The sequence below is a fragment of the Berghia stephanieae genome, chromosome 10 (genome assembly GCF_034508935.2).
Source record: "Berghia stephanieae isolate SIO BIC M18660-M18661 chromosome 10, UCSD_Bste_1.3, whole genome shotgun sequence".
NCBI classification, from domain to species: Eukaryota; Metazoa; Mollusca; class Gastropoda; order Nudibranchia; family Aeolidiidae; genus Berghia; species Berghia stephanieae.
In genome coordinates, this window is record NC_088369.1 from 34,805,723 (window position 1) to 34,877,811 (window position 72,089).

The 72,089-nt window shown below is 36.2% G+C and overlaps 5 protein-coding genes across 6 annotated transcripts in view; 3 read left to right on the plus strand and 2 right to left on the minus strand.

Annotated features, from left to right (window-relative positions):
- LOC144981032 (uncharacterized) overlaps window positions 1-11,827 on the plus strand; it is an 18,983-nt gene extending 7,156 nt beyond the window's left edge. The window contains exons 6-14 of the mRNA XM_078929113.1: window positions 1,465-1,609; window positions 4,014-4,194; window positions 6,128-6,171; window positions 6,888-7,121; window positions 7,983-8,075; window positions 8,530-8,691; window positions 9,291-9,671; window positions 10,649-10,720; window positions 11,375-11,827. Of these exons, the coding sequence (XP_078785239.1) occupies window positions 1,465-1,609; window positions 4,014-4,194; window positions 6,128-6,171; window positions 6,888-7,121; window positions 7,983-8,075; window positions 8,530-8,691; window positions 9,291-9,671; window positions 10,649-10,720; window positions 11,375-11,434 (1,372 nt within the window). The 3' untranslated portion in view covers window positions 11,435-11,827. The remainder of the gene's footprint in view (window positions 1-1,464; window positions 1,610-4,013; window positions 4,195-6,127; window positions 6,172-6,887; window positions 7,122-7,982; window positions 8,076-8,529; window positions 8,692-9,290; window positions 9,672-10,648; window positions 10,721-11,374) is intronic.
- A 4,327-nt stretch (window positions 11,828-16,154) lies between these two features.
- Window positions 16,155-34,215, minus strand: LOC144981033 (integral membrane protein 2A-like). Its single transcript, XM_078929114.1, has 6 exons — window positions 33,778-34,215; window positions 27,483-27,665; window positions 26,671-26,892; window positions 25,523-25,636; window positions 22,284-22,431; window positions 16,155-20,333 (listed from the first exon to the last, which is right to left on the minus strand). The coding sequence occupies exons 1-6, from the start codon at window positions 33,859-33,861 to the stop codon at window positions 20,170-20,172; spliced, it is 915 nt and encodes a 304-aa protein (XP_078785240.1). The 5' UTR covers window positions 33,862-34,215; the 3' UTR covers window positions 16,155-20,169.
- A 25-nt stretch (window positions 34,216-34,240) lies between these two features.
- On the minus strand, window positions 34,241-46,887 carry LOC144981035 (uncharacterized). Its single transcript, XM_078929118.1, has 3 exons — window positions 46,644-46,887; window positions 39,900-39,987; window positions 34,241-34,327 (listed from the first exon to the last, which is right to left on the minus strand). Exons 1-3 carry the CDS (start codon window positions 46,842-46,844, stop codon window positions 34,287-34,289), a joined length of 330 nt encoding a protein of 109 aa, XP_078785244.1. The 5' UTR covers window positions 46,845-46,887; the 3' UTR covers window positions 34,241-34,286.
- Window positions 35,349-53,359, plus strand: LOC144981034 (beta carbonic anhydrase 1-like). Of its 2 annotated transcripts, none has more exons than XM_078929117.1 (4): window positions 35,349-35,959; window positions 42,454-42,678; window positions 45,622-45,864; window positions 50,236-53,359. In XM_078929117.1, the coding sequence occupies exons 2-4, from the start codon at window positions 42,478-42,480 to the stop codon at window positions 50,434-50,436; spliced, it is 645 nt and encodes a 214-aa protein (XP_078785243.1). In that variant the 5' UTR covers window positions 35,349-35,959; window positions 42,454-42,477; the 3' UTR covers window positions 50,437-53,359. The 2 variants fall into 2 exon arrangements, with proteins under 2 accessions (XP_078785243.1, XP_078785242.1); XM_078929116.1 differs by lacking the exon at window positions 35,349-35,959 and adding an exon at window positions 39,920-40,087.
- Window positions 53,360-60,609: 7,250 nt separating this feature from the next.
- The window catches only part of LOC144981037 (beta carbonic anhydrase 1-like), a 13,007-nt gene continuing 1,527 nt past the window's right edge, over window positions 60,610-72,089 (plus strand). Inside the window, exons 1-4 of the mRNA XM_078929120.1 lie at window positions 60,610-60,779; window positions 65,993-66,217; window positions 67,011-67,253; window positions 69,412-72,089. The exon at window positions 69,412-72,089 is cut by the window's right edge and continues 1,527 nt beyond it. Coding sequence (XP_078785246.1) covers window positions 60,687-60,779; window positions 65,993-66,217; window positions 67,011-67,253; window positions 69,412-69,612 — 762 coding nt within the window. The 5' untranslated portion in view covers window positions 60,610-60,686 and the 3' untranslated portion in view covers window positions 69,613-72,089. The remainder of the gene's footprint in view (window positions 60,780-65,992; window positions 66,218-67,010; window positions 67,254-69,411) is intronic.

Genomic DNA, 72,089 nt, shown 5'->3' on the forward strand with positions numbered 1-72,089 from the left:
GACCATTTTTCGGACAAAGACAACACTGTTAACGGCTTAGTACTCGTTTTACACCTGAGTACGGTGAGAGAATGTGAGTAAAGAGCCTTTTCCAAGGACTCAACTGTGCACCGAGCGCGAGGCTCGAACCCAGGACCTTCCGATCCGAAAACGAGTGTCATACCACTAGACCACATAGCCGCAACTAGAACTACCTTTCTCTTCATGTCCTTTTATATGAGATGGTGAGATATTGCCCTGTCATTTTTTAAAGTATTGTGGTGGATAATTCGAGAAATAAGTGTACAATGTGAAATTCTGTTTTGTTATGTTTTATTTATTTATTTTTTAAAACACTTGAGCTTTTATGTAGAGCAATATCCTCTTAACATGCTCAAAAACGATTTACATATTGATTTTTCCATGCCACCCCACCTCACTTAGCTGCATCAATCTTCATCACATGAGCTGCAATTATTTTCGATTGGATTGGATTGGACAATTGGTTTCTAGACAACAGCAAAACTTAACATGAAGGACCTGTTAGAAATATTACAATTTTTTCTCCTACAAAGGCAATGCTGTTACTGGTCAGGTACTCATTTTACACCTGAGTACAGTGAGAGAATGTGAGTAAAGGAGCCTTTTGCATGGACTCAATGATGAGTGGGACTCGAAACTAGGACCTTGCAATCCGAAGGCGAGTGCCATACCACAGAACCGCATAGCCACAATAAAGGCATTGTGTAACACCTGCTTTTTAAATATTAGATTGTACTAAAGGAGCATTTTTATTTCGCATGTCAATAAAGATAAAATTATTTCACAATCATAGATCTCTAATTTAAAATTAATAACTGTTTGATATATAATCGCATAGACATGATTTAGGAATGTTTATTTTTCTGAGTTTTGAATTATTTCCTCCTCTACAATTATTGACCTGGTTGTCTGTAAGAATTGACTTGAATGACAGGCTACTCCTTCTATTACTAGTCTGTCGGATCATTCATCAACGTTTAAAACAAGAAAATTGGTCATTGGTTTCAAAGATCTTCAAAATTACTTTGGTCAGAGCTTCATTTCTGTTGTTAGTTTTGAATTTGAGTTATACTTTTAAAATATATGTAATGTTTCATTTCAAATGATGGTCAACTTCTTCTTCTTCTTCTTCTTCTTCATCTTCTTCTTCTTCTTCTTCTTCTTCTTCTTCTTCTTCTTCTTCTTCTTCTTCTTCTTCTTCTTCTTCTTCTTCTTCTTCTTCTTCTTCTTCTTCTTCTTCGCCTTCATCGTCTTTTTATTCTACTTTTTTTACTACCTTAACTCTGAAGAATTGTTTGTTAAGTGTTCTATAAAATTGCATTTGACTGGTTTTTAGTGGCTCTTCTTGCTTGTGAGACAAGTTTCTACCAACTGTGCTGTGATACCCTCATATCCAAATTATTTAGCCTAATTATTTCATTGTTCTATTTTCCAATTTCCCAGCCGCACCAGGTCTAGTTGCTATCAGGCTCTTGTGCTGTGGGTGAAAACGTGTGGTTGGGGTAAATACCTCTCTACCCACAGGAAGCTTTTGATCCAAGAAATCATGACAGACACTCAGGCAGATGAAGAGGATGGATTAGCAAAGGTAAAGAGTGGAGTCAATTATTGAATGATGATATAATCTGTTGCAGATCCTATGGATTCCGGTTTAAAAAAAAAAATCAGAAAGAAGTTTTCTGCTGATTTTACTGTGTCAAACATTTTCCTCTAATAAAAGCTTAGGCCACTAAGTGGTGGATCAGCTGAAAGAAATCACCGTTATGTTTTGTCTCATTTTCATGGGTGCAAGATTTCTGACTCATTCCAGATTTTCGGCTTTTTGAAAAGGATTTTAATTTATCTCTGGCATCTAGATCATCTCAACATAATACCATATTTTGAGGCAGTAAGCCACATTTCAAAATAAGTTTCAGGCTTTTAAAAAAATGTGTTAGAATTGGATTCCAGGCTTTTTTGAGTTTGTTAGGATTAGATTTCAGGTTTTTTTGTTTTTTTTTGGCCTGACCTACTTGCCCCCATGGTCATATTTTGACATCTCTGCTCAGTTACATGAATTTTGATGTCAGTCTCATTTTAAGACGTAAGTCTGGAGCCAGATGTCAAAAGTGACACTAAAAATTCCCATAATATATTTTTAATTTAAAAAAAATTAAAAACGTGGTTTAAGTTTAGCCGATGGACCGATGAATTTTCCTCCTTTTGATAAATTTGCCATTGTCATCACTGAATAATAATGATAATTGAAAAGAATTATTTCAAATCGGAAAATGTTTGTTTAAATTCTTTTTTTTTTTTCCGAAATTTTGATACATTGAGTAGAATATTCTCTGTAATATCTTTTTAAACCTCTAGTGGCATATTGGCCAACAGTATGATGCCTCATCATGTTGCAAAATCAGGTGATTAAAGGTATGGTAAGTGACTTGATAGGTGGAAGTGATTGAAAAATTGTGATTCTTGACATACATAATCCCCCATTTAACTCTTATATCAAAGAATGCCTTGCATATAGGTAGTAACATTGATTGTAAGAGAGTTAGTTTAATAATTTTGCCAAACAGGCAACTTGCACGATATAAAATATAGAAATTGGTTGAAATAAAAATGAAGCATTTTGAAACTTTTGAAGTACAGCATACACAGGGATGCCTTTCTGACCTTGTACAGAATTGATGAGTTGATTTTTTCAAAGATGCAAGCATTGGTCGTTTAATCAACAGTTGAGCTTAAAAAAATTTGAGCTTTTATATAGCGCAATATCTACTAAACGTGCTCAAAGCGCTTTACAAGGGGTCCCTAGTCAACAGCAACATTTAACATGTAGAACAATACATGTAGGCGATATTACAATTTTTTCTGACAGAGACAATGCTGTTAACAGCCAAGAACTCATTTTACACCTGAGTATGGTTAGAGAATGTGAGTAAAGAGCCTTCTCCAAGGACTCAACTATGCGCCGAGCGGAGCGAGGCTGGAACCCAGGACTTTCCGATCCGAAAGCGAGTGTCATACCACTAGACCACATAACCGCACAGTTAAGGGGAAGCTAGATGGATATGTATGTATCCTTTCTATGATTTATGGGTGATACCGTTTGATGAAGAGAAGCTTTGCAGAAACATTTTCATATACATTTACTTTATTCTTTATCAGAAACATTTTCTTATACATATACTTTATTCTTTATCAGAAATATTTTCAAATACATCCTACTATATTCTTTATCAGAAATATTTTCAAATACATCCTACTATATTCTTTATCAGAAATATTTTCAAATACATCCTACTATATTCTTTATCAGAAATATTTTCAAATACATATATACTTTATTCTTTATCAGAAATATTTTCAGGCTTTATAAATTTTTTTTGCAAAGGTCATCCCTACATACAAATATGTGCATATTTATTTATTTATTTATTTATTTATTCATTTGTTTAATTCTGATTATATATTTACAATTTATTATATATTTTAAGTACATTTTTGGTATATAATGATTGCCATTTGTTGTTAATGTTTATTATTCCATTTCTGACCAGAAATTTGCATTATTTTGGTTTTTAGTCGCGCTCTCTCTCTCTCTCTCTCTCTCTCTCTCTCTCTCTCTCTCTCTCTCTCTCTCTCTCTCTCTCTCTCTCTCTCTCTCTCTCTCTCTCTCTCTCTCTCTCTCTCTCTTCACTCTCTCTCATCTCTCTCTCTCTCTTTTTATCTCTTTCTCTCTCTGTCTCTCTCTCTCTGTCTCTCTCTCTCTATCTCTCTCTCTCTATCTCTCTCTCTCTCTCTCTCTCTCTCTCTCTCTCTCTCTCTCTCTCTCTCTCTCTCTCTCTCTCTCTCTCTCTCTCTCTCTCTTTCTTTCTGTTATATATGGAAATATGCTTGATGAGAAAGTATAATATGTAAAACTGCAACAACAACAACGACAACAACACACAAACACAGACACACTCACAAGCAAATAGTACATGTATTATCTTTTTATTTAGAAATCCGGATCGGATGAGTCTAACCCTAAACATGAGAAGTTGAGTAAAAAGGAAAAGAGAGGCAAGAGAAAGAAGGGACACAGAGGAGACTCTTACATGGAGCTTGAGACCAAAGAAGAAGACAAAGGAAAAGAACAACACAACGAAGCTAGGGTTGACCTGGTTATGTGGGCTTTTTCTTGTAAGTTGATCTCTGGTGACCTGATACAGAGCTGCCAACCTACTGCAAAAAATGCGGAATTGTATGCATTTTCAACGATTGTACGCTGGTACGCATTTCCCCCAAGATTGTACCCATTTTCAGTGTACAGAATCACCTCAGTTTTCTTTAGTTGTAATTCATATTATTACTAGCCTATTGAGAAACCTTGGTGACCAAGTGGATGTTCATATATTTTTTGACCAATTATGATCTTCATGCTGGGAGGTAGAATTCTGAGCTGATTGGATTATAGTCTTGGGAACATCATTGTTGCTGCAATTGAGCTTGTGCGGTGTGACTTTATGTAATTATACCTTCCTCTTACTTTCACGATGGTTAGTTTCCGTCGATTTCAGGATTGTACCCATTTTTATGAAATCTCCCCCATTTTGAGGTCCCATTGTACACATTCTCATCAGATGGGGTTGGCAGCTCTGCCTGATAATGTTCACATGCCAAACTTCAAATTTAAATTGAGCTTTTATATAGGGAAATATCCACTAAATGTGATCAAAGCGCTTTACAAGGGGTCCCTGGTCAACTCCTGGTCAACAGCAGCATTTAACATGTAGGACAGGACATGATGTCTGTTAGGCGATGTTACAATTTTTCGGACAGAGACAATGCTGTTAACGGCCAGATACTAATTTTACACCTGAGTACGGTGAGAGTGTGAGTACAAAAGAGCCGTTTCCAAGGACTCAACTATGCGCAGAGTGAGGCTTGAACCCAGGACCTTCCGATCCGAAAGTGAGTGTCATACCACTAGACCACATAGCCGCATTTAGGGTGTCTCTCAATAGGAAAATAATGAAAGAAAACATACAATTTCATTTCATTGCATTGTGGCAATAACTTGGGTAGGCTCATGAATAGTTGAAGAGCCAGAATCCTAGACAAGATCCAAAACGTTAGATGAAATAAAGGTAAAATCAGACCTTTTGCAATCAGTATTATAAAAATTCACCATCTCATTCTTTGGAGATCCTAATGAATCTTTGATGAAAGTATCAGTATGAACTAGTCAGATGAAAACCACTCCTTGTCTTTCAATACTTCTTTGTTAAACTGATGACTTTAAGTCACAATAATTCTTATTTTTACTTCTGGCTATCTAAAACAACATGCGTATTCTTTGAACAACTCCATTATATTTTTTAAAATATTGACCCAAATAAGCGAAATGCTAAAATGCTTTAGGTTTAGTTATAAAAAAAACTTGACTTGAGCTTTTTTATATAGTGCAATATCCACTAAACGTGCTCAAAACGCTTTACAAGGGGTCCTCTAGCCAACATCAACACTTAACATGTAGGATGAGACATGATGCCTTTTAGGCGATATCACATTTTTTTCCAACAGAGACAATGCTGTTAATGGCCAGGTACTCATTTTACACCTGAGTACGATGACAATGTGAGTAAAGAACCTTTGAGTGTCATATCATAAGACCACAGGGCTGCAAAAAGATATGATAGAAATAAAGCTAATTAGAGGAATGGGATGTGATATGTACATCTAGATTTGTATCCAGGTATCAGGACAGCCTGCTCTAAAAGGTATTTTAGATTCTCATCCCTTACCTTGGGTTACTGGAAAAAAATCTGCCTTTATTTAGAATACACTTAATTAAGATTGGAATTGATTGCTAAGTATTGGTAAGACGCTTTCTTCAACTAAAGAGGTTTCTGCATCCCAAAGAAGAAGAAGAGGGTAACGAAGAGAACTTATTTTTTATCCTGATGATATGAAGCAAGATGTTGAATATGTTGATGAAGAATACCACCAAGTCAAGCAAAGGGAATTTAAGATTAATTGTATATGCATTAACTATTTCATATTTAATTGCATCGACTGATTTTTTAATTAAATAAAAATTTTCTTTTCTTTTTAAAATTTTGATTCACCACAGTGTCACAGCTGGTAGTCGAGAACCTTCCATTCTCTTTATCACAGGTCTGTATTTGCTTCCGACTTATTTTCAATTTAACTTTCATAACATAAATCGATTTTAAATTGGGTGGGGGGGGGGGGGGGGTTGGATTTTTCTTTGTTATTTAGTAATAGTATTTCTCCTTCTCTTTATCAAGAGATGGCTGGATGATGATTTTCACACTCCTTTATCTATTTTATCCGACACGCACTTATTTGCAGGCCTGATTACCCAATTCATTATGGGCTCGTTGTTGTAATGGAAATCTCAAAAAAATTATGAAAAATTCGTTCATTACTACAATGTTAGACTTGGCTCATAATTACGTTTGGATGTCAGACATGCAAATTTGATCATGTCGGTCTCGTCTTATTTTCAAAAATCTTACACGCTGTGTAATTACAGTTTCAGTAATTTACCTAAATTCATTTTTATTTTTTATTTATTTTTTCTAACAAAATGAACATAATTTTACGTAACAGGAAAAATATGTATAATGTGTGAAAGATGTAAAGAATTCCAGGTTCGATACTTGCAGCCATGATAATATATTTCATACGGGATAACTTGATACAAAGAATCGACATTAAATTTCTTTGAGCTAAAGTTTTAAATTATCTCAAGACTCTGATAAGCAAAATGGTTGAAACAAAATATAAAAAAAAAATTAAAAAATAGATATTCCCATTTATTTATTAAATTTTTTTTGCTTTTTTTTTGTCTGTCAAATTTATCTCAGAACTTGATCGCTCACCTAATCAAGACTGCCTCAACTGTGCAAAAACTGTCCTCCAAGAAGCCACAGCCGTACAGTCAAATAGAGGCCAGAAAGGGGCTGTACCAGGCTGTGGCAGGATGTTTGTTATCTCCCTTGGAATCCAGTGGCAACAGGAATGACGCCGTCTGCCACTACCAGATGACCAACTCGGCTTTGGATCTGTTAGTCAGAGCTAGCCATGGAGATCATTCACAGGTATGGGTAGTTCAAATTTTTCCAAGTAATTTTTTTTTTTAAATTACAATTTTGTCAAAAAATAAGAAAATGCACATAGTTTACTATGTTACCATTGTTAACTTTTATAAAATTGGGCTCTTATTATCGAAAATACTAACGAAAGTGTGAAAATGGATAGGCTTCGTATGGGAACAGAGCAGACAATGGACGTTTCAAGACACCATTGAGTACAGACGATACAAGTTTTTTGCATTTTCTTTTATTTGTTTTCCACGTTAATTTGTTTATTGTTGTGCTGACAAAGGGTTTGTACCTGAAACTGAAACGTCCATATTCTGTTTTGTTCCCATACGAAGCCTATCCATTTTCACACTTTCGTTAGTATTTTCACAATCACCGGCTTCAGGCAGCCCCTACCGTTTTCTGCTCGAAGCACTTTGAAGTTTGATCGATCTCTAATCAGATATTAATTTTTACAAATGAAAGAAACAAAATAAAAGCACTAAATATTAATACGATCTTTATCTGTTACATTTCGTAAATCATTAATGTTTTTTTAAAATGACCATCTTACTCACAACATTTAACATAAGACATAATATACTCTTAAGCTGCAGAGGGATAATTAATGTTTATTTCGTAACACTACAGCTATTCCATTTGTGTCTTGATAACTACAACAAGTTTGATATAAAGATTGTCTCTGCCATGGAAATCTTATGGTTTTTTCTTTGTCTTGTTTTCCATAGCTTCTGATTACAAGTTAATTTCTAAAAAACTTTCAATAATATGTGAGATTGGAAGTTATCAGCTATTTATCATGCAGTTCGATCATTGTTCTAATAATCATATTAAATGTAAATATTTTAAAACTTTCAGATTCAGACTGTCTGCTCACAAGCATTGGCCATAATGAAGTCTTCTGCAAACTTAAAAGGACCAGTCATCCGCAAGGTGTTGGATTATGAAGATGTGAGCCAATGTTATTTTTAGCTCTTTGTTTGTTTTATTTTTCTCCCATTCTTCATGAGATAGATGTCTATTTGACTATTTGAATTTTTTTCCCCCCATCGGATAAAATTCTTCTTCCTCTTTTCTAGACGTCTATTTTTATTTTTCACCTCCTCTTCCGCATTGTCCCTCCTTCTCTATCAACGATATAAAAGTAGTCCTTTTAGAGCCATTAGGCCCATGGAGCCGGAGTTTATCTAAGGTTCTATAGTGTGAAACAAATAGTAGTAATTGTTTGCTACCCTTTGGATAGGATGCTAGAAAAATCTTGGTCCCTTTGCATGTGGAGCGAGTGCTCTACTAAATGAGCTATTGGGACTCGTACCCCTATCAATGATATATGTGCAAACTTATAATTCTTCACAACACCTTTTTAAAACTTTGCATATATATTTTCTTTTTCCCTCAAAAACAGACTGGAGTGGAAGATGTCAGTCAACTGATGAGAGAAAATGAGCAACAGTCAGACTGTATTGAAGGCCTCAGACAAAGGTTAATGAATTCTGAAATGGAGAATGAACAGCAATCCCGTCTTATTTCAAGTTTAAAGGAGCAAATCACAAATCTACAAAACAAGGTAGAGTGTTGGGGTAAACTTAATCTTTAAAATTTAATAGTCAAAATCATGAAACTTTGTTTAGATGTGTTTGGTGTCTTGAAGAGAATCAGTATACTTTCCTCATTCGCCTAACCTAAAACTCTTCCCATTTCTGACAGTTTTCAACTCCACTACACCCCCAACATTGAGGTATAATATTAATTATTCAAAGTGATATTAAGCTGCTTTAAGCTGTGGACTGTAAGAAGTAATAAACAAAAATGAGTATAACAGCTTTAAAAAGAACAAAATACCAATCATGGAACATTGTGAGCTCAAAACCCTTCTTCAGCCAAAAAAATCTTGCAAGGTCTTATTTCATACAGAAAGGGCGTGCCAAATATTTCTCTGCCATCTATCTAGTTTTTAAGTAATGCTTTTGTTTTTATTGTTCTGAAGAAAGGTTTTGAACCCGAAACATTCCGTGTTTGGTGGTATTTTGTTCTTTTTTGAAGCCGTCATATTCATTTTGTTTAATATGAATTATTATATCTCACAATTCTAAAACTGCAAGATACAATATATATTTTTTGTGACTTTTAGAACTTATGTTATTCCATTTTTAAACGCTAATTCAGGTCTCCTCTGTAAACCAAGAATCCGACCCTGTGACTGTGTCAAGATTATCTCAGGGTTATAAGCTACCCAACAAGAATGATGACAATAATGATGATGATGATGATGATGAGGAGGAGGAGGAGGAGGGAGAGACCAATGCTGAAGAAGATGAAGGCATGAATACATCAGGTGGTCATGAACCTGAAATCACCATAGCAGCCGTCAACAGCAATAGCATGCAGCCCGGTAGTCATTTGGAAGAGAAACGTCTAAAAAATGATGTATCAGATAAACCAATATCCTCTTCTTCTGTGGTTGGAAGAGATTCTGGTGCTAAAAATAAAGATTTTGAAAAGAAAGCTGGCTTTGACGACAGCAAAATGACACCAAAAAAATCTGTTGTAAGTTTTTAAAATAAAAATAGTAACATCAAATTTGTTGAAAAAAAAAAAGGGAGGGAAGTAGAAAGAAAGGTCAGAGGAAATTTACAATGCCACTTCATTCACTTAATCACTCACTCACTCAATCCTGCTGGCACTTGAGGCGATGCAAGGGATTTCCACCTGGTCCTGTCAGCAGCTATCTTTGGGGCCATCTCGAGGGACAGACCTCTCTGTTTTAGGTCCCTCTCTACCGTACGTCTCAGTCCTGATCTATTTATAACTCATTTTATAGTATTCTGTCATAGTTGTACATACAATTTGTTTATCGTAAATTTTAGACCCCCCTCCAGAAAAACAAACAAACAAGAAAACAAACCCAAACACTTTTAATCTATTAGATAAAATGATTTCCTTTCTCAAAAACAAAATTGTAATTGGTTGAAGGAGTACACTGTTCAAATAGATTAAACATAAAGACAAACATGATATGAGGTGCATAACTATGACGAGTAATCTGCTATCCACTGAAAAAAAAAATCATAAGAAAAATTTTGGTCAGAAAACTTGTCCTTCAAATTTTTTTCTATTAAAATGACCCTCATCTTGTCAAAAACTCTCAAACCTGTTTTTGATAAGATGAGGATCATTTTAATCGATCAATATATGAAGGACAAGTTTTCTGGCCAAATTTTTAAAAATGTGTTTGTTTATTCAGAGTAAGGTAAAAATCATGTTCTGGCTCTCTTCTGTGTATATTATGTGGTCTTGTGGTATGACACTTTTTGAATCGGAAGGTCCTGGATTCGAGCCTCGCTCGGCGCATAGTAGAGACATTGGAAAATGCTCTTTACTCACATTCTCTCACCGTACTCGGGTGTGAAATGAGTACCCGGCCGTTTACATATAATATCGTGTCATATTGTATCAACAAACATAGGTAAATTATAAATTGCAAGTAAACTCATATTTTATATATTTTTTCTACTATATTCCAGAAAAGAATCAATGATGCGGATACATCTTTTGAAAAGGATTTAAAGAGATCTAAAGTTGAATTGAAGGAAAAGGTTTGATTTTACTATGTTATTTTTTTTTAATTATTTTTTTATCATTAATGCAGAACTTTTATCTCGATTTAATTAGGTTGCGTGTGGTAGTGCTGTTATACCTCTTGCTGTAAAGAATGTTGTTGAGTCATAAAATTGTACAGTGGAATTCATGTATAAAAGATCCGGATATAACTTGGACCTGGTAATAAGAGAGAGAGAGAGAGAGAGAGAGAGAGAGAGAGTACAACCAATAGAAAAGATGGTTTAGGTCATTTGGGTTGTTTCCCTCGATATTCGGTGATAACAGGACTCGGTTAAACAGTCAGGAATTTTAGGCTAGTTCCACCATCAGTTAAAAAAAAAAAAGTTACATACTGAGGTTCCACTGTCTTCTTTTCCCTTTTCTATCTCCTTCTACTCTACTTCTTTCTTGAATCCTATAACTGTCAGACAGAGCATAAATAAACAAACAATTAAAGAAAATAATTTTTTTCAAAGTAATCCTGCCCCCCCCCCCCCCTTCTCCAAAACAATACCAAAAAAAATAGTGCTCGTTTTTTGTTGTATTTTCTTAAAAATAGAACAAGAAACTTATCTTAATATATTATTTTATTTTGATTTCAGGCACCGCGTTTCCACCCCAGTGACTTTTTTAATTTTTTTCTTCCCCAGGCTGACAGTAGAATTGAAGACATGTTAATGGACTTTGTAGATGCACCACCCGATATCTAGATATACAGATACGCAAGGGAAAGAGGGGTGGGGGGGGGGGGAATGCTGACTCTGGCCGGATGTAGGCAAGTTGAGTATTGTGTACTGAGTACAGTACTCAAATATAATGTAATTATATCCCTTTTGAAATAAACTCTCCTGTAAAGGAAACTAACTATAATGAAGTTCTGCACATTCATAATGGTCTTAGGTAATATGTTTTGAAAAGTGGCCGGGGAAAAAATGAGCATCGGTTAGATCACATTGCAGTCAATTATTTTCAGCATTTAAATAAAAAAGGCACTTATCATCGAGAATGCTATTCCCATCTACATATTTACTGAAATGGTGATATTGGAAGATATGTCATATATTTACTGATGTATTCTAGAAAATATAAACATACATTCATTATGTTGTGTCTTGTATTAATTACGAAACGTTAATATTTATATACCGCAGTTCCTCAGATTAACCATGCTCAATGCGCTTTGCAGTTTTATTATTTATTCCCTCAACAGGCCATATGGAACCATAATATTTCCATTTCAGTCACCTGCTAGACATCCTTTTTGTACTTACTCTTACAAAATATTCGTCACTGCCTACAGCGAAATACTCATTCACGCCCAAGTCGAGTGTCCATTTAATTTAACATCCCAAGCTGCCATGTGATAAACTCCGGCTCAACTGGCCTGATTGTTTTAAAGGACTTTTTCTACACTTGTGTAGACATCTTTGCGGCTATGTGGTCTAGTGGTATGACACTCGCTTTCGGATCGGAAGGTCCTGGGTTCGAGCCTCGCGCTCGGCGCATAGTCGAGTCCTTGGAAAAGGCTCTTTACTCACATTCTCTCACCGTACTCTGGTGTAAAATGAGTACCTGGCCGTTAACAGCGTTGTCTTTGTCCGAAAAATTGTAATATCGCCTAACAGGCGTCATGTCTCGTCCTACATGTTAAATGTTGCTGTTGACCAGGGACTCCTTGTAAAGCGCTTTGAGCACATTTAGTGGATATTGCGCTATATAAAGCTCAATTTAAAAAAATTTTTTTTGGTGGCTGGAGATCCTCCCAGAGTGGGTGATTGAGAAGGCGTTTGTTTTTATTTGTTAGATTTTCTTTCTCGTTACAAGTGGCTTTGAGGGATAATGTGTCTCAGTTGTATGGAACAATTGTAGATTTCAAAACACATCACACTTTATGGCCTTGAAATATTCACCACAAACCATTTCACAGGGTGTTGTTCCAACTGCAACCCAATGTAGTGCTCATCACTCATACTCATAAATAACTATCCTCTCAAGGATGAAATCTGCATAAGTCCAAACCTCTTCTTGGTCCCAAATTTTAAATAAATAAATAAAATTCCCTTTATTCATCCCGTAGGGAAAATTTTTCGCTAGGGTCTATTCCAAGGGAAGACTGGAATAACCCAGGCATTAGCCGCAGTGCAGCACCACAAATTGAACTAGGGCGAGGTGACTTGCTCAAGGCCACACAGCACAGCAGCGGGTGATCGAACTCTGTACTTTTCGGGTACGAAGCAAAAACTGTACTGCTGAGCCACGCTGCCCCTTTTGTTCTTTACCTGTGTTCCATTGTAAAGGGAGAAAGTCAACCTATCTTTTTTGTCTATGGCTTTTTCAGGATTCCAGTGTAAGTATTAAAATCATAAAAGGTGTTTCTTAGAAACAAACCAGATGAATGGACAATGGCAATTGCTCGCTACCCTTTTGAGATTAGTCCGATACATTGTACTTTTTGCCAGATCTACCAGTGCCAGCTACTCAATCACAGCTGGGCGGATAGGGGAGCAGTAAATAATTTAGACTGCACCCAGGATGAATACCAGCTCTTTTGCAAGTTAAATAGTTAAATGAGTGTTCTACCACTGGGTTATTCTCCCCTTCCCCCATATAACATGGCGTTTAAAATTCCAATGGAATGCTTTTCTATGCGTATGCATTTAATTTGGGCCACCAACAAAAAAAGGTTTGTTTTTAAGGGTTTTACGGCGCTTGCAACACATTTAGGTTATATCAGTGCCAGTAATAAGGAAGAAAATGGGATAGTACAACTTTCTAGAATTACATTTAAAGCACCCAAGAAAAAGTAAGACATAGGGGAACTGGGAACAAATAGGGATCAGATGTTGATTCCAAGAGCATATCATCAATGTACTTAGTTTGATATCACCTATAAGTCTCATCCGGACACAAGAACAAAATCCAACAAAGAGGAATACGTTCAAATGCTTACATTATACATTCAAAATTTCAAATATAATAATATATAACAGAGAGATGATTTACAAGGAAAAAAAATATCTCCCAAAACTATAACTATACATTTGACTGTTTTCCTCCCAGCCAAGGACTCAAGCCAGGGTCAGGACAAAACCAAGTAATTTCATTCCAAGACAAAGACAGAAAGCATGTTGGAAAACAGATATAAGGGGATAGAAGACACCGTATGTACCCCCTAATGTGTATGCATTTAATTTAGGCCACCAACAAAAAAAAGTTTTCACATAAATTAACAAACTGCAGGATAATGCCGTCAACATAAGGCAAGTTATTAAAAATAGATTGTGTGGTTAGACGACAATTCCAAGACAAAGACAGAAAGTTGTTTGTTTTTAAGGGTTTTACTGCGCTTGCAACACATTTAGGTCATATCAGCGCCAGTAAAAAGGAAGAAAATTGGATAGTAAAAACATTCTAGATGTATACAGTGGAACCTCCCGATAACGACATGCCACGGGACCGAGTTTTTATGTCGTTATCCGGAGGTGTCGTTATTTAGAGGTTTCCAAGATGGCGGACAAAGTGGGCGTGGTAAGGCTCGCGGGACCAGTTTTTATTAACATTGACAAAACAAAAAAAACATTGTAGTGTATTCCTCTTAGAGGGTTCTTGTGCGTGTGTCTGGATGAGTATTTAGGTGATCTGAACTGAGTAAACTGATAGTGTGCTCCTGGAATCTACATCTGTACCCTATTTAAACCATTCCCCTTTGTCTTACCTTTTCTTATGTCATTTCAATTGTAAATCTAGAATGTCTTTACTATCCAATTTTCTTCCTTTTTACTGGCACATAGATGTGTCACAGGCGCTGTAAAACCCTTTAAAACAAACAAAATTCCTCCTCCTCCTCCCACAAAAACACTACTACTACTACTACTACTACTATACCACTACTACTACTACAACACACACACAGTATTATTATTATTATTATTACTACTTCTACTACTACTACTACAACTACTACTACTACTACTTCTATCACCACATAATATCACATTTTCCAAGATTTTGTGTTTACTTGCTTACACTTACATTTATACCTTGGTTTTTATTAATGCATATCAGCCAAGATTCGTCAAAAAAAGCTGTGTTCCCATTGGTTCAAGCAGGAATCGTTTTTATAAACTTTTGAGTACTCATACTCGGTATTTTTAGTATCAGATATCTACGACAACTGCCGAAAATCGCCAAAATGATGTCGTTATTCGGAGGTTTTATTAAAAAGTGCGTCGTTATTTGGAGGTTATTTTTACTGATCTTAAATAGAAAAAAAATCGGGACCACGGGTCAATGTCGTTATCAGGAGGTTGTCGTTATTCGGAGGTGTCGTAATCGGGAGGTTCCACTGTAATTGAAAAGACTTGAGGAAAAAGTAAGACGAGGGGAAATGGTTCAAATTGGGAACAGATGTAGGTACCAAGACCACACTATCAGTGTACCAAGTCTGAGATCACCCAAAAGTCTCACCCAGACACCAGCATTAAGAGGAATACACTCAAATGTTTACAAATCTTATGTTAAGAATAAAAGAAATAACAGTACATAGCAGTAGATGATTTATAAGGATAAAAATATCACCTCCCAAAACTATATACATTCAAATGTTTCCCTCCCAACCAAGGACTCGGGGGGCCAGAAAAAACCCAAGTAATCTCATTCCAAGACAAAGACAGAAAGCAATTGGAAAACAGATAATGGGGGATAGAAGACACAGCAAGTAACTCTCTGCCCACTATGGAAAGTAAGGAACCCCACCCAGAAAGACAGAAAGCAACTCAGAAAACAGATAATGGGGCATAGAAGACAGAGCAACTTGCAATATATATTTTGGACATGAATAAGCAGTAGTCCTTCAGTTGCAAGGCCCATAAATCCCTGAGTTTAACCTGGTCTTTGATCCAAGGAAAACCGGATGGTCTCATTCCAGAACAAAGGCACAAAGCTACATGGAAATCACAAATGTCATGGGGGGATAAAAGAAAAAAATGAAGGATGTGGACTGATGTAGAATCCACCCCGTCCAAGAGTAGAGGCCAAAATTCCTTCTTCCTTTGGGGAAATCCACCGAGATATTTACTCTGCCGGCTTTAGAATTACAAAGAAATCCCATTTATCTTCTCAGCAGAGATTAATTAAATAACAATGTGAAATTTAATGTAAGCTTCAATTTAATTACGAAAACAGATAAAATGGACACTTCGGGTTTCCCGATTTTATTCATCTCAACAACGCCACTACCACATTATCTCATTCATCCTGTTTGTTGATAAAGGGGAAACCCAAAACATCCATTTTATCTGTTTTCATAATTAAAATGAAGCTTACATTCAATTTCACATTGTTATTTATTTCTTCGAGCTTCGAGCAGCAACATTTACATCAGAGATTAACAATAATTAAATTAACAAAATGAAACGACAAACTCAACACTTATCGACATATATACGATTTATTGAAAGTGGGAATTTTTCACTTTGAAGAAAAAATACATTTTTGTGTATTTACAGTCAGACAACAAGTTCTAAAGAGACAGTGAAAAGTTATATTTATTATTTTAAATAAAATACTGCACAACTTATACAGGTAACATGGTAATATTTACAGAATTAGTGGGGGGGGGGGGGATAATAATAATAAACTGATAGTAATTAGTAAAATTCGGATTTATTGCCAGAATTGAAGGGGAAATACGGTAAGAGTGAATTATTTTTTCTTTTAATTTCCACCCATTGTGAATCTGTTTCTAAACTAGATATCAAGTAAATGACTATTTTAAATCAATAATTTATGAATCTATAGATAGAATGCGCTTGGCCAAGGAGTTCACAACATTGCCAACCGGAAGTATAACGTACCAACACACAAACTCTGTGTAACCATGAACTTTTATAGTCTTGTTAATACAGTTTAGTGAGAACAACTCACAAATGCGGATGGCAAAAACAATAACAAAGGCCTGAGTCACGTCATCTGCATACTATAGGATGGACATCTTGTATCTCGTGTTGATTCAAAGATGTTGCAATTAAGTTAAAAACAATTGTTTTAAGATGGCTACTTGTAGCAGGCCCATTATGGTGGAAATAACACATGAAGATGCAAATGCTATAAATACATATTCAAAATATCCAGGATTTTTAAGAAAACTTTTTTTATTTTAATTTTAAACGATCGCTCCAAACTGAAATGAAAATCTGAGGGTAGCAAGATTAGATTTAAAGCTCAGTTGGCAATCGAGCTGTATTAACCAAACTGAGTATTATGATATCACTCTTTTCAAACCTACTTTTACTAAAAGTTTTTCAAAATCTTTACTCATTAAATTACTGACTGAAACCATTTTGGAGTGAATAATAATAACTTAATTTTCCATTTACCATATTAGATCTGGTTTATTGTAAATATTGAAATTTGAGCATTAACAATTTATATATAAAAACATTTAAATATAAAAAAAAAAGACTGATTCTCAAACCTAAAGCATTCACAAGTTTTTTTGTTTTTTTAAATCATTATTTTGAGTTGCAAATAAAGCCTTGAAAGACAGTTTTTAAAAATCATTTTTAACTTGAAAATTTACAGTTCTTATGTCAAGTGACAAACGCCATATTTTAAATTGATAATAGTAAAAACATACATTAACAACATTATCATTAAAAGCCCAACGAACAAAAAATAAAAACGAATGAGGAAACAACATTAATCACAAAGAAATATTAAAATTGCAAGCAATGGGAAAAACAGAAGAAAAAATTTTTGTACAATTGTAACAAGAATATTTGACCAGGACTGTCTAATTTGCTGAAAGACATAAATAATAATAATTTTTAAAACCCCAACAAAGCAATAAACAAAGACAAAACAAAAAAAAAACCTGGACAAAAAAAAAACCTGGGGCGAAAAACTGAAAGATCAGTTTAGAATTGAAGAAATCTAAAACATCAACAAACTGAATATGTAGAACATTGTGTCATCATAAAATAATGAGATTGAACCGCTTATAAAATTATATTGATGGGATATCATCATAATATATTTGTGAAAAAGGAATAAATTTAAATTAAAAATTTTAATTTATGGATGTTTGCTTTTGTTTTCAAAGTCTGGATAAAATAAGGTTAGCCATGACAGACAATGAAAAAAAAAATATTGAAGGGACACGAAGAAGGAAAGGGGGGAAAAGGAGTTTGCATGAACTAATATTAATATTAAGGACGAAAAAAAAATAGTTTAACATGGGAGAGGTGTACAAAAGTAAATAAAATCATTTTAAAATATATTTGTCTTAGGCAATGAGATACGAAAATTGAAAAAATGTTCATGTTCTTGTTTATTCGTCACTGGTAAAAAAAAAAAGTTTATTCTTCTCTATAAGAATGAACAAGACATTGATTGACAGTGAATAAGTCATCAGAAAAGAGAACATTAATTCAACTTTAGTGTTTGAATGGAAGTAGAAATAAAATGTACATTAAAATGAATAACTTTTACTACCAATGAGACGTTTAGTGGCTATAAATACTAAAACAAATATAGATATATATAAAACGTAATACGACTTTTATTGATAGAATCACAACAGAATTGTAATAAAAAAGCAATTTATTGATTAATTTCAATTTCTGTCTCATAATGATGCTTTTTTAAAAAAAAGGAGGGTAGATTTTCCTTATCTAAAAGTAGAAGACCACTTCGTTATCCAACTAAAATTGTTCATTTGTGAAGATGTTTTACCATGCAATGAAAATCACCATCTGCTTTTTAAAAAAAAATTTTTTAAACAAGCAACTCCCTTAATAGAAAATTACAGCAAGCTTGATATATACCGAGAATAACACAGGTAAGAAAAAAGTGATCACATTTTAGAGCAAGTTGGATAAGTCAGGGATGTCCTTTGTCAAAAAAACAAAACAAAAAAGAGCCTTGGGTACAGACCATATGAAAATATTTCATGCAAAGATTCTCTTCACAATAGCTTGTTTTGTCCTCCAAAAGCGTAAAAGCAAACCACAAAAACAGCGAATCTCTCTTCTTTCATCTTTCAGTAGCAATCTGTTTAAAAGCCACAACCATCTCCACCTTTTCATACCATGCCAATTTGAACCCATTCTCCGGTTTTATTTGACCCATCAAATTCTCACATCCATTTCCCCCATGAACAAAATCCTCCTCCCGATATGTCATTGACACAATCTATGAGTACAATGACCAGATTATCCACAAGAAAATACAATGCAAAGCTGAATTTGACAAGTCACCACAAAACGGTCCCAGTGATGATTCATGATACAATGGCTGACATGAGTTGAATGATGAGCCGAAGGAAATTGTCAATGGTCAACAATTTTGCTCATCAATGATTACGTTACTCGAATTCTGATAAAGTTTCAGTGGGTAACCGTCATTTTTTACTGGCCAAATTTTTCTTCCAATGTCTCAAGTAAAAATTTTTTTTAATTTGATAGCTGGAAGATTTTTTTTAAAAACAACGGTTTTTCCACCTTTAGTTAAAAAAAGGGCATCCCTGAAAATTGATGCAATCTGAAATCATGAATGGAAATAGTTATGCAAAGTGAATTTTCATAATTACCAACATGATTCATAACCATATTGCATCTATATAATGATTAAAATATATATTCAAAGACATTAAGAATCTTTTTAAAAAGTAATGAATGAAACAGATTATAACAAATTTGAAAAGAATCTTTATCAACTCTTCACACAAACCAATGCTCTGCAAAAACAATGGTAGAAAACTCATTTCTGATGACCTCCTAAACACCAAATATAAGTGAACCTGTCAAAGAATTCGAAATTGTAAAGATGGTTCAAAAAATAGTTTAAATAAGTGAATTAAAATTGGGAATATGCGATTTCTTATAGTATGAAACAATCTGTTTCAAATAAATTTTCACAAAATAACACTTAACACTTATTTCACCTATCTTTTTCATAATATTTGGCAGGTCTGACCAGGTTTAACAAGCGCTATACACATATAAATAAATGTTTTAAAATATATTGCAAAATGAAAAGAAAAGAAATAATAAATATACATAGAGAAATTCAAAAAAATAAACTTATTAAAGAAGGAGTTGAAAGAGAACTCAGTTTCTCTTCTCTGTTTATGTGTAGCTGGTAACTGACATCGATACAATTTTTTTCACTTAAAAGCCATTGATGCAATCATAATGATGATAATGTTTTTAAACCTTGAACCAAAATGAAAACTCAAAATCTTCACACGTGCTATGTTGATGCCAATCTCAAGTCTGATCCCATTCAATATAGAATGTATAAGAAAATACTAAAGCTTTCTTCAACGTATCATCTTTAACCAAAAATCACATCATGCTTTATCTATTTACTCAATCCAAACCTTGTCCCACTTAAGACAGGAATCCCAATTTGTTCCCATCATTCCATGCCCGTTTTGACATTTTTAGGCTGCAGTGGAAACCTTGTCACCCACAACTACCTTTTCCATTTTCTTAATATTGTGGATGGAGACCTTGTAGATGACAGGGTTCTCCAGGAAGTTTGACATAAGAGCGTATGTCATCTCTTCCTCCTCCTCCTGAACAGTTTCCACGCTCCTCTTGTACACTGAAAAGCAACGAGAGAGAGAGAGAGAAAAAAAAAAAGGATATACAAGTGATATTCTAATGAAGTTTCTTATAATATTTAATTTGTTGGAACTTAAATTAAATCTGGTTACTCAAATAGTGCTTTGACCAAACAGGTAGTAAATGACGCATCCCATTAATCTAATTCGTCCAGCACCATAATGATGACGATGATTGATTACACAAAGAGATGATCGATAAGTTGTTTTTTTTTTAATCTTCATTTAAAGTATGCAAAGCAGTACCAAATAGTCCCACCTATGGACTAAACAAAAAACCACATGGAAAGGGTTGCATATAGGGGGAAAATAAGAAAGCAAAAGATTCACTTTAGTCATTTAGAGTCATTAAGTCCATATCTAGAATCTGTATTTGTCGCAGCTGCGGCTGCGACCTGCGGCTGTGATTTTTTGCATAGAAAAAAAAAAAGAAAAGATACAAATAAGGAAGGCAATTTTTTCACTATATTAAGTGAAACAATAGTGCAGCAATTTTTTCTGCAATGTTTTTATTGAAAACAGCTCCATACTCGTCATGCTGTTTCCAACTGCTGTACTGCAATAGATTTCTCATTTTCTGATCAGAGGATAAAGAGGCATGGCCCTTGTTTGGTTTCACCACAACCTTTCAATATCAAAGTGGCTGTGCAGATTGACCGATGGACTCCGATTGGTAGGCACAGTGGGGATTGAACCAAGGACCATTTAAGATTAACATGAATGCTCAAATATGACCAATTCCTAACCAGAAAAGAGGCCCGGCCATGGAATAGGCAAAATCGTTATCCCATACCATCACAATGAGAGAAAGTACCACATTATAAAAAGAATAATAAAAACGAAATAAAAAATTGAGCTTTATATAGCACAATATCCACTGAATGTGCTCAAAGCGCTTTACAAGGGGTCCCTGGTCAACAGCAACATTTTACATGTAGGACGGGACATGGCGCCTGTTAGGCGATATTACAATTTTTCGGACAAAGACAACGCTGTTAAGGGCCAGGTAGGATTCATTTTACACCTGAGTACGGTGAGAGAATGTGAGTAAAGAGCCTTTTCCAAGGACTCAATTATTCGCCAAGCGCGAGACTTTAACCCAGGACCTTCCGATCCGAGAGCGAGTGTCATACCACTAGACCACATAGCCGCACATTATAAATGGACTACAGATAAAGGGGAATAGCTGAACCAACTGTTGTGTTCTTAGATCATTATTTGATAAGACGTATCAACAAACCAAATTGTTACAGTAAAGAACATTTATTAAACAACATAACATATGATACATGTGTACAGGATGACGGTTGGATACAGAATGACTCTCAACAAGGTAGTTACTAGAACAGACGCTAGTTGTGAACGATACTACATCAGATGGATGATACTTACTTACTTACTAACTTACTTATCCGAACCAGCGACCATCTGAGCTCTAGCCCTTCGGTCTTGTGCCATGACGTAGAAGTTAGATGTCTTTTGTAGTTGTTCCAGGTGACTATAAAGTGTGTTACTGATGCTTGGATTTGGTGGAGGAATGTGCATCTCAGGTCTTCAAGAGGTTGACATTCAAGCAAGTGGTGTGTTACTGTTTCATTGGGGTGTTGACATAGGGGGCAGGAAGGGGATGTGTCTTTTGTAATTTTGCTTAAATGGTTGTTGAGCGGTATGTGTTGTGTTCTTAGTTGAAAGATGATGCTTTGCTGTGTCTTCTGAGCTTATTTAGGCAATCAGTCTTTACAGTTGTCATATGGGAAAACATACATCAAACTGTGGTGCTCATTGCCCAACTGTTCATCCATTCAGATGGACAATACAAGATATGATACTTGAATACAATAACTTTCATTCACAACACCAACCAGTGGCCCTATCAACTGCCCGTGGGGCTAAAGAAACCAGCAGGCCTGATGATCTATCTTAAATCTTACCTCCAGAGACCTTCTTTTCCAGCCAAAGGGTGGGGTAAGGAGCACAGCTATCAGAGATATGAGCACCGAGGGGAGTCAGGTCCTCTATGGTATAGGCAACCTCAAAGTCTTGTCTAATCACATTGGCTCTTCGGAAATAAGCGTGGGACTGAAATAAAAATTTATAGTTAGACTGTTTTTTTCTTGAGTTCTAAAAAAATATCAATTCTGAAGAAAAAAGATGGTTTTTGTTTTTAAGGGTTTTACGGTGCTTGCAACACATTTAGGTCATATCGGCGTCAGTAAAAAGGAAGAAAATTGGATAGTAAAAATATTCTAGATGTAAAATTAAAAGGACTTGAGGAAAAAGTAAGACAAAGAGGAACGGTTCAAAAAGGGAACAGATCACACCCACGAATTACGTGCCTGAGCGAGCCTTTACTCACGGTTTAGGTCAGGTTGACCTCAGGGTCAAGCGGTCAATCCTGCAGGTAAAGCTGCATACAATGCATTACGTTCCAAAAACATATAAATTGAGTAACGGCATTTCCTGTTTTCAGTCTACTGCTACTCCTCTTTTAAATTCACAACATATTTTTCAAAGCTCGGATATAACTGCATTTTTCTCGTTTGATATTTGTGTCTGGGTTTCATTATTCTGCTGTGATTAGTTCTTTAGTTATTTACATCTGAAAAACCCAATGAATAAAATCAATTACAGGAGCTATTTATTTTTTTAAAAAATTAATATAAAACTTTTGACACTACCAATTTTTTTAAAAGTTGTATCGGCACATCTAACATTCTCTGGGCTTTTTAATGATTAAAACCGTTTAATGGACTTGTCTTTTAATCTTTTATAATATTTTTTTTTTCTTGCAATGCACATACAGGAAAACGGATCACACTTTAGAGACCCACATGAAATCTTTAAATGAACTTTGTAGTGTATGTGGCTATACAGCACTCACTCAAAAAGAAAAAAACTGTAACCGCTAAAGATTACTGTGTAATGATTTCAAATGTGAAATACTTTTGTTATTTGATATTGATATTGGAAAAGACTTAGAAACAAACATTCAAAAGTGATATGTTACAAATGTGTAAAAAGAATCAAAAAGATGAAAGTATATAAAGGAGAAGAGTTTTTAATAAACTCCCGGACTATTGTAAAAAACAGTCAGCATTTGTGGACAGATTTTGTCCCCAGTGACATTATAATGTGCAATGTGTACAAAACATTTACAAACATACGAGTCGGCTGCATTAAAGATAGGCAGTCAAGTGACATTCAAACCTTAGACACAACGCAAGACACACATTCATCACACTCCACAGAAATCACAGTAGACAATGTTATAATGACAACCAGTCTTCTTCAAGTTTCCCCTGACTTACAGTCTTATGTACCAGAATAGAAGATAAGATTAGAAAAGAACGACAGAAAATGACCAACTAAATTATCAGGAAACAATACAGGACAGTTTACAACGTATAAGACAGGTAGAGACACCTAAACAATTTGAAATTATAATGTGACTTTTGACTGAAAGAAAAGTGACATAATAGAGCAGGAGTTTGGATTCCCTCCCTCTCCTGAGAATCATGTTTTTCCCCCATTTTAGTCCTCTCTCTCTCTCTCTCTCTCTCTCTCTCTCTCTCTCTCTCTCTCTCTCTCTCTCTCTCTCTCTCTATCTATTTTATTTATCTCTAATCTCTATCTCTCTCTCTCTCTGTCTATCTATCTATCTATTTTATTTATCTCTATCTCTTTCTCTCTCTCTCTCTCTCTCTCTCTCTCTCTCTCTTCCCCCCCCCCACCTCCCTCTCCTACGTCTTGACACACATACGCTCACGCCGACAGACAGTATTGCAATAAATACACATACACACATAAAGTCAGATAGATAATACACATAATTTACGCTTTGTACAAATAAATGTTTAAAACCATCCCGGAATTTGGAATTATCTATGTTTTCTGTTATTCAAACTGTGAGAAAAGATTGTCTTCATTGTGTACTTTGGCGACTTATACGAAACAATTGAAACAATTACGGTATCCCAAATATAAACGGCTATTACTATGAATTGATTGACAAGTCCATTTAGAGACGACATAAGTAAATTCAATTAATGTTTGTCTTTAAGTTGAACCAAGTTTTATTGCATTTGAGCGTGTCGTTTTTTTGCAATTTGGGGGTAAAGTTAAAAGTAAGTTAATTATTTCTCAAAATATGAGTAATTTATAATTAACAATAACTTCCTTTCAACTAACACTATGAGAATCGAATTTATATCATAATACTCAGTATTTTCTAAATATTTTCTTTCTGTAAATTTCTTTGCGTTCATGATCATATTAAACTTGGGATAGCAGGTTTACAAAGTAAACAAACACACGTAATGACTGGGAGTAACAATCATTCAACAGGTAATTGTTATCATGACCCCGAGGTCACGCCCCCACAAAGGCGAAGGGGGCTGACTGGGTGGTAAGGCATGCGGTCAGGTTGAGTTCACTGAACAACTAAAGGCACGGCTTTTCGTTTCCGTGAGATGTAGATTCTAAGAGCACACTATCAGTGTACTTAGTTTGAGATCACCTAAATGTCTCACCCAGAGACCAGCCCAAGATTCCACGAAGAGGAATACACTCAAATGTTTACAAATACAAATCAAATGTTAAAAAAAAATAATAATAACAGTACATAATAGAGAGATGATTTACAATTTTCAAAAAAATATCATCTCCCAAAACAATAACTATACATTCGAATGTGCCCCTCCCAGTCAAGGACTCTCATTCCAAAACAAGGTTGGAAAGCAATTTGGAAAACAGGTATAGGGGTATAGAAGACAGCAAGTACCTCCCTGCCCACTATGGGAGGTCAGGAACCCACCCAGAATAAATAACATGCACAATTATATAGTGAATTCCAATGGTACATCATATTCAAAGCGCTTCTCAATTTCCATTCCCTTAGCCAGTAACATAAACCAAATTTTCATTTATACAGCACTACAAATCTGTCAGCCACCATTTTGTATTGAAATTCTTATCAACGAGTGTAAAGGACACGACAGCAACAATCGGAATACCAATCCCCATTCATCATTAATGGACTTGATTAAACATGGTGCCTATCAATCACCAACACCATTGGGCTGCCTGCCCACCTCTTTTGACTGTGTTAGTATTGAACAGGAAATCACTTCAATAGATTTAACTCCAACAAAGAATACACTTCAACACTCACCGTGACAGCAACGCGCAGCAGTTCAATGATAGTCTTTGGAGGGGCGATGGCAGTTCTATTGAGCTTCATGATAAAGCATTGCTTAAGATCATGATCAACAATGGCAGTGAAATTCTGTATTCAAGGAATGAGAAATGTGTAAATAAAACCATAAATTTTTTTTAAAAAAATAAAAATCAAATAACCTTGGCGTTTCAGATGGTTGACAAAGCCTAGCATTGTCATCCAGTGGACCTAGTATTTTAACATCAAGTTCTGGAATCTTGTTTGTTTGTCTCATTTTTTTTTTATCAAATATTAAATGGACTCCTTTTGCTTACATCATGGCTCTGCACTGCTGTTTATGCTTTAAATATTTTTTAATTTAAGACCACAAAGACAAAAAAATTCCTCATAGGATTTTACAATTTTAATGATTCATCTTCACTAAAATGAAGTGTTTCAATTCTGTTATCTCTTTATCTTACCCCCATCGACGCAAAGTTATTAGTCTCTACTGTCTTCGTTTCCTGCTGTGAAGTAAAATACAACAGCTAATGAAACTTATAATATTATCCAATGACATCCCACGATATAGGAACAATAAAGCCAAGGAAATTGTCTCAGGAATGCCATTGTTGGCCATGCGATGAGAATGCCTGAGAAAGATTCAGATGAAGAGGAAACCCCATCATCCTAATTAATTTCCAGCCATGCTGCCATAGCAGCTATCAAATTTGCCCTTTTAAGTACCTTCAAATCATTCAGATTGACTTCCTTTGTTGTTATCTAGCATTTTCATGTTTGGTAGCTCTGATATATTGGTATGATGCGTATATCATCATTTTACCGCAGTACTGACAATGTTGATATATCAATCCTTATAATTAACTGTAATATTTTTTTTAATTCAAGCAGTACATTATAGTTATAGTTCATACAAAAGCAAGTGTGTTGAGCTGTGGCACATTAGTTGAGAGAGAGAGAGAGAGAGAGAGAGAGAGAGAGAGAGAGAGAGAGAGAGAGAGAGAGAGAGAGAGAGAGAGAGAGAGAGAGAGAGAGAGAGAGAGAATTATGGCCATATTATAATTATAATATAAATTGTTTCTTGAAAAATGGAGAAATTAAAAAAAAAATAATATGATAAATATAATATAACTATAACTCACCAGCATAAAGTCATGGCGTACAATGGTATCTCGGAATCTGCCAAAAGCAGGAGTGTGAAGATCCTCATAAAAATCCTCAACAACAATATCTTCCTCCACATAGCCCATCCTCTGATCACTGGGAACTTTGTTCTCACCCATCATTTGTTCTGCGGCAGGGCCTTTGAAACCATCATGATAGGTGGTATCAAAGTATACTGTGCCACATTTCCCTGAGTACACCTGTTGCAAAAAAAAAAAAAGTAATAATAATAATAATAAAATGGTTTACTTTTACAAAAAAAAAAAGAAAAAGAGCAGTCAGTACGCTATTCGTCAAAAGATGTTGAAGATCAATCTAAGGTATCAATGTGTCATCTAAAGCCTTACAGTACAATGCTGTGCTGTGTAACAAAGTCAACTGAGTTAAGTATGGACTCTGGCCTTGGCACTAAGACATTGAGTTAGACATTTTACAGAGTAAATGAGTACCTGGCTAAAGGCAATGATGGATGTTTTATGAGGATTATTTGTGTTATAAAGGTATGTAACAAGGTGACCCGTCACTGAAAGATGAAAATTTGGTTCCATGCTGGAGGAAATAAAGAATGCAGTGTAAAGTGCTCTGAGCATAGGAAGTGTCACCGAAATTCATGCAGTTGAGTACAGGCTTCAAATTATGATGGTGATTATTCTGCGGATGGATTCACCACTTAGCGACTTTTGCTTTTATCTGAGGAAATATTTGTCACAGAAAAATCATCTAAAAATTCCTGAGAAAATCTCTAAATCCTGGCTAAAGTATGTGCAATAAGTTTTAGAATGCATTTCACCTTTTTGTGGAGATGTCTGTAAAATACAACAGCACCAAGAGCTCCACATGCCAATATAACAAGCACAGCCAGGGCAAACAGCAGGTGGACATAGAAAGATCTGCCGTTTCGTCTGAAATAGGTAATCTCAACAACGCGAGGTCCTGGTGAATCTTCAACATCATCCTTCGCATTGAGGCTGGTCTGAAAAAAAAATAAAGGAGAACAAAATAAATATAATATAAACTTTTATTTTGTGAAATACAGTACTGCTGAGAAGATGCAGAAAAAAACAAGCCTAAACTTAATTTAACGCTGATTTACTGTGTCAATATGACAATATGAGTTTATCAATCATATTTAACCCTAATCGTATGTTGGGGTTGTTTTTTTTTACCCCAGGCCTTGTTTTTTGTTTTTTTTTGCTTTTAAGAAAACATAATTTGTTTCTGAAGTTTTCAGTAATCCTCAAAAATTTAATTTTACACGCATTTCTGCTCAAATGGTTAAAAAAAAATTGCATGATAGAGTGACCATTTGCGATTTCACACCATGACATTTTTTTCAAATGGGGGTACTTTTGTGCCTCCACTTTCCAAAGAGAAAAAACCCAGTATATGTATCAGTGAATGACATAACCTGTGAGAAGGTGAAAATTTTGGATTTGCATTTTTTTGCATTTTCTGAAAGAATATGTTCCCCAGAGCATTTTAATCTTTATTTGAAGTAAATCGGGTGATTTTTCATGAAGATATGGTCAGATGTATGGGAAAGGTAGCAATCAACTTTTCTCAAATTTCATATTTTTTCAAAAATATTTTGAAGTGAAATTAAGCTTTGATATTTCCCAAAGATGTACAAAAAGGGTTCAATTAATCATTTATGACAAGAACCCAACTAAACTTGACAATATCTCAGTTCAAAACTTTTCTCCACTTTTCTCCATCTGACTGATTATGTCATTCACTACAACATATATCAATTCGTACTTTGGGGGTAACTTAGTTACCCCATTGTGGAATCACTATTATTTAGTACCTACTAACTGTAGTGTGAGAAGTTTATACATTTCTGTTTGCTACTAGGTATAAGGCTTGAAAAGATTATAAATACAGTATAGCACACCTATAGCGAATATTTTTAAAAAACTCGTAGTATTGACTGAGTCCAAATAATCTGTTGATTGCACACATGCGCATAGGAGTTTGAGTCCGAATAGCCAAGGGAGACTATTCAGACTCGAGTCCGAATAACCGCAGTCTTTTCTTTTTTGAAGTGCTTATTCGAAGTAGTACTGCGAATAGTGATTCCACTGCTTAATCACTCCCCTCATTGAACAAAACACTATTTTCTGTTCAAAATGGTAAGTTGTCGAATGGCTTGAAGTTGAATTTATAAGTGTGTTGAGGGATGATTGAAACATTTTGTGCTACTAAGAATTGAGATTTTGAACGTTTAACTTTCCCTTCAAGTCTGAAACTTGACAAGATCGGGCTTTGTTTTGTTTTTGCTATCCCAATCCAATCCATGAAAGTTTCCCCGTCCCCACCTCTCCGACTTGATCATTCTTTCACTTCTTGAAATCTGTCAGATTACTTTAATGACAATAGTTCCGTCCCCGTCAAGTTTATTGTGTTATTTACAGTTAGCTAAATATATTTTAGAAAGTTCCAGGAATATCTCTCTTACTCTTTCTCTCTCTCTCACACACCCTCTCGCCGTTGCTCATTACTCATATCTCAGTGCTCTTGCAAATAATAGAGGTTACCCCCACCACCATTACATCATCATCATTATCCTTATATTAGTCATCATCACCATCTACCACTAAAATCATAACCACCATATCAACACCACCATCACTACACAACAACAGACACATCGTCATCGTCAACGAAATGCAAAATAATAATAATAGTGACTAATAGTAATAATAATAATTATAATAGTCATAATAATAAAAAAATAAATTTTAAAAAATAAACTAAAAAACAAACACAGAAAAAAATTTAATTAAAAAAGAAAAAGAAAAAAAAGAATAATAATAATATTTTGCACCTAATCCTCAGTACAATAAAGCTCTAGGCTCGTATGCTTCAGCTGCAACTGAAATGAATGATATCTAATATTTGCAGTACTACTGCGAATAACGAATACTAACGCTAACTACTATTCACAGTAGGACTGTGAATAGAGGTGGCCTTTCTTTTTATTTGCATATAAATTTAGATTCTAAAACACAATTGGTTGAATTGTGAATTCATATGATGAATATCAGTGATGAACCCTCCAGTTACCGATCACTTGGACTCTTCATTTCACACGCATTTTTTGGTCTCTCTCTCTCTCTCTCGTATTGGTGACGAAAATTATAATACTATCCAGCTATTGTATGAATCTTTACTTCTTTCTGTATTTCTTTATTAAGCTATTGATGTGTTTATTTCTTGAGTGTATTTCAGTGGATTATTGAAGAAGTGAAGTGACTATTTCTCCGAATGCTCGGGAAAATTAACTTGATATCTATTTCTCCGAACAGTTTACGTTCTCAAGAATGTCTGTGTGAATGGTGAATGTGTATGCATTTTTGGGGTTTTCTTTTGCCAGTGCTTGGGCGCCCGTCTTTTTATTTTATTCCCAACTTTCTGTTAGACTTGACTTAGACTTAGACTTCTATCTTGAGTTTGTCCTATCCTGTCATTCAACCTCTGTTCCCGTCTTGAGACTTTATTATTTAGGTTTACTTCTGTTCTCTCTTTGATATTGCAGTGCGAAATGGAAAAGTGAACGCGCCATGGAGTATTCGCGATATTATCTTCTTATCTCTAGATTCTAGAAGAGTCTAGACTCTAGACTAAGCACAATCCGTCTTTGTCAACAATACGCTAGTCGTGAGAATTCCCTGTCCACTCTGTTTGAGCATTTAACTTTTGCATCGACCTCGCGTCCGTAACCCATCAGCTACTGGAGGCTAGCCGACCATTCGGAGAAATAGAGTTATGTTTATTTTCCTGAGCGTTCGGAGAAATAGAACCGCCTTTCGTATTGATACATTGTGTATCAGTACTCACTGAACTGTCACTAGGTAGTCGCATCGCCCGTGGCTGAGCCGCTGATCGAGCCCCGATATCGATGTTACGGCTCTGGAGTGAAAATTGTGTTTACCGGTGAACATAGTTTTACTTCCATTGCCGTGGAATCGCTTCCTGTGCACTAATTTCGTCACTTCCGGTCTCATTTTAAAGAGGAGAAGCCAGCGCATCAGGCGGCGTTTTCAGATTTTTAATCCGTTCATTCTTTGTTCAGATGCCAGCTGTTTGAAAATTTGGTAAGTTTTAACTTCATTTTAAATACATTTTTCATTATATTACCTATTTTTAATTAATGTTATATTATTCGCCAACCATTTTTCTCTATTTGTGTGAATTTTGGTGGTGATTGATGCTGGCGAAAGCGTCTTTTAGTGACTTTAAATACGATGCGTGTTCATGAAGTTGGCGACGGCCAACCAGGATTGCCTCTCGATGTATCCCCGAGTCTCCTGTGTACAGTGCAGTCTGTAAACTATCGACTGCGTTTGCTTTTGTGACTTGTATAAATAATTTCAAGCTAAATAATTGCTGTAAAAAGACTGAAAATAGTCCCATCCATAATTTTAGTTTTATTTTATGAATGAATGTTGAAACTGAAATGACTTTTTAACTGGGATGATACCGGACAACTAAAAATTATGTTCCACTGATATTATTTTTTATCTTTTATTTTTGTTTGTTCTGCAGGTTAAGTGTGTTGGTTTAATTTAATGTGGTTAATTTCAATACAAATAATACAGAATAGCATGATAGAGCCAATTCAAGTATATTTCATTCATTACTTTACTCTTTACCACAACAAAAATTATTATATAACTTTTAATTTTGTTGATTTAATCATAATCGAAGTACTTTTTTTGTTTTCAGAGTCAGACGTTCATTATGACACCACATTTTCATGTTTCATTTCCTGCCTTGTATTTTTAAATATGAAATTGAAATAACAATATGAATTTGATTGTCTGCCACCTCCAACTCCCGTCGTCTGCCGCCTCGAACTCCAGTCGTCTGTCTTGTATTTTTAAATATGAGATTGAAATAACAACATGAATTTGATTGTCTGCCACCTCCAACTCCAGTCGTCTGCCTCCTCCAGCTCCAATAATCTGCCTTGTATTTTTATATATGAAATTGAAATAACAACATGAATTTGATTGTCTGCCACCTCCAACTCCCGTCGTCTGCCGCCTCTAACTCCTGTCGTCTGTCTTGTATTTTTAAATATGAGATTGAAATAACAACATGAATTTGATTGTCTGCCTCCTCCAGCTCCAATAATCTGCCTTGTATTTTTAAATATGAAATTGAATAACAACATGAATTTGATTGTCTGCCACCTCCAACTCCCGTCGTCTGCCGTCTCGAACTCCAGTCGTCTGTCTTGTATTTTTAAATATGAGATTGAAATAACAACATGAATTTGATTGTCTGCCACCTCCAGCTCCTATAATCTGCCTTGTATTTTTGAATATATGAAATTGTAATAACAACATGAATTTGATTGTCTGCCACCTCCAACTCCCGTCGTCTGCCGCCTCCAGCTCCAATAATCTGCCTTGTATTTCTAAATATGAGATTGAAATAACAACATGAATTTGATTGTCTGCCACCTCCAACTCCCGTCATCTGCCTCCTCCAGCTCCAATAATCCGCCTTGTATTTTTAAATATGAAATTGAAATAACAACATGAATTTGATTGTCTGCCACCTCCCAACTCCAGTCGTCTGCCGCCTCTAACTCCAGTCGTCTGTCTTGTATTTTTAAATATGAGACTGAAATAACGACATGAATTTGATTGTCTGCCACCTCCAACTCCCGTCGACTGCCTCCTCCAGCTCCAATAATCTGCCTTGTATTTTAAATATGAAATTGAAGTAACAACATGAATTCGATCGTCAGTCTCCCCCAACTACTTCTGTATCATTGCTTGGACTTCGATGTATTTATTCAGTATCATTACCTGGATATTGCCTGTGTCTACATTCCATGCAGCCAACAACCCAGAGTGCCTAGATTTTGTTGTCTTCTGTCTTTTGCCACATATCAGCCATCTTATGGATTTAAGCGAGTCAGTACGTGAGTACCCTTTAATCTGTTCTCTTAGTGATGTTGAATGCAAAGCAATTATCAAATTTTCTAAAGTTCATTTCAATTTTAATGTAGTTTAATAGTTAGTCATATGATACATCTCTTCGAGATGTTCAGTTTGATATATGACATGCCTATGTTGCAGAAAGTTTGCAAAGTGTCGGTATTTATCGGCTTATTGTTTGTTATTATGTAATATGTTACGTAATATTCAATTTTGCATTTTCAGGTTAAGTTTTCTCTACCACTCTTATGTAGTTCTTGTTTTTAATTTTGCATTTTTATCACTGACCATGTTTGCATATATAAAGCGGCAAGCTTGTTTCTCCCGAGTACTGTTGGTGCCCAAATGTCTTGTCCAAGGATGCAAAAACATTGGGCAGTACATTTGCAAGTTGCATTTACTGACACTTGTTCAACTTTATTTCTAGCCCTGTTCATTGTTTTTTTGTTTTTTTTTTTCTTCTCTCCGAATACCAGTCATCTTTCGTCTGTTGCTCATTTGCCAATGCCAAATATTAAGTGCCTTCCCCAAGGACACAACTTTAGTGTCTAAATTCATACGTTTACGCTCCTTTCCTCTTGTTTTAACAATTTTTGTGTTCAAAATTAATCATAGCCATAGTATTGTAAGCATGCTCTGGAAGAAGACCACCCTCAAATCTGTTTTTAAAGTTATTATCCGTTCCTCGCGTCTTTTTTTTTCATTTTCTAGGGTTATGTAATTGCATGACGTTGCATAATATTGCATAATAATCATTTAATTTTTTAAAAATTTGCTTCGTCTTTCCTTTGCGATCATTTTGATATATGGTTTTATATGTATTCCACCCCAAATAACCGTGATTTTCCATTTCCCCCGCTTTTCGGTTGCTCTCTGGTCACAGTTTTAGTTTCTTTTTTCCTCTTAAATTATATTAAGTATTTTGGTCCACTTTTGCGGACTAATAATCCCGTAACTTTGGTTCTAATTGTCACATTGTCATAATTTTGGTACCATTGAAAAGTGTATTTCTTGCAGAATAGCATGAGACTATTTTGAAAACAATTGCTGCAATCTCAAATTTTCATGCAACTACCTACTGTCACTATCCACTGCTCATTTGCTGAGGAACGATTCTTTAACTCAACTTACCACCGATCCATCGTGAACACTTGGATCATCCAAGAGTAGCTTAGCTTTGTCCTTGTCATTTTGAGGAGGTGTGTAGATCGTCATTTTTAATTCTAGAAGAAAAAAATGCTTTTGCTCAAAAGACCCTTGATTTCCAACTTAGACAAGGACGTAAATAAAGATAAGCGGACGGTAGATTTTAATGACGTAGCACACAAATTTATCTTAAATGCATCCAACATAAAATCAAAGGTCTAAGTAGCTTTGATGCTGAAACGAAACACATTATCAGTTCGAAATAATCACAAAATATTATATCATAAGCAGTGACATGGCCAATAAAAAACAAAACAAAAACAAAACAGCTGTTATAGATTGACCGTTAGTTTTTTCTATCTTAAAAGGAAATTAAATTCTTATCAGAAATATTTATCTGTTTTTGTTTACACAAATAAAGGTTAGTTACATTGACCTCTGACCTTTTTTCTGTTTTCATTTAGCCGTCCTTGACCTCCATGTATGGGTGCCACTCAGAAGCCGTTATCACAAAGGGTCTTGCCTAGTAATGGACCTTAATTGATAGTTTAAAAAGGAAAACAAAGGTCAGAGAACGTGTGTAGATGATACACTGTTTTAGATCTTTATCTTACACCCATACTTTGTGACTATGTAAGGAAAATAAAAGCATTGGGTATAAATATACAAATAAATAAACTTTATTCATCCCAATGGAAACCGTACGGTACTAGCCAACCAGTGGCCTCGATGAGAAAACCATCCGCCATTTTGACTTGGGTTGGGAATTGTGTTACTATAGTAAACAAGGGCTGGTCGGCCGTTCATGAAATCTAAGAAAAAAAACTTCCTGCTCGCTCGTTTAACTCAAAATTATCCAAAACGATGTCTCTAAAATAATATAAATTCTTAAGGTTTTCTTCTCCTTATGCAATTAACTCGGCAAAGTTACAAGAATGGTTTGCCATTGCCTATTCTTGTCGCCCTCTGCAGTTGGCCAGCTTGACCTGTTACCGTTCGACACCACGAGGAGGTTGTAGTAGGGCTTGATGATGATCTATCTTTGCAGACTTGGCATCATCCATTTGTGGAGAGAGATAATTCATGCAGTATCCGAAGCCTGGACCAGGCATGGAACCTAGAAGAAGAAGGTTTTCTTCACGGTCAAAACCACACAACATTCTATTAATGATTACGTCCGAAACAGCAACCACCCCCGTTCCGTCATTGAAAACATACCAAAAAGCATAGCACTGAGGGTGAGCAAACTTTCGGAAAACAGAGAGATATTCAACGTCGCAGCCACCCCCTACAAAGAAGCACTCACAAAAAGCGGATACAACACACCATTTGAATACACAGACGCCTCCCTCTCATGTAAACCCCAACACACAAGTGAAGAACGTAAAACAAGAAAAAAAACACATTACTTGGTTCAACCCACCTTTCGACAAAAACGTCAGCACAAACATAGGACAGCAGTTCATGAAGTTAATTGATACACACTTTCCAAAATACCACAAGCTACATAAAATTATCAACAGGAATACCATAAAAATAAGCTACTCGTGTATGCGCAACATAGAACAAATAATTTCAAGCCACAACAAAAAAATATTAATAAACCACCGACAAGAGCAAAACCCACCCACCAGAAAATGCAACTGCAGAAATAAGGAACATTGCCCGCTAAACAAACAATGTTTAGAATCAAGTTTAATTTACCAAGCCACAGTCACCGAAACTAAAACAAACAAGCAAGAAAAATATGTAGGACTAACGGAAAATAATTTCAAAACAAGATACAACCTCCACACCTCAACATTTAGAAACACTAACAAAAAAAACATCCACAAAACTCAGCGAACATATTTGGAAATTAAAAGACAACAAACTAGACCACAACATTTTATGGAAAATTTTATCTAAAGCAACAGGATACACACCAACATCAAAACAATGTAGCTGATGCCTGGAAGAGAAATATACTATAATCAAACACCCTCATGAAGCCATACTCAACACGAAAAGTGAGATGTACGGTACGTGTCCACATCGCCGGAAGTTCTTGTTAATTAACTACAAACCGGAACCACTTCAACAAACAACAACAGTCAACAAAACAACTCAGTCCTGACGATGGCGAATTAAGCCTGAAACATTAATGTAGACTGTCTCAAACATTGTGGTAAATATTTAAAAAATTATATATATATATATATATATATATATATATATATATATATATATATATATATAGAGAGAGAGAGAGAGAGAGAGAGAGAGAGAGAGAGAGAGAGAGAGAGAGAGAGAGAGAGATGAAATGTAATGTAAACCATCTCATTGTCGCCTTCTCTTTCTGTCGCCTTCTCTCTCTCTCTCTCTCTCTCTCTCTCTCTCTCTCTCTCTCTCTCTCTCTCTCTCTCTATCTATCTCTCTCTCTCTCTCTCTCTTCCCTTGCACGCCCCCCCCCCCCCCACACACACACACACATTTTTACCTCTAATGTTTCCAACTAGTATGGCAATCTAATACATATAACATATTTCGTATTTACTTGAAGAAGGCCAAAGGCCGAAACGGCGTTTGTTTTGTGTTGTTCCCTTATATATGAGTCACATCCTATCACTTCCATCTTATTTAGCAAGGAAAGGTAAATTGAAGGAAAATGGATTTGGTTTATATGCATCTGTTTTATAAACAATGAAAGACAATATAATACTTTTTTTTAAATATAAAAAAATAGAAAGACTAAAGATGAATTCAAAAACCTGATGCTCGTGGAAAGAAAAGATCGCCGATGTCTCATAATTCGTGAGGAGGGGTGTCACCAGACAGCTTCTCTGAGATATTTTTATATGTTTTGACAATGGATGAGAAACGTCATCACTTTTCTGTGCCACGTTTTGAAGGCAACATCTCGTGAACAAAGTGTCAAAGCGGTATTATAATTTTGTTTTGGTTAACCCCCTTTAATCATCACACTGACAAAAGAAATGACCTCCGACCTCCCTCTCCGCCACTTAAAGCCTTTAGATGTTATTTTTGTTCGTTCATTTTATCATTCATTAAACAAAACATTTCGATTTAGTTTTATTTATTTTATTATCTTGCTTCAGATCCTAAATGTTTTTTTAGATATACAATAATTTATGGTCTATTCTGGAGAAAACTTTGAGCATTTCGGGCAAACGAGATCTCTCGCTGCTAAAAACAGTCGCGCATACCACGGTTCATATGACACAGAAGTGGAAGGTTCAAACATTTATTTTTTTATGTGGTCAGTTTGCTCAGATTTGCGAAATTTACCACTTTGAACGGTCTTAGGTTTTGTCCACGACGAAAGCTTTTATATAGCGCAATATCCACTAAATGTGCTCAAAGCGCTTTACAAAGAGTCCCCGACCAACAGCAACACGTAACATGTAGAACGAGACATAACGCCCGTTAGGCGATATTAAGGGGGGGGGGGGGGGTACCTTGGACAGTCCTGTCCCAAATCTGTAACATATATAATAAAGAGAAACCCACCGCACCTATTGGGACGGGACAAAACAGTCCTAGCGTGTCCCAAGCCGTTGTGAAATGCTACAAAATCAACGGGACAGGACTGTCCCAGTCCCGTGTTCATATCATTTGTGATAGTAGAAATATATAGCAGCCTTCCGCACTAGGACAAAAAAGTCCTAGACTTGGCGGCGCCGTGTCAAAGCTGCAACGCCTGTCTTTATTTTCTGCATCCCTATGTTCAACACTACTACTGCTACTACTACTACTACTACTACTACTACTACTACTACTACTACTACTACTACTACTACTACTACTACTAATATTACTACTACTACTACTATTACTACTACTACTACTACTACTACTACTACTACTACTACTACTACTACTACTACTACTACTACTACTACTACTACTGTTGTTTCTGCTGATGCTACTGCCTCTGATGAGTATACTAATACCTACATCCCTTATATTTTGTATTTATTTCCAATTCCACTGTATTGATTTTCCAACAATAGTCCACACTTTATTTTATTTCACTTTCTATACTGCATTACACCGTTCCTCCCCGCCTCCCCTCTTTTGACTTAATTAATTGCGCACCTTTTATAAATTTCTATTGCTCTATTTTAATTCGTGCTTCCTCACAAAGTAGCAAACAATTTTCTGCCCATCAATGTTGATGTTTATGCATCTTAACAACGCCACTACCACATTATCTCATTCGTCTGTAGTGTTTCATTCATCCTGTTTTGTAATAAAGGGGAAACCCGAAACGTCCATTTTATCTGTTTTCGTATATTAAACTTAAGCTTACATTCAATTTCATATTGTTATTTATTTATTTATTTATTTATTTATTTCAAGTCTGAATATAAAAAAGCAAGTACAATTTTAAAAAAAAATCTATGTGATGATATGTACCACGTATCTACAGAATGCATGGCAACATACAATTTTCAGGGCAATTTAATGACATATGTTTATAAATATAATTTAAGAAGTGTCAGAAGTGTCACACTTTGTGACACAGCTGTAACGTGTCTAAAACCGGTCGCATAACTTGTGGGATCAATTATCTTTATCGTTATTTTTTCGGGAATTCTCGATGAAAATATTTTGTCCTTAAGTAAGTCCTTTGAGCCACCTGGGCTCATTGTAAGACATTAAGTTCTTTAGAGCCTTGTAGCCAATGGTGCAGGAGTCATCCCGATTTCAATAGCGTGAAGCGGACAATAAACGTATTTGATTGAAAACCTTTGCACAGGACAATAGTCTATCGCAGATTCCTATCCCAGCTTGACAGGTACCCTTTTACACCCGAATGGAGTGAGTGATTGGAGTAAATTTTCGTGCTCTAGGAAAGTACAGCTTGGCTTCGGTCGGAATCGAACACAGAACCACTAAGTCCAGAGTACAACGCGCTAACCACTCGGCCATCCTGCCTCCTAAGCTTATAGACCCGGAACTTATCCATGTTTCTGGAGGGTTGAGCAGACAGATAACAGTTTAAAATTAAAAAAAAAAAATTCCCTTTATTCATCCCATAGAGGAAAATTTTCTCGAGGGTCTATTCCAAAGGAAGACTGGAATAACTCAGGCGTCAGCCACAGTGCAGCGCCGCAAATTGAGTTAGGGCGAGGTATAACCCAGGCGTCAGCCGCAGTGCAGCGCCGCAAATTAAGCTAGGTTGATGTGACTTGCTCAAGGCCACACAGCGCAGTGATTGAACCTGGTACCTTTCGGGTGAGAAGCAAAGACCGTAACGCCGAGCCATGCAGACCCTCTATTATCCTCTTGAAATGACGCTAGTCTGTCAAAGATTACTTTCATCAGCGAACTGGTACTCATTTGCACCTGGATAAAGTGAGGTGATTCCAAGAAAAACATTTAAGGATAAGATCGGAGATCACCATAGTCTATGGAATTTACCCTTGAGAAATCTTTGGGTCATTAAAGGATGCACCCAATAGTATTTCCTCTTTCCATTTGTCTTTTTTTTCTACGTAGTAAAGCACAGAAATATGCAACCTCCATTTCATCCATTTTGAGAATGCATTTGCGCAAGCGATACGTGAGGTGTGTCCTGGGACAGTCCTGTCCTAGTGCGGTAGAAGCCTTATAATTTTTCCGACAGAGACAACGCTGTTGAGGGCCAGGTACTCATTTTACACCTGAGTAGAGTGGGAGAATGTGAGTAAAGAGTCTTTTCCAAGGACTCAACTATGCGTCGAGCGAGGCTCGAACTCATGACATTCCGATCCGAAAGCGAATGTCATGCTACAAGACCACATAGCTGCACGAGACCACATAGCCCCATCTAGTTACGTCATGTTTGTGTCCAAAAATGGACCGCGAAAGAATGTGTCGCACTTTACAATTGCTTCAAACACGGACACTGATTTTTTGCATTCTTTACTCTTTTCCATAATTCCAAAAGCTTTTTAAATTTATTTATAGCTTACAACGCCCCTCTTCCATTACCCAATGGGCTGTTTCATTACCAGGGTAACTGTCTTTTGCATGGAATATCAATTAAAAACGCGAAAAAATATCGGTACTCATTTCAACCTTAATGAATAGTATCGGTTTAGGAATCGAATAATGCTCACCTTGAACGAACTCAATCGTGACGTCTTGGTTGCGTGGGGCATTGAACTTGAACTTTGAAGTCTTATCTTGCATACTAGACCGGTCTACCTAGAAAATGGATAAAGTTTTGAAAGGTGTCCTTAGATATAATGCAAGTGGTAAATCTAAATTTGTTGAAGAAATCAAACGATTAGGAAAATCATTTAAGGTGAGATATGTCGTATAAGTATAAGAGAAATAAATATCTTAGGGGGGGTACCGCACTAGGACAAGATTGTCCTGGGACAGTCCTGTCCCAAATCTGTAACATATGTAATAAAGTAATACCTACGGCAACAATTTGGACGGGACAAAACAGTTCCATTGTGTCCCGAGCCGTTGTGAAATGCTACAAAATCGACGGGACAGGACTGTCCCAGTCCCGTGTTCATAGCATTTGTGATAGTAGAAAAATATAGTCGCCTTCCGCACTGGACAAAAATGTCCCAGACTTGGCGGCGCCCTGTCAAAGTTGCAATCATCATCATCATTGCCTTTTTCACCCTGGGTCAGGGTATAGGCCACAGACAAACAGTTTCCATCCTTCTCTGTCCTGAGCTATCTTTTTAATCTCATTCCAGGTCTTACCACTTCTCTGTATATCAGCTTCTTTAATTCTTCTCCATGTTCCATGTGGCCTTCCCCTTGATCTTCTGCCCTGGGGGTTCCAGTCCAATACTTTCTTTGTTATAGTGGAATCATTCTTTCTAAGCGTGTGTCCAATCCACCTTCATCGTCTTCTTCCTATTTCCTCTCCCACTGGTTTCTGCTGTGTTCTTTTCCATACTTCTTCATTTTTTAAATTCTATCCATCCATTTTATTATGAGTAGCTTACGCATGCACCTGTTTACAAAAATCTGTACCCTCCTTATACATGCCTGTGATGCGTTCCAAGTTTCACATCCATACAGTAGGACAGACTTCACATTTGAGTTGAAAAGTCTTAGCTTTAGTCGAAGGGAGATATCTTTAGTTATCCTAACTCTGTTCAAAGATGTGAATGCAGCCTGTGCCTTTCCTATTCGTGCACGAATAGGAAAGTTGCAATGCATGTCTTTATTTTCTACATTTCATCTTACTACTACTACTACTACTACTACTACTACTACTACTACTACTACTACTACTACTACTACTACTACTACTACTACTACTACTACTTCTCCTACTACTACCACTACCACTACCTCTACCACTACTACTACTACTACTACTACTACTACAACTACTACTACTACTACTACTACTACTACTACTACTACTACTACTACTACTACTACTACTACTACTACTACTACTACACTACTACTACTAAAATTTCTACTGTTGCTTCTGCTACTGTTACTCCACTGATGACTATACTAATAACTACATCCCTTATATTTTGTATTTATTTCCAATTTCATTGTAGGGTATTTATTTTCCAACAATATTCTATCTACACTTTATTATTTCACTTTCTATACTGCATTACACAGTCCCCCCCCCCTCCTCCCCTCTTTTGACTTAATTAATTGCGCACCTTTTATAAATTTCTATTGCTCTATTTTACTTCGTGCTTCCTCACAAAGTAGCAAAAGTGTGCACATCGCAATGTAATATTATATCCCATCATTTTTGTTGAGACTCATCGCAATTATTATTTTTTTGACAACATAAAAAATTGGTTGCTATCTTGAGCAACATAAACCATCAGTGAAATTACCCTGCTTGGCAGGGACCATTTTTTAAGATGAAAGTACCAAAAGGTTTTCCTTTTCTTAGACTGTATTGTAATTAAATGATGATATCAGTATCAGGCCAACCATATTTTGTTCTCTGCTCAACCTTTGCGTCACAGACACTGAGATTGTGGCTGTGATCAATTCAGATTTTTTTTAATTGCAGGAGTTAGGTGTTGTGCAAAGAAATAGCGCATTTCGAGTAGGCACTTAAACGTCCGAATAAATTTGTGTCTCAGTTCTCCCATTCACCGGTGTGAATGGTGCTTATCATTTGTGAGTTGCAGGCTAAAACCAGGCCTTGCTTAAAGGTGGAGAATGTCTGTCATTTGTTAACATAATGTGATAAATAATCATTAAAGTAAAGGGCTTTGAATGCTCTATTCTTTGATTTAATTCCATGTTTTGATTTAGAATTCATTTTGAAGATGTCGTATTGGGAAGATAGCTAAACTTTAGTGGGAATGAAAAGCAAGTCACAAAGCCTATAGCTACTATTACCAAAAAAATCATCCTTTTCCCTTTCTAATGACACCATTTTAAGCTGTGGAAATAGCATCCGAGATGCCATTTGAGCTTTCAAAATCTTCCAAAATAATGCCATTTCAAGTTGGACTGCCGTGGTCAACGTCGTTCATTGGCCCCTGTCACGGTGTTTCGGGGGAATCCCCTTTTGGCACTTCAGTCAGCTGGAGCCAAGATTCAGACTGATTCTGATCACTGATAGTAATTATTTGAAACCTTGATTTGAATAGGCAGTTTAATGTACACTATTTAATCAATTTTTTTTCTTTTCTTTTTTTTTTTTTTCAGCCTAATACTGTTTTAATATCATGCATGGATGCAAGGGTTTTTCCCTCACGATTTTCTGATAGCCAAACAGGTGATATGTTTATGATAAGGAATGCTGGGAACATGGTGCCCCATTATAGCCATTATTTGGAGGGCAACATGGTGAGCACTGAAGGAGCTGGGATGGAAGTGGGTGTTCTCAATAGTGCTCAAAACTTCGTAGTTTGCGGACACTCTGACTGCAAGGTGATTTTTCGAGTTTCTCTAGTCATTTTAAAGATCAAATTATATAAATTTTATCTCATTGCAAAGGAAGGTTATCTCTTTTCAAAAGTTATTTATGTTTGGTTTTTTAAAAATGTTATTTACAGTATTTGGTTTATGTTCTGTCTTGTCCCAGGCTTGAAAAATTAGAAAGCCCTTTGTATGTTAAATTTTTGCTATTGTTATTGTGCGGCTATGTGGTCTTGTGGTATGACACTCGCTTTCGGATTGAAAGGTCCTGGGTTCAAGCCTCACTCAGCGCATAGTTGAGTCCTTGGAAAAGGCTCTTTACTCACATTCTCGCACTGTACTTAGGTGTAAAATGAGTACCTGGCCGTTAACAGCGTTGTCTCTGAAGGAAAAAATTGTAATATCGGCTAATAGCGTCATGTCTCGTCGTACATGTTAAGTGTTGCTGTTGGCCAGGGACCCCTTGTAAAGCGTTTTGAGCACGTTTCGTGGATATTGCCCTATATAAAAGCTCAACATTTTTCGGTGGTGGGAGGGCCAAGGGCAGGCACAGGGACGACTCTGTCAGAAACCGGAGCAACACTATTGGGAGCGGCGAGGGTAAAGGAAGGGGTGGAAGAGGAACCATAAGATCTTCTGGTGGGGGACTAGGACAACGATCGCAAGTGTTGGAAGAGGAAATGCTTCATACAGGAGCAGGTCAAGGTATTGAAACAGCTCCGCGAAGCTCTCCACTGTGACACACCAGCAATATATTAGAAAAACTGGAGAAAGGAATGAATAAGTGACGAATGTTCCAGAACCATTAAATCTTTGTTTCAGGTTTTTTTTTTTTAAAACGTGTTTTCATTTTAATCTATTAACGTAATATTCATTATTCATTTTAGTTCTGAAATCAATCAGTGTACTGCATGAAAGATAAAAAGGTTAAATGCGTAAACAATTGAACATAAATAAATTTTCATATTCATAATAAATTTTCACTTATCAGGCCTTGTAATTTTTAACTGTGAGGTGTGTGAGTGAGTCAAGAGTGTTGCTAAGCATAAGAGGTATAAAATAAGGTTGGAGGAAGCAGGAGAGAGGGAGAGAGAGAGAGAGAGAGAGAGAGAGAGAGAGAGAGAGAGGGAGAGAGAGAGAGAGAGAGAGTGGGGCGGGGTAGGAAGCTATTCTGCCTATTCTTATATCATGATTTTAAGAAAATATCCACCATTAGAGATTTTTTACTAAAGATGCAACAATGAAACTCGTCACTACTCTTGTTTTATCATGTCTAGGCTATTGCATGGTCTTTTATCTCACATCCATGATAAAAACTCGCGCCTGCAGGTCATACAGAATAGTGCAGCTAAATTAGGGACATTATTATCTAAAACAAATAAAAAATTTTGAGGGGGGGGGGGGGGGGGGGGGGCTTTTTGCTTTTAAAATTTCTCTTTTAATTCATGTTTCATCGACAACAAAGTGTTACATTATTGTTTTGTAAGAATGGTAATCATGAAGCGTTGATTGTAGTAAAGCCTCGTCTTGTCTGCATTGTAAATGTCATTAGAGTCGTACTGCTGAAGAAGATGTTTCAAAGCTTCATCATTCCATTGGTTGGCTGAAGAGACATCAGCATTGTGTTTTTCGTCATGTTCTTTTTCAATCACGACATTCTGTCGACCTCTCCATCTCGAGAGCCAGCTTTCTAATGGGGAGAACGATTTGTCTTAAGTGTGCGATTAACTGATGTGTGATTAAGTCGAGTGAACTGTATTATTATTATTATTATTATTATTATTATTATTATTATTATTATTATTATTATTATTATTATTATTATTATTATTATTATTATTATTATTATTATTATTATTATTATTATTATTATTATTATTATTATTGTCAGATGCACAACCTGAGTACCCATGATCAAAATAGGAATATATGCACCTTTAGATGACATGGTTTTCACCATGCTGTTTGCACTTCACGATACTTTATTTATTCTCCAACAGACTATATAGTATGAGATGGGCCATTTTTGACACTCTTATTGTACACTGGCCACTCCCTAATATAGTCCTTATTGTAATAGTAATAGCCCTGTTTGAATAATCATATCTGCTCCCTTAGCGCAATATAATTTTGGATTTGAGCTACTAGACTTATTCCCATCTCTTTTCGTTGAAAATAATAAGGCCACATCTTCTCCTGGTTGTCCTCTTGGTTGCATCAGTAATGGCCTCCCTCTAAGATGTAAATCCCATTTTTTGCCTTTCTTTCTTTCTTTCTCAAGTGTTCTCCTGCATTTGACTCTCTGACTTCCTCTTGTTATCGGGTGCCACTCACACATGTAAAGGCTGATTGGCATCACGGTTGCCAATTTGGCAGATTTTCTGTCAAATGTCCTTTTTTTTTTTGGCAGAATTTGAAGTCGTCTGGCAGAGAAAAATCTGTTTGGCAGTTTGGCAGATATTTGGCAGATTTTATTCTCCGAGGCCTAGGAATGAATGTATAGGTCTACTCCACGTTTTCCATGGCAATTTTTATGTTTTCGTGATTTTTTTAAACTTGGGAAATGAAAAAAAAATTATGACATCGGCCTTGAGAATTTTTTGTTTAACAAAACCGATGAGTTTTCAAAGGGGGTACTATAAATAGTACGGTTTGGCAGATTATTGTGGTATTTGGCAGATTTTTTAATTCCAGTTGGCAGAATGCCTGAAATTAATCTGGCAACCCTGATTGGCATATCAGGATGACCTATCCATCTCCATCTTCTGAGGGCAACCATTTTACTTCCAAGAGAGATGTCATTATATTCCTGATCTCTCTCATTATTTGACACCTTCATTGGCCATCTTATTTTTTAAAAAGACTTTTAAAAGCTTTGTGAAGAAATGTATGATAATGATTTAGATTTACTTTATGAACATTTTCAATTTATCATAAATTGCCTGCATTCTTTAGGCTGTGAACATTTTGTATGACCTTCGAGAGGATACTAATTATTTAAAGTACAAGAACGAATCCATCCTCAAGACTTGGATTACTCTTCATGGCCGTAAATCTATAAATATAGTACACAATGCTTTTTCCAACCCCACCGATGTGAACCAACCTTTAGTAGTCTCTTTCAATATTGGAAACAAAGATGTCACTGCACAAGTCGATCCCACGAATGACTTTGGTATTCAAGACAAGCTATCTCAGGTATATGATTATACATTTTTTTACTCAAGTGCTTTTAACTGGGCAGGGTCTATTGCTGTCTTCTATTCAAATTTTATTTTCTCTGTTGCTTTCTGTCTTTGTCTGAGAATGAAATTGCTCAGTTTTATCCTGGCCTCAGCGGAGGGGGAAATGGCGAAATGCACAGTACAGTGCAACCCCTGGATAATGACATAGCCCAGGATCGGAAAATTATGTCATTGTCAAAGGGTGTTGTTTTTCCGGCATTTTCAAGATGGCGGAAAAAGGGTGTGTGTTGAGACTTGTGAGATAACAGTGGGATGCGCGGACCAGTGCTTGAGAAAAGACACGTCCCAACAATGTTTCTCCTGTTTACAAATGGTTTACCAGTTATACTTTCACTCTCCAATGTGTATTGACATTGTTTTGTTCGTAAACAGTGCTCAAACGCCATTTAACAAAACTCAGAATAGATATTTAAAAATCAAGTGCCATTACAATAATAATAATAACACAGCATAAGAACAAAGATGCACACATGTAGTTGTGATTTTAATTAAAATCCATGTGATACTGCTGATGAGTTTTGAATACATACATACATTTTCATTTAAGTGCACCAAAATTTACAAGCACTTAAAATAAGTATATCCACATCTTGCTATATTAAAAAAACAAAACAACAACAACAACAACAACTAGGTATTAACCACAATAATCAAATTTTGAGAAAAACAACTGATTTTTAAAATGAAAATGATAAAGTGACAGCTGTTAGTATCATTTAAGAATTCACATACCTGGGCAGTAAACTGACAACAGATGGTGACAGCAGTGCAGAGATCAAAACCAGAATTATTAAGGCAAACCAGACATTCGCTCAAACAAATTTGGGGAGCAACAGGATTGTATTCCAGCACTAAAATAAAGATTTTAAAAAGTAATGTCTTGAGCGTTTTGCTCCTTAGATCAGAATGTTGGAAGATCACAGAGAGTATCATCCAGAAACTTTAAGTATTCCAAAACAAATGTTTGCGACGAATCTTCAAGATATTCTTGCTAAACACAATCTCAAATGAGGACCTGAGAGAGAGAGAGAGAGAGAGAGAGAGAGAGAGAGAGAGAGAGAGAGAGAGAGAGAGAGAGAGAGAGAGAGAGAGAGAGAGAGAGAGAGAGAGAGAGAGCGAGCTGTAGTGGAGCCTCTGGAGAGTCTCATTAAAAGGAGAAGATGGCAATAGTTGGGGTATGTCTGTCGCAGACCTGATGAAACACTGATAAGGAAGGCTCTGCGATGGACACCCCAAGGAAAGAGGAAGCGAGGCCGCCCCATGGAGACGTAGGTACCATAGAAAGATAGCTTACAGGGAAGTTTGATGGACCCTTGAGAGTTCAATCCACATACTAAAATTCTTTTAGTGGTGGTCCCACGTGAACTAGCGTTGATTCCACGCATTGTTGTAAACAGATGTTCTGATTGGTCGGTAACAAAGCGATCTCATTGGGAGGGGAAAACAGCTTTTTTTAAAATTGGTTAAGAATATGAGATGACGATGGCCGGGTATCGAGCATCGTATCAGTTGCCGATTATTGTTATTAGAATGTTGCTAAACAGGGGTTTACCTAATTTGTATATCGCTATTGGGAGGGGGGGGGGGGGGGGGGGGGGGGGTTATTACTAACAACATATTTTTTTTAAAAATCGGGCCCAGAGTGTCACCATTCAGGGGTGTAGGTATCCAGAGGTGCACTGTATTAGTTTTGGGGGAGGATTTTTATTTTTGCTTGTAAATCATCTCTCTTTATGTACTGTTCTATTTATTTTTTTTTTTGGAATATATTTTATAAACATTTGAGTGTATTCCTCTTAGTAGCATCCTGTGCTGATCTTTGGATGAGACTTTTAGGTGATCTCAAACTAGGTACACTGATAGTATGCTCTTGAAATCTACTTCTGTTCCTTATTTGAACCCTTTCCTGTCGTACCGTTTTAAACAATTCTTTTACTCGTAAATCTGGAATTTTTTGACTATCCCATATTTCCTTCCCTTTTACTGGTACTGATTTCACCTAAATTTGTTGCAAGCGCGTAAAACCCTTAAAAACATAAAGATAGACAAGTCCTTAGGGGTTTCTCGGTCGGCGCATAGTTGAGTCCTTGGAAAAGGCTCTTTATTCACATTCTCACACTGTCCTCAGGTTTAAAACGAGTCCCTGGCCGTTAACAGGGTTGTCTCTGTCCGAAAAAAAAATTGTAACATGGCTTAAAAGGCGTCATGTCCCGTCCTACATGTTAAATGTTGCTGTTGGCCAGGGATCCCTTGTAAAGCGATTTGAGTACGTTGAGTGAATATTACGCTATATAAGAGTTCATTTTTTTCTTTGGAGTTCCTGATAACTGTGTGGTAGAGCATTTGCCTCAAAAGCAAATGGAGGGGGATCAATTCTGGTACAGACAGGTTTTTTTTTCTGAGTAAGAAGCCTATATTGGATTGCCAAGAGATGACACAAGAATGGGACACTTTTGAATAAAATTTGTATAACTAGAGATCCAAAGGCAAAGATCTTATTTAAACATAGCCCATTCATATTTTCTGGGCTAGCAATTCTATCTTGAAAAATGATTCTTCGACTTTAATTGTTGTCACAACATCGTCTGCGGTTTAAGGGAAAAATTATTAGTTACTTTTGTATGGTAGTATATTTATCTTGTAGATGTTGGGTGGCCCTTCTAACAAGTTTTTACTCCCATGAAATGAAATTAAAAATACTTGTAGATTTTACACGAGGTAAAGTAGAAATCGATGAGGTAGGTAGCTTAGTTGTTTTTGCCATCTGTCACTGATTTTATGACATTAAAATATAAATATATTTTCAACTACAATCGGACTAATGATTTTACAAAAGGTCCCCACAAAAGTATAGCTTTAAATTACTAAACAAGTCTGCTGATTAAATTAAATTATAACTTTATTTTTAAAAGATAAAGAAAATGTCAAAATTAAAATGAAAGGCTTGGCAACCAAAACGTACCTATTCAGTAACATATAAAGACAATACAACACACACAAACAAATCTTGTCTTGTTGTCGTCTCGGACAGCGTCGCTCTGATTTTTCGTGAAGATGTGTAGCATGGACTACTTCACTAAATACGATCACGACCCAACAAGTATTGGGAACAACCGTGCTTCTCAAATTTGTTTTACGTACAGGACTTTGCACTATCCTTTTGGATCTGGATAGAGACTTGACCGACTCAATTGTTAACGGGCACCTTTTTATTATCACATTCTTTTCTTGAGATGTGATATTACGACATATTATGTCGCTTTTTAATTCGTCACCGACCGACCAACTTTTGATATTTTACAACACAATGTTAGGTCTCCTGTGTTATATTTGTTTTATTCTGTACCGACCTGTATAACACAGTTTCGGCCTTCTCTGTGTTATACTTTGATTGGGACATATAGTAACAGATTTGCCTTCTCTGTACTATGATTTGGTCACCCCTTCACGGACTTACACAGTACAGTAGCCTGCACTATGCCTTGCTATCTTCCGGCCCCGAACCTACTTCACACAATCAACCCTGCATTATGTGAAGGATAGCAAGTGGCGATTTGCGGCCTGTCATGGGTTTATAGAACCATGGTGAGTAGTATTCATATGACGACTGAGAGGCGTTGTCACCACAAGACAGCATAGCAACAGGTTTGAAAATTTAAAAATAACAACTCGTGGTCGCCTTAAGTTAATTTACCATAGAGACTTAAGCTCGTTCTACAGTAATGTGACACCATCCACGTCTTAACCTGAATTGACTGTTCCATTTACCTGTTTGGCTGGTTTATTTTTTTACATGTAATCAGATTGATATTTTTCTTAAATTTTATGACACTTGTTTTATGTTGCTCATTTAGAAAAAAAGTGATAGATTCCGACTTGTTTTATATCTATAATGTTGCTCACAATATAAGTGCTTTTTAAAATGTTATTTGTTATATATTATGTTTACTTTTATTGAGAGTGATTTTTTATTTGCTTTATATTGAACTGGTTTATTTATATTTATGATTAATTTTATTTAAACATGAGATGTTAATCTACAATGTCATTGATTTTTTATTATATATTACTTTCTTTATGTTGTCTATTGGCAAATTGCCAAAGATAAACTTTGAACTTAATTGAATCACTTTTACTTTTAGCTTTAGATGGGTATCTGGTTCTTTTCAGATTTTTTTAATGCAAAGGAGACTGATCACCTTATATTGTGAATGTCATACTCAGGACATTTCCCTGGGCCTAATAAAGGGCAATCTTAGGGTAGGCATTCACTCTGGTTATCTCATGTTGTATTTATATTTCTCTCATGTTTGTCTTTCACCAGCTCCATTGCCTACAGCAAGCTAGTAATTTCTCAACATACCCCTTCCTAGACAAAAGGATGAAAGCTGGGGAAGTCAAAGTGCATGCAATGTGGTTCGATATTCATAAGGGAGATGTGTATTTGTTTAGCCCAAGTTTACAAAAGTTTGCAATCATTAATGAAAACAGCATAGGTCAAATGGTAAAAGATGTCAATTCTTAACTATTGCTTTGCTCCTCTCCCTTATCACCCCCTCCTCCTTAGAGTTTGCAATATAGAGCAGTTGTAAGAGATGTTTATAGGTGATGTCAAAGTGATAGAGTATTAAGTGAATCCATTTGCCACTGACTACAATCCCTTGACTAGCTGATAATTACAACACGCATTAGAAACAGAAATTGGTATCTCAAGCATTGTAGATTGTTTTTGTGAGTTTTGTTCATTCTCATCAACCATTGAGTCTTGTTATACTCTTTGTACTGGATAAGGCAATTTATTATACTCATTACCTCACTCGACTCAGGTGTGAATGAGTTCCTGGCTATAGGCAGTGACGGATATTGTAAGAAGAAAAAAAATGATGCCCAACAGGCAACTGGTACTGTTTAGAGTGGCAAAAAGGATTCTTTATGGCTTGCTGGGGGAATAAATGAAACGTTGCGAATCGCATTGTGCATGGTTATTCGGTGGAAATAAGCTTTTTTTTGTGTTCGTATTTAATTGTTCTAATTGTGTTTACAGTGCTGGGTTTAACTAAGGGACCTAATCAATAAAAAAATGCATTCCTCATGTAAAATTAAAATTTATGAATGATAGACGTGATAACAAGTTGACAGTGAAGCATATTATTGTCATTGATATGTTAATAAAACCTAGTATAATGATCAGCAAACATATCTAGTATAAAATTGACACAGACCACCATAGATGTGATGCAGGAAAAATGAAAAGGAAAATGCTGAACATAGGTCTTCAAAGTAACCAAATAATTCCTGTGCCCTGCGACAATATTATAATCCTGAGGCTGGGTATAATGAACATCTGTGGTACAAGGAGGAATTGATGAACTTATTGAGTGGTATGTGCAATTGCTAATTATCGGTAAAGTGGTTATGGTTATTTCTTTCATTTAAAGTCCTCTTTGTTTTTGGTAAGAATTGAATGATAATGATAAATCTTTATGTGCGACTATGTGGTTTAGGGCTCGAGTCCTGATGAGCGGGGCATAGTTGAGTCCTTGGAAAGGGCTCTTAACTCATATTCTCTCACTGTACACAGATGTAAATTGAGTACCTGGCCGTTCACAGCGTTGCCTCTATCCGAAAAAAAATGTAACTTCGCCTGACACGTCTCATCCTAAAACGGCTAGGGACCCTTGTAAAGTGCTTTGAGCACGTTTAGTGGATATTGCACTATATAAAAGCTCCAGTTTTTGTTTTTTGATTGCAGTGAAATTTATGCCTAAACCAATAGTTATGTTCAAAATGTAATGTGATATCTTTATTATGAAAGTTTTGAAAGTCCAAAGGATTTAGAATATCTGTATGAAATGGGATAAAAACTTTGTCATTTTACTCTTTTAAATATCAATTTATTACGATTTGATGATAACTTTTTGTTATTTCAAAGCAATTTCTCAAATGATTGTCTCTACGGGCTTTTTTGGTCAAACTGTGCCATAAATTAAGTTGTTGTCAATAGCATTAATGCAAGGAGTTTTCATTTGCCATGCATCTAATTGATTAGAAGTATTTTAATTTCCATCAATTCACCTATATATCACAAATGACCATAGTAAAAGGCATGTATTGCTGAAGAACATTCATTCATGAAGTACACATAACAACGAAACTATCCTTTGTCAGATTCTATTTATAAAATATCATTAAATATAAAAAATGTCAGATTTTTAGGATACAGTAATCATAACCAATTTTAGGAAGTTCACTATTCTCATTGTCTGTTAATTTATTTCTTGTTTTGAAAAAAAAATTATTATCAAGCATTATATCAACAGATTTTTACAGATTTTTTATTCACTGATGTGATCCATGCATGTCGTTTTATTAACAAGAATTGTATTACTGTTTAAAGGAAAGAAAATTTAAATTTGAACTTTTGTTTTATAGGCCATTCATTAATGCTTAGTGGACAGATAAGGCTCTGAGAAGACAACATTTTCAAAATTTTAGATGCAAAAAGTCCAGTCTGATTATCTGTCAGATACTTTATCTCTTATAGCCATTTTAGGAGCTGGAGTTTATCCCAGTTTCTACAGCATGGAACACAAATTAGCAATTGTTTGCTATCCTTTGGATGGGTAGTTGATCGCAAAGTGCTTTCCAGCAGATCGAACAGACCCGAATACTCAAGCACTGCTCAATGGACAAGGGGTAAAAAAAAACCCAACTCGACCTCACCCGGGATTGATCTCGGTCCTTTTGCATGTGAGGTGAGTGCTCCACCAATTGAGCTATCATGACTTCCCAGATGCTTTATCAGGCAATCCAAACATTGAAAAAGAGTCACTAACATTAGATATTGAATTACAGACCATGCCGTCTTTAAGCACTCCGTATCATATTGTATGGTTCGGACTAAAGTATGCGAATTATCTCTGACCAATTTTTTTTGTTGCGATATTTTATTATTATTATTATTATTATTATTATTATTATTATTATTATTATTATTATTATTATTATTATTATTATTATTATTATTATTATTATTATTATTATTATTATTGGCTCTATGAGTGTTTCATGATTTTCGTCCATTCTTTTATTTTTCAGCAATAATTATGAGATTATTTCTATGTGGCTGGTACAATAATATAGTGTTATATTTAACGTATCATAATGCTCTTAAGTTATGTTTTTTTTTTAATTACGATTTTGAGATTTTAACTAAGTCAATTTATGAGATTTTAAAAAAAGTGAAATACAAACAGATGTCATTTGTTTCCACTGTGATATATTAAATTACTTTGTCTTGATACTTTTTTGGTGAGATTTTTCTTTTCTTATTGATATGTACGTTACCATTTTATCTTCATCCCTCCATAAGAGACAGTAATATTTTATCTTCATCTGAGATAATTTAAGTAAAGAAATTGTTTTATTTCCAATTATTTGTTTGAAAGCTTTAATTTCTATAAATCACTTGGTGGGTTTTTCTGACCAACCATGTTGGGCAGAGAGGTCACTTTTTCCTGGGTGGGGTTCCTGACCTCCCATAGTGGGTAAGGAGGTACTTACTGAGTCTTCTATCCCCCTGAATCTGCATTTCAATTGCTTTCTATCTTTGTCTTGGAATGAAATTACTTGATTTTGGCCTGACCCTGGCCTGAGTCCTTGACTGGGAGGAAAACAGTCGAATGTATAGTTATAGTTTTGGGAGATGATATTTTTTCCCTAGTAAATCATCTCTCTGTTATGCACTGAATTATGTTTTGTTTATGTATTATATATGATTTGTAAACATTTGAGTGTATTCCTCTTAGTGGGGACCTGTGCTTGCGTCTGGATGAGACTTTTAAGTGATCTCAAACTAAGTAGGCTACACTGATAGTGTGCTCTTGGAATCTACATCTGTTCCCTAGTTGAACCAATTCCCTTTTATCTGCCTTATTCTTGGATGCTCTAATTGTAATTCTATAGCTTTTTACTAACCCATTTTGTTCCTTTTTACTGGCGCTGAATGACCTTAATGTGTTGCAAGCACCGTAAAACTCTTAAAAACATACAAACAAAACAACTATCGTTTTGTCATGGCCCTTGCCAGAGTGCTTGGCTCGATGTATAAACCCAATATGACCCATCCAGATAACATGATTGAACGTCCAGGTCATAAATCAAAGTTTAAATAATATACATTTAATTATGCGTACGTTCCTCGAGCAAAATGTGTAGTCGTACAATGAAAAAAAAATGCATAAGAATATGTATTTTTTGGTTGGCAACAATGGCAATGAAGCCTTGATCGGTTGACCTTTGCCTCATTGTCAAACGGTATCAGTATCAGGTTCCATCTCCCAACATGCCATGCTGTGTAGCCTTGAGCACATCATCTCGTCCTAGCTAATTTAAGCGGATCACAGTGACAGGGTGGCTTATCACTTGGAATATAAATTTCCCTTTATGAAAGGAATAGAATTCTAGACTGCTTTATCCTTCAATACTTGAGAATAATACTAATACAAACAGTAAGAATCCATTTAAGAAGAAACATAAAGTTGGACGTCAAAAACAATATAATGTATTCCTGAAAAAAAAACTTTACTGGAATTACAAAAATTCAATGTCTTTTCCGGAGTCCTGACTGGGAGGGAAACAGTCAAATGCATAGTTATTGTTTTGGGAGATGATATTTTTTCCTTGTAAATCATCTTTCTGTGTTATGTATTATTATATTTGATATTTTTGTATTATGTATAATGTAAGCATTTGAGTGTATTCCTCTTTGTTGGAATTTGTGCTCGTGCCCGGATGAGACTTATAGGTGATCTCAAACTAATACATTAGTGGTATGCTCTTGGAATCTATATCTGATCCCTATTTGTTCCCAGTTCCCCTTTGTCTTTCATTCTCTTGGGTGCTTTGATTGTAATTCTATAACTTTTTACTATCCCATTTTCTTCCTTTTTTTTTACTGGCGCTGATATAACCTAAATGTGTTGCAAGCGCCGTAAAACCTCTAAAAACAAACAAACAAACAACTCCTTTCCTGGAAACAGGCCACGTGAATCTTGTTTTACCATAAATTACAACTTTAATCAACAAGGCATTATGGGGGTGAGGGGGGGGGGGTAGCTATGGCATACTACAAAAATCAATATTATATCTCTGTTGCTCATTTATGTACATAAGTGTTGTTGTTTGCTTAAAATTAGTTGCTCTAAACATCCCCCAACATTTTTTTCATGTTTTTCCATCCGGTGGTTACATGGTTAAAATACTGACTCAGCGTTTTACACATTACTATATTTTGAATACATCTCAAAACATTCTAGATTGAGGCCTGATATTTGGCATGATGACTCCAAGGGACACCCTCTAATATCTTACAGAAACTGATTTTGAGTATCTTTATCTTACTATACATATTCAGCCTTAAAGTGTCTCATTTTTCTGGCTGGGTGGGGCTCCTGACCTCCCATAGTGTGCAGGGATGTACTAACTGTGTCTTCTATCCCCCTATATGATTTCCAACGGGCTTTCTGACTTTGTCTTGGAATGAGATTACTTGGTTTTGTCCTGGCCCTGGCCGGATACCCTGACTGAGAGGGAAACAGTCAAATGTATAGTTAGTTTTGTGAGATGATATTTTTTCTTTGTAAACCAACCCATTGTTATGCACTGCATATGTTTAGTTTACATGTTATATATAATTTGTAAACATTTGAGTGTATTCCTCTTATTAGGGACATGTGCTTGTGTCTGGATGAGACTTTTAGGTGATCTCAAACTAAGTACTTTGATAGTGTGCTTTTGGAATCAACATCTGTTTCCTATTTGAACCAATTCCCTTTGTCTCACCTTTCTGAGTGCTTTAATTGTCATTCTAGAACTTTCTTACTATCCCATTTTCTCCCTTGTTACTGGCGCTGATATGACCTTAATGTGTTGCAAGCGCCGTAAAACCCTTAAAAACAAAAACATAACATGTCTCATTATTAGGCTAAATCGCGGGATACAGAGAAAAATGTCATAACACAAACTAAAACGGCTAATTTCAAAATCTCGTTGTAGGGTGATAAATATACATCTATTTATTAAACAGTGTGGCCAATTCTGACAATTACCTTTTGAGATCTAAAAATAAGTTTGCCAAAAATGACATTTTTGAGAAAAACACCAAAATGCATTTCAATGCCTAAAAAAAGACAATTTACATCTCATCTTAAGAACAACAGTTTGGAACAACCCTTTCAGTCAGCCTACACACATCAACACAGTACTGAAACGGCGCTTGTTAAAATCTTTAATGACTTGTTATGTAATGCTGATGCTAACAATATCAATGTATTATGCCTTTTAGATCTTTCAGCTGCCTTAAACACCATTGACCATGACATTTTGTTAAGAAGACTAGAAAATACGTTCGGCATAAAGGAATTGCCCTTAAATTATTTACATCATATTTACAGGATCGATGGCAGACTATCGTGGTGAATGGTGTTCAGTCAGAACAAGTTTTACTAAACTTTGGAGTGCCACAAGGCTCTGTTATTGTTCCTGTCCGTTTTACTCTATATATATGCAGCCCCTTTCTAGTGTGATATCCAGATTCAATATGAGTTATCATTTTTATGCAGATGATACGCAAATATATGATTCAGCACCAATTAGTAATTTACAGTTCTTAATACAACGAATTACGAGCTGTTTTAATGAAATTAAATCTTGGATGTACCATAATAAGTTAACATTAAATGATAGTAAAACTGAGATTTTAATGTGTGAAAGGCTGAATATCCTTAAACAGGCAAATAAATCACCCATTACTCTCGGAAATAGCACAATAGAATTTTCAAATAAAGCAAAAAACCTTGGCGTCATCATTGATAAAGATCTTTCCATGACAAGCCACGTGAATTAAACCATACAATATATGTACATAGAAATGAAAAAATAAGCATACAGCAGAACTTTTAATTAATTCCCTTGTTTTATCTAAATTGGACTATTGTAACTCCCTTTGGGCGAATTTAGCTAAAGACAAAATGAGCAAATTTAAGGTTGCTCAAAATAACGCAGCCAGACTCATTATACGCAATAACAAAAAATACATGTCAGCAACTCTCCTTCTCCGTGAGTTACATTGGCTTCCTGTTGAAAAAGGAGTTGCCTATAAGATTTGTACGGTTGTCTACAAATCCTTGAGCACCAACAGTCCCTCCTATATAAAAGACCTTCTAAACATATATGTCCCCAATAGAAACTTGAGGTCAAACAATGACCAATCAATCCTTGTCAAAACTAAGCCATTGCGTAAAACAGGTGAACAATCTTTTCAATTTTCGTATAGGGGGATAGGATGAAAAAAAAGAAAGAAAGTGATCTCCCTGTCCATGACAGGGGGGTCAATTACCAGTTGGGGACAAGTTCGCCATTTAAAAGGCCTACGTAGATAGCATAGTCTGAAATAATTTGGCTGACATATCATACACTCAAATGGTTGCAAATGCAAAATATTATAAAACCTAACATATGTAGAGAACAATAAATGCACCGTTTCTTTCAAGATCCCAGGCCCAGGCTAAACCAAATGGCCCCATTGAAGAACAGGACACACAGAAGTGACAGTAAATGATACGAAATCCAAATGGTATAGTATAGAGTATAGAGGGATAAAGAGATAGTTTAGTTAGGATGTTGACCCATGAAGAGTCCACCAAGATGGGGTGTGATTATGACGAGTTGCGGTCGTTGAAAGAGAAAAAGGTACACAAAACATAAAGGACGATTCTAAATATGCCAGCCGTCTTGGGTCACAGGCGCCTAAGAACAAAGCCTAAACATGTCCCAACAGCAGTCTACCCAATGTATGACCACCAATTATCATACTCACACAGACATTGAGTCGGAGTTTCTCGTCAAAAGGGAGATAAGTACTAGATGGTTATTCATTCTTATATTTAATTAAGACTCAAAGTCAGGGAGATGAATTACAATCAATTAAAAAAAGGTAAAAGCACCACTTCTCACAGACACGTCAAGTGCTGGGCAACGCTATCCACCTCCCACTATATGATTCCAGGCAGGGGGAGCCAAATGGTCTAAATCCTATTCCAGAACAAGAACATGGAAATAATAAATGATACAAGGGCGATGTGGAAGACAGCAAGGTAAAGGGTAGTGCCGCGCTGAAGACCGGTCTAGACCGCGGTCCGACGGTCTTTTAGCTGTGAACCGAAGACCGGTCCCATAGGGGAAGATCGGCGGCGGTCCTCACTTCTTATCACCTTTCAACTAGTGCGGGGCGGTCCTTGCAAGGACCACGGTCCTACGGTCTCGCGCCATAGCCTACTACTTCCCAGCGCAGGGTTGCCAGATTATTTTTCAACAAAATGCCAGGGGAAGACTCAAAAAATGCCAAAACACTCAAAAAGATGCCAAAGTCTGTTGACTCCCACCCCCACTAAGAAAACTACTCACTTTTGATAGACAATTTACTATCATATCCTGGTGGCTTGCGTGTTTTCTTTTCTTTTTCTTTTCTTTTTTTTTTTTTTGTTTTTGTTTTTTGAATTATACTAAATTTCCTGTTGGGGTAATTATTTACCTACTGACTACTAAGTGGAGTGCTAAACCACTACACCACGGTTGGATTTTAAGAATGAAAAAGAAATGTGAAGATGTTTGTTTTTACGCGTTTAGAAATAATTAAGAAAGGTGTCATTTGAAGTATAATATACAAGAAAAGAAAATGCCAAATGAAAATGCCAAATGCCAAATGATTTTTCTAATGCCAAACGGTTTTCAAAAATGCCAGATTTTTGGAATCTGGCATTTAAAATGCCAAACTGGCAACCCTGCCCAGCGATTCGTTGCTTCGGTTGCCTATCTTCCACCAATCACCACCCATCCCACTTAATTAATCGCACCCACCCCCCTTTGCCATACACTAAACGACACAGACGACCATACAGGCAGACAACCACCAACCTCCACTCCGCAAACCGCCCTTTCGTGTGTGAGATAGGGGGAACAGGAGGCGCACGCCTTGGACGATTCCATTATACGGGGTAAATTTCAAAATTTACTACACCATAATGATCGCAATGACAATGATCTATGGTGAAGGCATGACCCCTCTTCTCTAATGGGTTATTGTTTGAAATGTATGTGACTACTAAAGATGTGTGTGTTTGTGTGTGTGTGTGTGTGTGTGTGTGTGTGTGTGTGTGTGTCGAACCTAGTAAGTAGCAAATCCGATTTTTTGTTTTCTTTTGTCCATCTCTTGTCACCACTCCTTTCTATCGCAGTGTTGTCATTTAAAATAATACAATAATATTAAAATTTCGTTGGTGTTTTTACTAATCAAATAATATGAGTTTCATTAGTTTCTTCCTTCCAAAAAAACCCAGTTATAACGTCTGAATTTTAAAAAAGTCCAATAGAATATTTGGGGACCCGATAGCTCAGTTGATAGAGCACTCTTTTTATACGCAAAGGGCCAGAGATCGATCCCGGGTGCAGTCGATTTTTTTCTGAATCCCTGTCTACTCAGCAATGAATGGGTAGCTGAGTTTGTTAGATCTGGCGAAAAGTCACCATCGACCCCTCTTATTACCTCATCCACCCCCTCTTATTATAACTTCACGTCTCTCTCTTACTCTTCAATGCTCGCTGCCCTCTAATGTGTGTGTGTGTGTGTGTGTGGGGGGGGGGGGGGGGTAGGAGTTGCGTGTGTGTATCAACGCCACGAACAACCCGATCAAGGCCTTGGGCGATGCCATTATCTCCGTTAATGGGGATAAATTTCAAATTTTATTAAATTATCGAAGTAACAATGAAGTACGGTGAGCAAATAAAGAAGGCATCACCCCTCTTCTCTAATTAGGTTACAATTTGAAATGAGTGTGACTACTCCGTGTGTTTTACTCCTGTAGACCACGGTTTTCATCGTGTAGCGGTCTTTAACGGTTCAAGAATGAACGATCCCATGGTCTCAAAGGTCAAACCGGTTCGAATTTCCAACAGTCTCTCAGGAATGTTCAATGTCGAAAAGGACCGGTCCTAGGACCGGCCCTTGCGGTCTTCATTTCCCAAGGACCGTAGGACCGTGGTCCTTAAGCTTGCCAAGGACCGCCCCGCACTAGTGAAAAGTGACCACTTGGGAAAACAATACTAAAACTCTGATCTCCTTGGAAATCTCATCGGTTTTGATAATCACAAAAATTCTAACGGACTAGGGAAAAAAATTAATATATTAATACAAATTGACCGTAAAAACGATATTCTCTTTGTGGCCAATTTTGGCCAAATTGGCCAGGCCCATGGCCATTTGGCAGCCACGGTAAGAATCTCGTCAATAATTGATATATCGGTATTGAGAATTGAGATCTATTTCAGGCGCCCGATTTCGAACAACTCTCAATCAAGACTTGCCGAGAGTAAATAAAACGCTGTAAATAATATTATTAAGCCATTGAATTGCCATAAAGTATATGCCTTTCTGATGATGCCTATAATAGGCTCAATATCAATGTGGTCCGTATTGATTAAGGTAACAAGTATAGGCGATATTTTGTCCTTTTAAAATATTTTTATTTCCGGTGGACTGAATACACAGCTGTGTTTTCAGTACACCGGTGGACTCAATACACAGTTCCAATATCAATTAAAAACGCGAAAAAATATCGGTGCTCACCACGAACTCAATCGAGTACGATGACGTCTTGATTGTGTGTGGGGGACATTGAACTTGAACTTTGAAGTCTTGACTTGCATACTACCTAGAAAATGGATAAAGTTTTGAAAGGTGTCCTTAGATATAATGCAAGTGGTAAATCTAAATTTGTTGAAGAAATCAAACGATTAGGAAAATCGTTTAAGGTGAGATACGTCGTATAAGTATGTCTATCATTAGTCAACAAACTCCTTACATTTACATTTACCAGGTCTTGTAGGTAGTTGCATGAAAATTTGAGATTGCAGCAATTGTTTTCAAAATAGTCTCATGCTATTCTGCAAGAAATACACTTTTCAATGGTACCAAAATTATGACAATGTGACAATTAGAACCAAAGTTACGGGATTATTAGTCCGCAAAAGTGGACCAAAATACTTAATATAATTTAAGAGGAAAAAAGAAACTAAAACTGTGACCAGAGAGCAACCGAAAAGCGGGGGAAATGGAAAATCACGGTTATTTGGGGTGGAATACATATAAAACCATATATCAAAATGATCGCAAAGGAAAGACGAAGCAAATTTTTAAAAAATTAAATGATTATTATGCAATATTATGCAACGTCATGCAATTACATAACCCTAGAAAATGAAAAAAAAAGACGCGAGGAACGGATAATAACTTTAAAAACAGATTTGAGGGTGGTCTTCTTCCAGAGCATGCTTACAATACTATGGCTATGATTAATTTTGAACACAAAAATTGTTAAAACAAGAGGAAAGGAGCGTAAACGTATGAATTTAGACACTAAAGTTGTGTCCTTGGGGAAGGCACTTAATATTTGGCATTGGCAAATGAGCAACAGACGAAAGATGACTGGTATTCGGAGAGAAGAAAAAAAAAACAAAAAAACAATGAACAGGGCTAGAAATAAAGTTGAACAAGTGTCAGTAAATGCAACTTGCAAATGTACTGCCCAATGTTTTTGCATCCTTGGACAAGACATTTGGGCACCAACAGTACTCGGGAGAAACAAGCTTGCCGCTTTATATATGCAAACATGGTCAGTGATAAAAATGCAAAATTAAAAACAAGAACTACATAAGAGTGGTAGAGAAAACTTAACCTGAAAATGCAAAATTGAATATTACGTAACATATTACATAATAACAAACAATAAGCCGATAAATACCGACACTTTGCAAACTTTCTGCAACATAGGCATGTCATATATCAAACTGAACATCTCGAAGAGATGTATCATATGACTAACTATTAAACTACATTAAAATTGAAATGAACTTTAGAAAATTTGATAATTGCTTTGCATTCAACATCACTAAGAGAACAGATTAAAGGGTACTCACGTACTGACTCGCTTAAATCCATAAGATGGCTGATATGTGGCAAAAGACAGAAGACAACAAAATCTAGGCACTCTGGGTTGTTGGCTGCATGGAATGTAGACACAGGCAATATCCAGGTAATGATACTGAATAAATACATCGAAGTCCAAGCAATGATACAGAAGTAGTTGGGGGAGACTGACGATCGAATTCATGTTGTTACTTCAATTTCATATTTAAAATACAAGGCAGATTATTGGAGCTGGAGGAGGCAGTCGACGGGAGTTGGAGGTGGCAGACAATCAAATTCATGTCGTTATTTCAGTCTCATATTTAAAAATACAAGACAGACGACTGGAGTTAGAGGCGGCAGACGACTGGAGTTGGAGGTGGCAGACAATCAAATTCATGTTGTTATTTCAATTTCATATTTAAAAATACAAGGCGGATTATTGGAGCTGGAGGAGGCAGATGACGGGAGTTGGAGGTGGCAGACAATCAAATTCATGTTGTTATTTCAATCTCATATTTAGAAATACAAGGCAGATTATTGGAGCTGGAGGCGGCAGACGACGGGAGTTGGAGGTGGCAGACAATCAAATTCATGTTGTTATTACAATTTCATATATTCAAAAATACAAGGCAGATTATAGGAGCTGGAGGTGGCAGACAATCAAATTCATGTTGTTATTTCAATCTCATATTTAGAAATACAAGACAGACGACTGGAGTTCGAGACGGCAGACGACTGGAGTTGGAGGTGGCAGACAATCAAATTCATGTTGTTATTTCAATCTCATATTTAAAAATACAAGACAGACGACTGGAGTTCGAGGCGGCAGACGACTGGAGTTGGAGGTGGCAGACAATCAAATTCATGTTGTTATGTCAATTTCATATTTAAAAATACAAGGCAGATTATTGGAGCTGGAGGAGGCAGACAATCAAATTCATGTTGTTATTTCAATCTCATATTTAAAAATACAAGACAGACGACAGGAGTTAGAGGCGGCAGACGACTGGAGTTGGAGGTGGCAGACAATCAAATTCATGTTGTTATTTCAATTTCATATATAAAAATACAAGGCAGATTATTGGAGCTGGAGGAGGCAGACGACTGGAGTTGGAGGTGGCAGACAATCAAATTCATGTTGTTATTTCAATCTCATATTTAAAAATACAAGACAGACGACTGGAGTTCGAGGCGGCAGACGACGGGAGTTGGAGGTGGCAGACAATCAAATTCATATTGTTATTTCAATTTCATATTTAAAAATACAAGGCAGGAAATGAAACATGAAAATGTGGTGTCATAATGAACGTCTGACTCTGAAAACAAAAAAAGTACTTCGATTATGATTAAATCAACAAAATTAAAAGTTATATAATAATTTTTGTTGTGGTAAAGAGTAAAGTAATGAATGAAATATACTTGAATTGGCTCTATCATGCTATTCTGTATTATTTGTATTGAAATTAACCACATTAAATTAAACCAACACACTTAACCTGCAGAACAAACAAAATTAAAGATAAAAAATAATATCAGTGGAACATAATTTTTAGTTGTCCGGTATCATCCCAGTTAAAAAGTCATTTCAGTTTCAACATTCATTCATAAAATAAAACTAAAATTATGGATGGGACTATTTTCAGTCTTTTTACAGCAATTATTTAGCTTGAAATTATTTATACAAGTCACAAAAGCAAACGCAGTCGATAGTTTACAGACTGCACTGTACACAGGAGACTCGGGGATACATCGAGAGGCAATCCTGGTTGGCCGTCGCCAACTTCATGAACACGCATCGTATTTAAAGTCACTAAAAGACGCTTTCGCCAGCATCAATCACCACCAAAATTCACACAAATAGAGAAAAATGGTTGGCGAATAATATAACATTAATTAAAAATAGGTAATATAATGAAAAATGTATTTAAAATGAAGTTAAAACTTACCAAATTTTCAAACAGCTGGCATCTGAACAAAGAATGAACGGATTAAAAATCTGAAAACGCCGCCTGATGCGCTGGCTTCTCCTCTTTAAAATGAGACCGGAAGTGACGAAATTAGTGCACAGGAAGCGATTCCACGGCAATGGAAGTAAAACTATGTTCACCGGTAAACACAATTTTCACTCCAGAGCCGTAACATCGATATCGGGGCTCGATCAGCGGCTCAGCCACGGGCGATGCGACTACCTAGTCTTGTCATTCACATTCTCACTCATTCTCTCATTCATCCTTTGCCTTGCCTTTGCCTTTTGTAGGTCGGTGATTGTTTTTTTTTTTTTTTGCGTGTATATTCAGTGCATGTACGTAAAGGAATCTATGTTTCAGCGACCCAAAAAAATAAGTTATTTCTAGGATACTTTCGTAGAAAAGTGGTCCCTGCTGTGTGAGTGTGCACTGCGCTGTGGGGTACAGAACTCTCCTTCTGTCCATCAGGCCATCTTTTGGTTCTATGTTATACCAATACACAGCCTCTACTGGACTCTTCTTTCTCATTCTTTCCGCCATGTCCGATGGTGCCCCTCCACTAGAATGCCGTTCCCTGTGGTCTATAGGCTGCTCTGAAAATTCTCTTCACTCCCCACTCTTGAAGCGGTTCTTCGGCTTCGAGTTCCACAGACTTAAACGTTGGAGAATTGTCCAATAACGCGTCCGCCACCGGCCCCCTTTCTAAAAACACTTGCTCTGACTGCTGACAAATTTCCGTCACCGACTCCCCTTTCATCTTTCTCCAGATGGCAAATCGTCCCGGCCCACAGTCTACCATTGACAAATATGGCATGCTCCTGTAGTGTACTAGTACTACATCTGTAGCTAGTCTCGTCCAATCTCTGTCCACACTCAGTACCCCTGCTTCATGTCGTTGCGGTGCATGGTCAATACTCTGGCACTTCCTTACCACCTCTTTGACTGTTTCCTTCTGCACGTCTTCGTTCAGTCTCTTGGCCAAGAACTACGATCTCTCTACCCCCATATGATGTTGCCTGTGCATCTCACCCACTTCTTCCACACTCACACTGGCAGCCTCCGCCTCATTCACCAAAAACTTTTTCCACACTCTGGTCAGCACGTCTGCTTTGTTGTCTGTCAATTTCACCAGACGAACTGTAACATTCAACTGCAGCTCTTCAACGAGGCTTTTGAAAGTCTCTAGTCTTCGCTTGATCAAGATTTCTGCTGCGCCTTTCGTTTTTACCCTCCTCTCTCCGTTCATGGTTGTTTTCAGCCACCCTCCACTGTAGCAGAGTCGGTGTTAACGATGATGTTCTTGATGCCCCAATTCACGCATATTTTCATCCCTTTTAATACTCCTTCAAGCTCCGCTACGTTTATGGGACTGTAGTCATCTTTCTTTCTCATCCATGTGCCGTCTTCTGCCACAACATCAGCAATCTCCAACACTACTCCTAAAGCCATGTCACTGGCATCTGTCCACACTGTCCCTTCCTCTGACTTTGGAACTTGCCATCTACCTCTCACATGGTCATTTTGCTTTACCTCTCTCACTACCTCCCTAATCCTGTCTCTGCTTGCATCTCTCACATAATCACTCCAGCTGCTTCCACCCGAGTGCTGCTTTATGTAGCTAATGTAACATAATGTGATAATAATCATTAAAGTAAAGGGCTTTGAATGCTCTATTCTTTGATTAAATTCCATGTTTTGATTTAAAATTCATTTTGAAGATGTTGTATTAGAAAGATAGCTAAACTTTAGTGTGAATGAAAAGTAAGTCACAAATTTTATAACTATTATTACCAAAAATTCATCCTTTTCCCTTTCTAATGACACCATTTTAATGATACCATTTCCGAGATACCATTTGAGCTTTCAAAATCTACCAAAATAATGCCATTTCAAGTTGGACTGCCATGGTCAACGTCGTTCATTGGCCCCTATCACGGTGTTTCAGGGGAATCCCTTTTGCCACTTCAGTCAGCTGGAGCCAAGATTCAGACTGATTCTGATATTAATTTTTTGGAGTAATGAAACCTTGATTTGAATAGGCAGTTTAATGTACACTATTTAATCAATTTTTTTCTTTTCTTCTTTTTCAGCCTAATACTGTTTTAATATCATGCATGGATGCAAGAGTTCTTCCCTCACGATTTTCTGATAGCCAAACAGGTGATATGTTTATGATAAGGAATGCTGGGAACATGGTGCCCCATTACAGGCATTATTTGGAGGGCAACATGGTGGGCACTGAAGGAGCTGGGATGGAATTGGGTGTTCTCAATAATGTTCAAAACTTCGTGGTTTGCGGACACTCTGATTGCAAGGTGATTTTTCAAGTTTCTCTAGTCATTAACATTGTTTAAAGATCAAATTATATAAATTTTTTCTCATTGCAAAAGGTTATCTCTTTTCAAAAGTTATTTATCTTTGGTTTAAAAAAATGTTATTTACAGTATTTGGTTTATGTTCTGTCTTGTCCCAGGCTTGAAAAATTAGAAAGCCCTTTGTACGTTAAATTTTTGCTATTATATTGTTATTGTGCGGCTATGTGGTCTTGTGGTATGACACTCGCTTTCGGATTGAAAGGTCGGTTCAAGCCTCACTCGGCTCATAGTTGAGTCCTTGGAGCCAAGGGCAGGCACAGGGACGACTGTCAGAAACTGGAGCGACACTATTGAGAGGGACGAGGGTAAAGGAAGGGGTGCCAGTTCAGTTGCCTTTTGAGTGTATCATTGTGGACATGGTCCATATAGATCAATCAAAAGATCAGATGCAAGTCCTCCCTGTAATCCTTTCTTATTGTTCACGGCCCAGTAGAGGAAAACAATGCACAGGTAGAGAATTGCAATCGAGTGGTCAGACAATGTAAACAAACACACGGCAATCAGTGGACTGCGATCATGTCCTATCCATCTCCATCTTCTGAGGGCAACCATTTTACTTCTATGAGAGATGTTCATTATATTGTGATCTGTCTCATCATTTGACACCTTCATTGGCCATCTTATTTTTTTAAAAGACTTTTCAAAGCTTTATGAAGAAATGTATGACAATGATTTAGATTTACTTTATGAACATTCTAATATAATTTATCATAAATTACCTACATTCTTTTAGGCTGTGAACACTTTGTATGACCTTCGAGAGGATACTAATTATTTAAAGTACAAGAACGAATCCATCCTCAAGACTTGGGTTACTCTTCATGGCCGTAAATCTATAAAAATAGTACACGATGCTTTTTCCAACCCCACTGATGTGAACCAACCTTTAGTGCTCTCTTTCAATATCGGAAACAAAGATGTCATCGCACAAGTTGATCCCACGAATGACTTTGGTATTCAAGACAAGCTATCTCAGGTATATGATTATACATTTTTTTACTCAAGTACTTTTAACTGGGTGGGGTCTATTGCTGTCTTCTATTCCCCTAAATTTTGTTTTCTCTGTTGCTTTCTGTCTTTGTCTGAGAATGAAATTGCTGTTTTATCCTGGCCTCAGCGGAGGGGGAAATGGCCAAATGCAGAGTACAGTGCAACCCCTGGATAATGACATAGCTCAGGATCGGAAAATTATGTCATTATCAAAGGGTGTTGTTTTTCTGTCATTTTCAAGATGGCGGAAAAAGGGGGTGTGTTGAGACTTGTGAGATAACAGTGCGATGCGCGGACCAGTGCCTGAGAAAAGACACGTCCCAACAGTGTTTCTCCTGTTTACAAATGGTTTACCAGTTATACTTTCACTCTCCAATGTGTATTGACATTCTTTTCTTCGTAAACAGTGCTCAAACACCATTTAACAAAACTAAGACCAGATATAAAAAGATCAATTGCCATTACAAGAATAAAAATAATAATAATAACACAGCATAAGAACAAAGATGCACACATGTAGTTGTGATTTTAATTAAAATCCATGTGATACTGCTGATGAGTTTTGAATACAGAAATTTTCATTTAAGTGCACCAAAATTTACAAGCACTTAAAATAAGTATATCCACATCTTGCTATATTAAAAAAACAAAACAACAAGGTATTAACCACAATAATATCAATTTTGACTGATTTTTAGAAAAACTGATTTTTAAAATGAAAATGATAAAGTGACAGCTGTTAGTATTATTCAAGAATTCACATACCTGGGCAGTAAACTGACAACAGATGGTGACTGCAGTGCAGAGATCAAAACCAGAATTAGTAAGGCAAACCAGACATTCGCTTCCCTCAAACAAATTTGGAGAGCAACAGGATTGTATTCCAGCACTAAAATAAAGATTTTAAAAAGTAATGTCTTGAGCGTTTTGCACTATGGATCAGATGTTGGAAGATCACAGAGAGTATCATCCAGAAACTTAAGTATTCCAAATCACATGTTTGTAACGAATCTCCAAGATATTCTGGCCAAACACAATCTCAAATGAGGACCTAAGAGAGAGAGCTGTAGTGGAGTCTCTGGAGAGTCTCATTAAAAGGAGAAGATGGCAATGGTTGAGGTATGTCTGTCGCAGACCTGATGAAACACTGATAAGGAAGGCTCTGCATACGAATACGAGTTTTGTATTGGATTGCCAAGAAATGACACAAGAATAGGACACATTTGAATACAATTTGCATAACTAGATCCAAAGGCAAAGATCTTAGATAAACATAGCCCATTCATATTTTCTGGGCTAGCAATTCTATCATGTAAAATTATTGTTCGACTTTAACTGTTGTCACAGCATCGTATGAGGCTTTAGGGAAAAATTATTAGTTACATTTGTATGGTAGTATATTTATCTTGTAGGTGTTGGGTGGCCCTTCTAACAAGTTTTAACTCCCATGAAATCAAATTAAAAATACTTGTAGATTTTACATGAGGTAAGGTAAAGTAGAAATCAATGAGGTAGGTATTAGGTAGCTTAGTTATTTGTGCCATCCACGTCTTAACCTGAATCGACTGAGTTCCATTACCTGTTTAGCTGGTTTATTTTTTTTACATGTGATCAGAATGTTGTGTTTCTTAAAATCTGATGAAACTTGTTTTATGTTGCTCATTTAGATAAAAAGTGATAGATTCCGACTTGTTTTATATCTGTAATATTGCTCACAATATAAGTGCTTTTTAAAATGTTATTGTGTTAAAATACATTCTGTTTACTTTTATTGAGAGTGATTTTTTATTTGCCTTATATTTAACTGGTTTATATATATAATTAATTTTATTTAATGTTAATCTACAATGTCATTGATTTTTTATTATATTTTCCCCCATTTCTTATTACTTTCTTTATGTTGTCTATTGGCAAACTGTCAAAGATAAACTTTGAACTTAATTGAATCACTTTTACTTTTAGCTTTAGATGGGTATCTGGTTCTTTTCAGACTTTTTTAATGCAAAGGAGACTGATCACCTTATATCGTGAATGTCATACTCAGGACATTTCCCTGGGCCTAATAAAGGGCAATCTTAGGGTAGGCATTCACTCTGGTTATCTCATGTTTTATTTATATTTCTCTCCTTTTTGTCTTTCACCAGCTCCATTGCCTACAGCAAGCTAGTAATTTCTCAACATACCCCTTCCTAGACAAAAGGATGAAAGCGGGGAAAGTCAAAGTGCATGCAATGTGGTTCGATATTCATAAGGGAGATGTGTATTTGTTTAGCCCAAGTTTACAAAAGTTTGCAATTATTAATGAAAACAGCATAGGTCAAATGGTAAAGGATGTCAATTCTTAACTATTGCTTTGCTCCTCTCCCTTATCACCCCCTCCTCCTTAGAGTTTGCAATATAGAGCAGTTGTAAGAGATGTTTATAGGTGATGTCAAAGTGATAGAGTATTAAGTGAATCCATTTGCCACTGACTACAATCCCTTGACTAGCTGATAATTACAACACGCATTAGAAACAGAAATTGGTATCTCAAGCATTGTAGATTGTTTTTGTGAATTTTGTTCATTTTCATAAACGATTGAGTCTTATTATACTCTTTGTACTGGATAAAGCACTTTATTATACTCATAACCTCACTCAACTCAGGTGTGAATGAGTTCCTGGCTATAGGCAGTGACGGATTTTGTAAGGAGAAAAAAAATGATGCCCAACAGGCAATGGTACTGTTTAGAGTGGCAAAAAGGATTCTTTATGGCTTGCTGGGGGAATAAATGAAACGTTGCGAATCGCATTGTGCATGTTCGGTGGAAATGCGCTTTATGTGTTCATATTTAATTGTTCATGTTCAGATTCTGCCAGTAGAACCGTATCATCTGCATACCTCAGATTTGTTACATTCTTTCCTCCAATACACACCCCCTTCTTATGTTCGATATCTCTTAATATCATTTCACTATAGAGGTTGAATAAATATGGAGACAAAACACACCCCTGCCTAACTCCTCTTCTAATAGGTGTAAAACTGCTTAGTTCGTTGTCAACACGCATTGCTGCTTCTTGTTTCCAGTACAAATTCCGTAATATTCTTAAATCTTTACCATCAATGTCCAAGGATGATAGAATTTTGAATAGTTTTTCGTGTTGTACTTTATCAAAGGCTTTTGATGTTGTAGTCAGGAGTAGTGAAAATATGGGACTGGAACTGAATATATCTAAAACAGAATGTATGACGGTATCTAAAAATAATAACCCACCAGCCTGTGTAATAACAAGCAGAGGACAAACAATACAACAAGTTGAATGTTTCAAATATTTAGGCTTCAATGTAACATCCAATGGAAAATCAGATTGTGAAATAAAGAAAAGAATAGGTATGGCGAAGAATGCATTCAACCAGCTGCATACAATTATGAAAAACAGGAATATTAGCATGAAAACAAAAATCAAAGTCCTGGATTGCTATGTACTGTCTGTGCTGCTATATGGTTGTGAGAGCTGGACCATAAACAAGACCATGGTTAAAAGACTGGAGGCAGTGGAAATGTGGTTTTACAGAAGAATGATGAGGGTGTCATGGATGGAAAGGAAAAGAAATGAAGAAATTTTAGAAATGGCAAACAGAAAAAGATCACTGATAACAAAAATCATCAAACGCCAAATGGAATTTTTAGGACACATTATCCGCCACCCTGGTTTGGAAATACTCGCCTTGACTGGAAAGATGAATGGAAAAAGAATAAGAGGAAGACAAAGAATAACGTATTTGAAAGGGATAAGAACTTGGACAGATGAAGCTGAGAAAGGTGGCGCTGCTTTAATAGAATTGGCAAGAGATGGATCAGCTTGGCGGAAGATGACCTCCGACGTCTGCTTCAGATATGGAACTACATGAGATGAGATTTAATTGTTCTCATTATGTTTACAGTGCTGGGTTTAACTAAGGGACCTAATCAATAAAAAATACATTCCTCATGTAAAATGTATGAATGATAGGCGTGATAAAAAGTTTATAGTGAAGCATTATTATTATTATATGTGAATAAAACATGTCATCATGATCATCAAACATATCCAGTATAAAATTGACACAAACCACCATTGATGTGATGCAGGAAAAATGAAAAGGAAAATGCTGAACATAGGTCTTCCAAGTAACCAAATAATTCCTTTGCCCTGCGACAATATTATAGTCCTGAGGCTGGGTATAAGTATAATGAAAATCTTTGGTACAAGGAGGATGGATTTGATGAAATTATTGAGCAGTATGTGCTATTGCTAATTATCGGTTAAGTGGTTATGGTGATTTCTTTCATTTAAATTCCTCTTTGTTTTGGTAAGAATTGAATGATAATGATAAACCTTTTTTTGCCATGAAATTTATGCCTAAACCAATAGTTATGTTCAAAATGTAATGTGATATCTTTATTATGAAAGTTTTGAAAATCCAAAGGATTTAGAATATTTGTATGAAATGGGATAAACAATTTATCATTTTACTTATTAATACTCTTTTAAATATCAATTTATTACGATTTGATGATAACTGTTTGTTATTTCAAAGCAATTTCTCAAATGATTGTCTCTACAGGCTTTTTTGGTCAAACTGTGCCATGAATTAAGTTGTTGTCAATAGCATTAATGCAAGGAGTTTTCATTTGCCATACATCCAATTGATTAGAAGTATTTTAATTTCCATCAATTCACCTATATATCACACATGACCACAGAAAAGTCATGTAGTACTGAAGAACATTTATTCATAAAGCACACAGTACAACGAAACTATCCTTTGTCAGACTCTATTTATAAAATTATATAATTA

What these genes read in the sequence shown, in the direction of transcription:
- LOC144981035 (XM_078929118.1), bottom strand. Translation starts at nt 46,844, where the DNA reads ATGATACTCTCTGTGATCTTCCAACATTCTGATCTAAGGAGCAAAACG. An exon ending in GTTGTCAGTTTACTGCCCAG is followed by an intron (nt 39,988 to 46,643) that starts GTATGTGAATTC and finishes TCCATTTTCTAG; the next exon opens with GTAGACCGGTCTAGTATGCA. An exon ending in CACGATTGAGTTCGTTCAAG is followed by an intron (nt 34,328 to 39,899) that starts GTGAGCATTATT and finishes CTATCAATTAAG; the next exon opens with GTCCATTACTAGGCAAGACC.
- LOC144981034 (XM_078929116.1), top strand. Translation starts at nt 39,995, where the DNA reads ATGGATAAAGTTTTGAAAGGTGTCCTTAGATATAATGCAAGTGGTAAA. An exon ending in GCGGACACTCTGACTGCAAG is followed by an intron (nt 42,679 to 45,621) that starts GTGATTTTTCGA and finishes TGCATTCTTTAG; the next exon opens with GCTGTGAACATTTTGTATGA. An exon ending in TTCAAGACAAGCTATCTCAG is followed by an intron (nt 45,865 to 50,235) that starts GTATATGATTAT and finishes GTCTTTCACCAG; the next exon opens with CTCCATTGCCTACAGCAAGC.
- LOC144981033 (XM_078929114.1), bottom strand. Translation starts at nt 33,861, where the DNA reads ATGACGATCTACACACCTCCTCAAAATGACAAGGACAAAGCTAAGCTA. An exon ending in GTGTTCACGATGGATCGGTG is followed by an intron (nt 27,666 to 33,777) that starts GTAAGTTGAGTT and finishes TTTTTTTTTCAG; the next exon opens with ACCAGCCTCAATGCGAAGGA. An exon ending in TACGCCATGACTTTATGCTG is followed by an intron (nt 25,637 to 26,670) that starts GTGAGTTATAGT and finishes CCTTGAATACAG; the next exon opens with AATTTCACTGCCATTGTTGA.